General features: G+C 36.7%; 1 pseudogene; it reads right to left on the bottom strand.

Annotated features, from left to right (window-relative positions):
* Positions 1–25664: 25664 nt before the first annotated feature.
* LOC134475769 (14-3-3 protein theta-like) lies at positions 25665–48086 on the bottom strand (annotated as a pseudogene).
* Between the last annotated feature and the right edge of the window lie 24003 nt (positions 48087–72089).

The raw sequence follows: 72089 nt of genomic DNA, 5'->3' as shown, positions 1-72089 counted from the left end.
TTGTTTCCATGAGTATTCTTTACTTTTTTGTACATCGTGTCTGGTTTAATTATTTGTCAGTTCACTTCAGTGTTTTCAGCCTTTTAAATTGGGCGGACTTTAAACGTTTGTTAGTCTATCCAATGCCTAACATGTTCAAAAATGTTTTACATAATTTTCATTTTTTTGTTAGTGTGCGATACTTTGTTACTCCTTTTTTATTCTCTGTAATTCTTTTCTCAAATCTACTCATTGGGTGTATTGTAAATGTGAAAGTTTCCTCACGCTGTAAATTTTATTTTCCTTTCCATAGCATTTTGTTTACACAGGGACCAAAGGTTATACTTTATGTTTCTAGAGGGATGGGTTCTTTTTCTTCTCATTTTTCTCAGGGTCTCATGCTGTGAACATTCTTACCACATCTATGGAGGATGGGGCAGATGTATATTTTGTGGTCCATAAGAGATGTACTGAATCATTTACCGAAACATCAAGTGTATGATTGTAAAATTGATGTTAAATAAACCTTTGTATCTCTAACTTCTGCTTGCTAATTAATGTGGTATATTTTCCATTATCTTACATTGGTGTGACAGACCAGGAATAGAAACCCCTCTTCTATTGGGCTTCAGTGCCCAACTGAAAACTCAAGAACAACCTAATGCATTTATGTAAAAAGAGCAAGCAGCCTAGACCATTCCAGGCTGTCCTTCAAAGTGTGCTCTGTTTGAAATTAGGTATTGCAGAAAACTGAGAACATTGCTGTCATTGTATGTGTCTAAATATTGCCCCAAAGTGTCATGCAGTCTTAAATGTGGCTTTTTCAGAGGAGGCTGGATCTAGAATGTGTGACACTGATATTGATTCATGGTACAATGCTAAGATGAAGGGCTTTGGGATTAAGGGTGTGAGTGATCCCTATTCTGTGTAACCTGGATAAAATACAAGGGATAGGATGTGCCATGGTTGTCCCTTGTTCGGGTTTGTTGTTTGCTCACTACCATGAACAGTTTTCCCTCTGCAGTGCCTCTCTGCCATGCCACCTTGTCTGGAAATTGGTCAGTTTTCGACTGAAACCAGTGCAAGTTGTGAGTTAAAGAAACCTGTTTCCCTTTGCAGTTTTTTTGTTGGGCATTTTTTCTTATTAGTGAAAGAAAAGTAGTCCTGAGAGCTGTGTTGGTGGCACAGTGCTAGGGTGACTTACTGAGCAACTAATTGCTACCTTATTGTCATTAATTCTGTATGTTGAATCATTTGCCAAAACTTCCCAGATGAGACTTATGTTGCAGCCTGGCACACTCACATGTCTTTCTGGACTACAGTAAATTTTCCAAAGCTTTGGCTCTCTCCTTGAGGCTCCAAGGTGTCTGTTCTCCGGATCCCTTTGGCCTTATACACTAAGATTCTGAAATTTCAGGTATGGGTTCTTAACTAATTATGCACAGATCGTAAGTGGTTCTTAAGAACCCCTGAGGACATAATGGGAACTGGAATTAGTGGGGCTGTTATCAGTTCACATCATTGGGTTAAGTTCTTTCTCTCCAGAAATCTCACTGTTGCTCCAGTCGTCACAGAATCAGTAAGGCCAGGGTTTTATTTTTCCCTATATTTTATAATGGGTTAAAAGAAGAGGAATTAGTTAGTTGTGAGAGTTTTCAGCCTGGGTGCTGTGAAATGTTTCTGAAGGAAGGATCTTTATGGTGCAGTGAACTGGTAGCTCAGTCATAAAAATCTGAAGAAGTAAGTAAAGGCCCATCATAGCTATACTGAAATAATTTGTGACTATTACTTAGTAGCAGAATGTATGAAACAAACACAATAAAAGGGAAGATAAAGGGCATCATTATTAATCCATACCTACCATGTGTCTTAGTTACTTTTTACTCATTGCTGAGACAAAATACCTGAAGCCCAAAGTTGGGAAAGGAAAGGTTTATTTCTTACAGTTTTTGGAGGTTTCAGTCCACACTCAGTTGGCTCCAAGCCAGGCAGGCATGGCTGGGCTGCAGTTCATGGCAGCCACCAACAGCAAGCTCAAACCAGCAAAGAAAGAAGACACACCTTCTTCCTGACATTACGTCACATCCTGGCTCCACCCCCATGTGGGTGGAGCACTGACACAATCAACCCAAGCACTAGACAATGAATGAATAACACATGCACAATTCAAACTCATGAGGGCTGGGGGACACAGACATAAACCATGACATTCCACCCCTGGTCCCCAGGACTCATGTACATCCTTTATACAAAAGACATTTAGTCCACCTCCAAGAGTTGCCAATGTCCTAACAGCTTCAGCATTGCTGAAGAGTCCAAGTCCAAAGTCTCCTCCAAGTTCTATGGCAAACTCTTAACTGTAAGACCCTGTACAAATGAAACAAGGTTAAACATTTCTGAAATGCAAAGGCACAAGATAAACATTACCATTCCAAAAGTTACAAACAGGAGAATAGAAAACATTCAAAACAAAGCAATTCCAACATCCAGCAGGGCAAACATTAAGTCCTAGAGTTCCATGCTCAGCATCTGAAGCAATCTGGTTGCAAGTTCCAAAAGCCTTGGGTGATCCCACCCCCAGGGCACTTCCAGGGATTTCAATTCCCACAGCTTTTCTCTTAAATCCTCTCTGCTTGCTTTTTGCAGCTTTCCTTGGATCATCCACATTCCTGGCTTTTCCAAACTTCTGGGGTCTCCACTGCACCTTCGGCTTCACCTTTACATCTTCACAAACTGCCCTCTCAGGGGCACACTGCTTGGCCTACCAGGCCCTTTGCAATCAAGGTTGAAGCCATCTTACCCTCAGAATTTGTGCATTTTCCTTGCACCTAAACTCAGCACCTTGTGGATGCCGCCAAGGTTTGCTGCTAGCTGAAGCAGTGGCCAGGCTTTCTCTCTCTCTTGGCTGTAGGGGTCAGCTGCCTGGATCGCAGGGCTCTGTTTACCTGATTGTGATGAAAAGCTTCTGTTTTGCCACCACTCTGGAACCTCACTTGGCCTCTGTCACCATTCTGGAGCTTGGCACTCCATAGCTTTTTCCTCTGAGCAAAATTTTTCATCTTTGCTGTGAGGCTGCACAGAGTGGGGACCTGCTTCCTGGGATGCCCCAGGGCCATCTTTCTTATCTCTCTGTTTCTCCTCAGGAAACAAAATCTCAACTCTGTCTTTACAATCCACACCATTCCTGGAATCTTCCTTCAGGCCAAACTCACAGTATTGGAAATTATCCTGCTTTGCTCTTTGCTCCTGATTTGAAACATAAAGCTGGCTAAAAGCCCCCAACAATAGCCATGGCACAGCTTCAATATTCGATTGCTTTTTAATTTCTTTTTCAAAATTAATCAGTCCATTGTCCTTTGTCTCAGTCTCAGGCAAAGTCTCTGGGCAGAAGCAAAATACAGACAAACTTTCTGCCAAGCCATAACACACATCATGTGGAGTCGAACAACCAATGCAGTCCTTTCCAGCAGAAACCTCCCAAGCCTGGTCTTTACCATGAGGCTTTCTATCATCAGCCTTCTGGTCTCGTGAGCTCTGACCAGAATCTCCTCTACAGAACAGCCTAAGCTGCTCCAGCTCTATGCATCCAGGCGACATGTCCAAACCTTTCCAAACTCCGCCCACAAGCCATTTCCAAAGCCTCTCGAAAAACAAGTTCAGATATAGTCACAGCAAAGGACTCCACTCCTCAGTACCAAATTTCTGACTTAGTTACTTTTTACTCATCGCTGAGACAAAATACCTGAAGCCCAAAGTTGGAAAGGATAGGTTTATTTCTTACAGTTTTTGGAGGTTTCAAGTCCACACTCAGTTGGCTCCAAGACAGGCAGACATGACTGAGCTGCAGTTCATGGCAGCCGCCAACAGCAAGCTCAAACCAGCAAAGAAAGAAGACACACCTTCTTCCTGCCATTACATCACATCCTGGCTCCACCCCCATGTGGGTGGAGCACTGACATAATCAACCCAAGCACTAGACAATAAATGAATAACACATGCACAATTCAAACTCATGAGGGCTGGGGGGACACAGACATAAACCATGACACCATGTTTTAAGAAAGATTTATTTAGCTTATTACACTGTAGTTTCAATATCCTGTACTGGACTTACATTTACACATTCTAAGATGAAACAGTCAGAGATATTAAGTAATGTACCAATAGTTACATGGTTTCTGAAAATTTGGTACACACACACACAAAAAAAAATCCAAACACACACACAAAACACACACGGAAGATGCATGCTTACTATACTGAAAACTGTTTATCACTCTTACAAGTCGTCAAAACAACACTGGACCAATTTCCGGAGCGCAAAAGGAAGTGATCTCCTAATTAGAGATGTTTTTTGAATGGTCATTCTAGTAAGTCTAGGTATTTTCTTTTTGGGCAGTTCTTGAAATAGAAGCAGGAGTATATCTTAGTATGCTAGCAGGTTACAGTGGGTTTTGGGGGAAAGATCACTAGACAGATTTCAGTGCAGTTTGGAGTTTATCAGTTGGAAGAGTCTGAGGTTTAGAATTCTGGCCTTTGTTTCAGTTACATGGCTCAGTTTCCTATTTCTGTATTTCATGTTCTCATTTGACAGAGACACTATTAGCTATATAAAAGGCCTTTAAAATGTTATTAACTATAATGTCAGTTAGAAAGTGCAGTGTGCGTATCAACACGGCTTTTTGAATCTGTATCTCTAGCTTTCTATATGCAATAATTCTCCTTGTGTTTTTGTACATTTTCATATACATTGCCACACCTTTATGCATATTAATTATGTGGTTTTGTGTATGATTATATGCAGAACATACATGTAGATTTATATTTGTGTGTGTTCATGTACATCATACTATATGATTTTGTTACTTTGTATGTCTTCAATTTACATTTTCAAACAGCCTGGAAGACCTGTGTCTCAGGAGACATTAATTCACTCTGAATTATTGGAGTCATCTGCTTCAATCTTATTATGAAGATGACCTGCGACATTAAGGTATTCTGCTACCACATTCTCCGTAAACAAAAAGAAGGCAGGTGGCAGGTACCTAGAATATGATATTATCCCAATGTGAAAATGAATTTTATATTGGCTACGTGTGAGTATTTTGATGAGGGGTACTTGTGCCCAATGGTAACTTGACAACACTCTAGTTGGCATCAGGATGTCGGGAAATGATTGTTCCCTATGCATGAGCCAAGAACAGCCTAAATACATGGACACAGTGTCAACAGTTTGTCTCATAGCACAAGCGTGGTCTGTATGTTAAGCGCTGCCTGACTTTGAGGGGTCACTGTGGGCTTGGAAAGGAAACATGTAGCATTAACCATTATGGTTTGTGGGTGCGGGCTGTTATTCAATTTTCTGGAGCAACGTGAACTTCTTTGAATCTAATGTTCTTTAAAAAATGTAATAGTATGTGGTATGTCTTCCATGTCTGAGCTTGCACTACACTTTGAGGTAAACCATCAAATGTGACTGCTCGTTTTTTGTTTTTCCTCTCTGTATGCCTGCATCTTACAGTGAGTACACATTTGGAAACTTTCAGACCAGAAGATCTAAAAAGTCTTTCTAATTCCCTATTTGCTGTACTAACTTAAAATGTGACAATGCTCATGAGTATTTTTAGTGTAAGAAACATTAATGGAAATATCCTAAAAAATTTTCATTTATGTGGATTTCTCAGACAGATTCAGACTAACCTATTTTACCTGAGTGAAGAGACAAGGCATTGATACAATGTCATATGGCTGAATTTGGTGAAGGTTTGGAGGTCTCCCACCATGCTAATTTTAGTACCTCTAGCACCTGGCACCTGCTTTATATCTTTTGCTGATGAATAACAAATGGGTGTTTTTGTACTTCTGAAGAAAAATCTTGTAGCTATTCTAAAGGTAGCTACAACCTGAGGAGGCACCTAGGTCTTGAAGCAGAGGCTATGTTGGGATTGGTGAAGCAGGGCTGAAGCTATTGAATTAATTCCTTTCTCAGTGCATCCTGAGCTCATGAGGGTTGTTGGACCAGGTATGAGTTTTGTTTGCATAGCCATGAAATGGAACTGAGAGATCTCGGGAGAGATCTTGCCTGATTTTTCTCTACAACTGTCCTGGGACCAGCAAATACTGACCTCTTAGAATCACTCTCAGACAAGTTAAGAGAAAAGAAGAAGACGTACCTGATTAAAAGTCCCTGTTAGTCCACTGAAAAGTCCCACTAGGCAAAGACATGCTCAGGGAGTACTGTGTGAGGAAATGAATAGAGACACTGGGTCAGGTCAAGGTCATTTGAAGGAGAAGTGCTAGGCTGAGAGATTTTTTAAAGCAGGTGTGTTCAACCCATTGCCTGAAAGCTATAAATGTCTCCAAAAATCAGCCCCACACGATCACACTTTTAGCAATTTTCTGTGATTTTCAGCACTATTTTTTATGATTTGACTGTACAGTGCTCTTGCACAGACTGTGTGACAGTGGAACTCTGTATGTGTGGGCACAGAGCAGTGTTAACTCTACCCTCCGTGCTCACCGCACACAGTGCATCATGAACTGCTGTTTACAAGGATGAAGAACAGAAAGCATAAAACTATGTCAAAATTTTCTGAGAAGCATCTTGAAAACTCACTAAAAATTGTAACCACTTTCATTGAACCAGTTATGGATGAATTAGTTTCAACAAATCAGGCCAAAGATGCCATTAATTTTATGTTTGCATTTTCCCCCTTAAAACAGTGAAAAGAAAAATATAACTGTTATGATATTCATATACATTAGATATTTTATAGATTTAAAATGTAATCCATGACCATTTCTCTTTACATACTGTAGACCAAAAAGTAAACAAATGTTTGAATACACGTGGTGTAAATGGTCCAAATTTTCATACTGGGTTAGGAAAGACCATGGACTTAAGAGACAGTTGGGCATGAGGGTAATAAGCAGTGTGTCAGCTTCCTAGCTCTCCAGCATTCCTGGCTGTAATAACCAGGTGAAATCATGTGCACCCTGCCTGGGCTTTTATTTATCCTCATTGCAGAGGAGACAGAAAAATATAAAGGAGGTCCTGTTTCACACAAGAGTTTTTAAGTCGTATTTTTGCTTAATCATAAACGGCTATCATGTTGTAGTAACTTCTATCATCATTTCAGGTGACTGCTTTCCTTTTGTCCCTTACAGGTAGCTTTTGAACATATTTACTTCAGTGATTTCACTTTTGCCTCCTGGCAGGTTACTCACTTTCCCCCCAGTACATACAATGCTCTCAGGAATATCATTTATATATTTGTCTCAGTCTTCTGAGGATATGCAAGTGAAATAGGTTTGCTAGCTTATTGTGTCCTTTCATTTTGCACTTATCATATGTATTTCTCAGTGCTATCTGATAAGGTTGGATAGATGTTTATTCACATGCAGGCTATTTAAAGTACTTGGTTTTTTGATAAATCATTGTCAGCCTATGAAGTTAAATTATTTTCTTTATAATTAGTGATTTTCTTTTGGGAGAGGGAGGGATGCAAATAAATGTTTAGTGTTTTTAGCATCATTTTCCCTAGGGCTCGTAAAAATCCTGCCTCGCATTTATAATACTATATTATGTTTATACATCATGGCTACATCTTCCTAATATGTTATTATGCAAAATCTTTCTAATTTCTGATAATTTTAAGGAGTATGAAAACTAGAATCTTTATGCTGAGAGTTGAGTGTATGCTGTGTGTGGTGTTGTGTGTGTGTGTGCTCCTGTGCCCACACTTTCATTTCTGTTTGCAGGATGTTCTCCCAATAGTACAATTACTGTACTGTATTATTGTCAGTTGTCACAAATGTTGCACCAGGGGAAAATGTTGGTAATGAGGGAGATTGCACATGTGTGGGATCAGGGATTTGGGGGAAATCTCTGTATTTATCTCTCCAGTTTTCTATAAACCTAAATTGCTGTTTAAAAATTGAAGAGTTTGCTGTAATATTAAAAAGGTTCCTTAAAACAAACATAAGCCCAAAGGAAAAAAAAAGCCAGTCAAGATTGATAGATCAGTTGATATAAGTAACGTAAGAGTGCATGTAAAAATAATCATTTAAATATCTAAATAAAACAAAATTCAGAATAATTCATAAATCAGTAAAAGCACAAGATAATCAGATTGGAGATAAAAGCAAAATATAAACACAGGTTATGTGTAATACATTGCAAAAATTAAAAGGAAAATGAAAATAGACGTACGACAGAATACCAGAATAGGTGGAAAACTAAAAGAAAATCCTGATTTTTAAGAAAATAGTATTGTGAAGGACATGTACAGTCCTTCCATGAGGACTATCAGTTTAATTCCTTGGGAAGATATATCAATTTTAATTCACTTGATTGAATATAATTGACAAAATCAAATTTACTTAAGTTGCACAGCATCATGTTTTGGGATAGCTGTGCACCATGAACCATTGCTACAATCATCTCACACTCAGTAAATTTTGACTCCTTCTGTTTAAAATGTTTTATAATAGCACAAGTCAGAAATACTTTTAACCCAAAAGAATGTTGGACCTTATTGAGGGCTTTTTCTGCATCTATAGAAATGATCATGTGATTCTTATTTTTGGCTTTATTGATATGGTGGATTACATTTATTGATTTACGTACGTTGAACCATACTTGCATTCCTGGAATAAATCCCACTTGGTCATGGTGTATAATCTTGTTGATGATTTGCTCCATCCTATTTGCCAATATTTTATTGAGGATTTTTGCATCTGTGTTCATTAGGGAGATCAGTCTATAGTTCTCTTTTTTAGTTGGGTCTTTCTCAGATTTTGGTACTAGAGTAATATTTGCTTCCAGGAATGACTTTGGAAGGATTGCTTCCCTTTCAATTTCATTGAATAATTTGAGGAGTGTTGGCATTAGGTCTTCTTTGTATTTCTTATAGAATTCTGCAGTGAATCCATCTGGGCCTGGGCTCTTCTTTGTAGGTAAGGACTTAATTACATTTTCAATTTCATTAACAGAGATTGGGTCATTCAATAGTTTTACATCCTCTTGATCTAACTTTGGTACTTCATATGTTTCTAAGAATCTGTCTATTTCTTCTGTGTTAAAAAACTTTTGAGAGTAGAGGTTTTCAAAATAGGTGTTGATGATCTTCTGTATTTCTATTGGGTCTGTAGTGATTTCACCGTTTTCATTTCTTACTGCATAAATTTGAGCTTTTTCTTCCCTTTTTTAAATAAGGTTGGCTAGGGGCTTATCAATTTTATTTATTCTTTCAAAGAACCAATTCTTTGATTTGTTGATTCTTTGGATTGTTTTCTTAGTCTCTATTGTATTGATTTCTGCTCTGATTTTTATAATTTCCTCCCTTCTTTTGGCTTTGGACTTGACTTGCTCTGCTTTTTCTAGCGGTTTGAGGGGTAGCATCAAGTTATTTATTTGTATTCATTCTGTTTTCCTGATGTGGGAATTCAGTGCAATAAATTTTCCTCTGAGGACGGCTTTCATTACATCCCACAAATTCCGGTAAGCTGTATCTGCATTTTCATTTTCTTTTAGGTATTGTTTATTGCACCCTGAAGAGAATCTCAGGGTGCAGCTAGACTCAGAGGTTGCATGATTACTGCATTCACTTTTCCATTAGTCTGGCTCCAACTTAGGACTTTGCAACTTCACTTTAATGATCTTCTCTGCCTTGCTGGCTTCCCACGTGTCCCCTGCCTTGGGCACCTCCTCCTCCTAAATTTTTATGACCCTGAATCCACCACATTACACTGGCCAATCAAGCACTGATGAAACATTGATTACACATCACATATACAGCCTAAATCAGCGTGTGCTCCTGAGAGCACAGAATATGTTAGGTATAGATCATTAGGTGTTTGAAGAATCCAAGTTCATAATCTCCATAGGTAGACTGTTAGAAAGTGCCAGCAATCCAGAAATTAACAGAAGTTCAAAACTGGAAAGACTCAGGGAGAAAACAGGAATAAAGACAGCTTCCTAGTATCTTGTGAAATTTTACCATTACTCATTCCTCTTCCATTCAAGTGTCCATGGTAGGAAGTAGAAGACCAGCACTATCCTGACTTTCTCAGAGTAGTTGACATTCAGAAAAAGTCATTCTGGCTCCAAGGCACCCTCCCTACAGAACCTAAGATGAGTCCCTCTGCTGAGTACAGAGTACTCCAGATCCCACACTCAGCCCTCACTTTCCCCAGTATTCTCTCTCGACCGCACTGTTCCCAGACACCCGATTTGCAGTTTTTCTTTCAGATAAAATCATCGGAGGCCATAAGGCCAAGCCCCACTGTCATCTCTATATAGCCTTTGTTCAGTTTCTGAATGCAGATAGGAAGAAGAGATGTGGTAGTGTCGTGGTGTGAAATAAAATTGTACTGACAGCTGCTCACTGCAAGGGAAAGTGAGGAGGGACAACCAGCCCACATTTGCTAAGATCCAACAGGGGCCACTGTCTTCCACAGAGACCACAGTCTTAGGAGCTACTGGGGTTCACAAACCCATAAGAGCTCATCAGAAATTAGGAAAGGGAGGAAAATCAAAAGTTTCAGCCCAGTATCTGGATTATGAGAATTAACTGTATCAAGCATTCTAAGATAAATAAATGATTCTGAGGCTGGAAAAATAAAAAGGAGATGAAGGAAGGGGAGAAAAGAAAGAAATTGAATGAGTTATGGTCCTGTAATAATCTCTTACAGTGGAGCTAGTCATTGTATACTACAAACATTTAGGACAAAAGTCCAAAAAATATTTCTACAAAGTTTTGGTAAGTTAAATTGTTAGTGAGATCCTTTCTCAAAAATAAAAATAAATTTAAAAGGACTGAAAGCTTTAGTTCAGTGCATGAAAAAGCGTTCCACCTCATTTGCCTTAAAAAAATAAAGAAGACTGGGAAAATGAAATGCTGAGAAATACAAGAGCTAAGCTTTGGTGTCAGATTGTGAGAGTACAGAACAAGTGACAGGTGACAAGACATAGCAACCACATTGCCAAGCAAAGCTGGCGCAGCCTGCACTGCACAGCTTCTCTGTGGTTTCACAATCTAAATTCCATGTTCCTCTCTGCACAGCTCAGCAAGTGACATCCTAGGAGCCCACAACACCCAGAAACAAAAGAAGACCTATCAGGACATCCATGGGAAAAGAGCCATCCCACACCCAGAATATAGTCCTGAAACCTTCTCCAGTATCGTCATGCTGCTGTAGGTAAGTTAAACCTTCCTGCTGCTCTTTGTCTTCTCATACAGGGTTGTTGCTCCCAGGGGGTCCCTGCTCTTTTCCTTCTTGCCTCACAGCTATCACCATGTATAGGTCCAGAAGACTTAGTGTCTATGCCAGAGGCTGATCTCCACTATTTTGCTTATTCCCCATCAGCTGAAGAGAAAAGCCAAGCAGACTAAAGCTGTGCAGCCCCTGACTGCATGAGCCCATGAGGCAGGTGAATCCAGGACACACATGTCTTGTGGCAGGCTGGGGGAGAATCACCCCTTTGGGTCCCTTAGCAAGGACACTGCAAGAGGTGGAGCTGACAGTACAAAAAAATGCAAATCTTCCATCCATGCCTACTCCAATCTCACTGAGATTTGTGTGGGAAAGCAAAGGAAAACAAAGACTGGTTTCAAGGTGAGTTTTCCATTGCCTATAGAGATAGAACCCAGGGAAAAGGAAACTTGATGGGAAGATGATGGTGTCGATATCACATTCCTTGAGTCCAGACTTTGAAAGCCTGTGTTCTGCAGCAATGCAGTAGTTAATCCATTTCCTAGGTATATAGGAGTAGAGGATCAGGAAATACCAGTAAACCGATTTCAGTGTAATCACTTGAGTATCTCTAGGATTGCCCAGAAAGGTTCAGGTAAGTTAATATTGGAAAGTAAAGCTGGGGTGAGGGTAGAGCCTCAGGTCTGCAGGAGGCAGCCAGACTTACCCTGCCCTGATCTCATGCTCACAGCCCACTGACAGAGGTCATCCACAGTGGTGATGTTCAAAGAGCACAAACAGGAAGAGGCCTCTTCCATGTTTTCCTTCTCTGTCCACAGGGGGACTCTGGGGTCCCCCTCATGTGTAAAAACATGATCCATGGCATTTTCTTCTATGGAGAAAAGGATGGAAAACCCCCAGGCGTCTTCATGAAGTTCTCCCACTTCCTGCCCTGGATAAAGAAGACAATGGAGCACTTCTAACAGCAGGCACAAGATTGACTTCCTCTGTGCCTCATCATCTTTACTGAGGCAGAATAAATCACTCCCAGGAACCCAGGCCACTGCACAGTTACAGTAAATGGATCGGAAGAATGACTGTGCCTGAAATCCTATTTATTCCCTGAACCCTAATGAGTGTGAAACAGCTGTGCTGGCCATTCTGACTGTGGCTTCCTCTTTTCTCCCCAGCCCTCCCTCATTCCTTAAGTTCATCCCATACAATTCCTCACTTGTTGCTCACAACCATTTTGTTTAATGTTCAGTTCTCCAAAGTGGATTCCTCAATGCACACTGGAGAGTCGCACTCAGCTTTAGGAGGCATCATCACACAGAAGGTTCCACAATCTTACAGTTTACCTTCCAAATATGTATCACTGTGCTTCAGGAATGTCTTACCATCTCTAGTTCAAGAATCTTTGTGATATCCCAAACGATTTGGCAGGGAATAGAGCAGGGCAGTGAAAAGTGTTAACCCTAGAGACTCAGGAGATTCAGAGCACTCACTTTCCTCTTTCAGTGATTCTCTCCCCAGTATTGCAAGTTTCTCCCCCTTTCAGTGCTGTCTGCTGCTTAGGAGGCTGAGATCACCCTCAGGATTACCAGGTCCCATTTCCTGGGTCCCTATCCTGGGCCAACACAAAGTTCAGTCCACCTCCTCCCTCTTGCTTTGGCCTTTGCACAACAATGCCTGGCTCCACCTGAGTGTCTCTGGCCACCAACTCCATTCCTTTCCAGCTTCCTGAAGAGATCACAACTCTGTGTGGATTCACCGCTGTCAGCCAGTTTCACAAAACTTGCAATGCTCCACTTCTCCCTCAGCAGCCCTGGCTGCATCCTGTTCCAATCCAGCATTCTCCAAGGATTCGGCCATCACCTCCTGTGAATTATCAACTCCTGTGAATTCAGGGCAGCCTCAGCCCTTTCTGCCTGGCCTGGCCTTGGAGCCCACTCTCCCCCTGGTGGCAGGCATGGATTATTGGTCCTGTGAGTCAGCCCAGGGAAACTGGACAAGAAGGATCACTTATCCCTCTATCAGCAAACACTCTTTTGATCTATCTCTTGGTATCTAATATATAATAGGCTCTGGTCTCACCTTTGGAAAACTCTCAGGAATGAGAAATTTCCTCTAAATATCCATAAGTTCTCTCTTTCCACCAAAGCAAGTCCATTTACCCAAACAGACTTACATTGGGAATCCATTAGAAATCTATTTTGAAAAACTTTAAGGTCTCTGTATTCTGTCTTGGTTGTGCAAAACAGTATGACATGTATGATATATTTGGCTCCGGAAAGCAGGGTGTGGTACTGAAAGAGCAATGCAGGTGCTCATAGTCAGAGATAGCCCACGTGTGGCCACTGGAGTTTGGGTTCAGAGGTGTGGGAGGGGACAGGAGGCAGCCCAACTAGGCTGAACTTCAACCTACAAACCTCCAACCTGATGTACTTCAGTTGTGAGAGTCTTGTGACCTCCATGACCTTATTTAGGATTACATATCACTCAAACAGCACTACTTCTGAGTGTATGTGACAATAACTCATAATAGTTATGCTTAATCAAGTGATTTCAACATCAAAAAGCCTTTTTGTTACAGGAGTTGAATATCTTAGGGAATAATAGCAGCAATTGCCAATGAAGTTTGCATTGATTTCAAAAACCTTTGCACAAAAAGTAATCTACAGATTGAAGAGTAACACCCATTAAAACTTGGGAGAAAATCTTGGTAAGTTACTCTTCTAACAGAGGCTTAATATGCAAATGTATATAGATTCAAAATTTTAATACCAAAAGAGAAACAAACTGGGTGTTGTAGTGTGTGCCTGTAATCCAAGCACTCAGAAAGCTGAGGCAAGACAATTGCTGTGAATCTGAGGCTAGTGTGCACTGCCTAGTGAGTTCAAACTTAGCCTCAACTGCAGAGCAAGACCCAATCTCAGAAAAAAAAAAAAAGAAAAAAGAAAAAAATAACAGAAGCCCAGTTGGAAGTGGACAGGTGAACTTTATGGATACTTCCATAAAACATACAAACAAATGATGAATAAGTACATAAAAGTGTGTTCAACATCTTTAGACATGAATGAACGGAAATAAAACTACATTAATATTCCATCTAGATTGAGTCATAATGATTACCAAACAATAAATGCTTGTAAGCACTGAAAGAATGTAAGTTAGGACTGTCACCATGGAAATACATATTATAGCACCTCAAAAATTGAAACCTTCTCCATACTGTGTAAATAATATAGATCCAGGATACTCTAGAGGTACCTGTGTACTTATGCTCATTTCAGGGCAATTCACAATAATTAAGCCATAGAAATAGCCTTGGTCCCCACCCACTGATTAATGGATACACACAATGTGGCATATATACATACTGGAGTATCACTGAGGCATAGTCCCATAAGAAATCATTTCCTGAAACTGGAGATCATCATGTTAAGCAAAATAATTCAGAGTCACAATGACAAATATAAATATCTTTTCTTAATGTGGAAAATAAATAAAATGACATGAAAGTAGAGGAGAGATGATTAAAGACAAATAAAACCAAGGGGAAAGGGAAATTAGTGGAAAGGAGAAATGTTATTCTAAAAAGCACTGCCAAACTGTTCTGCATGTGCCATCACCCTGGTAACATGTGTGCTGTGTTAACCCTTGTTCCCCTTGTGAGGGACAATTGTTCCTAGAATCAGTCTACCTTGAGTTACCTACATTCCTCTCGACCTTTGTCCTCCTTTTGTGAAAGATAGTTGATCCTGAAATTAGTAGACAAAGGGTGGTAAATTCTTGTAAAGAAGAAAATGGCTGACCACCAACTGCAAAACTTCTCTGCCCTCAAGCAAGAGTGAACAAAGGTCTTCCTTATTCCTGTTACCCCACCCAAGATTTACTTTGTGATTGTTGTTTCTATAAAAGTCTGTCAAAATTTTAACCAAGTTAAACAGCTTTGCAAACTCCAACTGCACTGTGTGGCTGTTGCCAGTTTAAATAAAACTGCTCCTTTTCTTTAAAAAAAAGTTGGCTCCATTTCTTGGGCAACATTTTGGGGTCTAATTTTTTGGGATACAACACTTGGGGCTCATCTGGTATTACTGGGGGCCCCTTCCCAAATTATTTTTCACCAATTGATTGGCTTAAACATCTGTAAGTATTTGGGTCTTTTTGCCTGTTTGAAATTTGGGTGCGCACAATTGTAACTGCAGACGAGCCTAGTGCTTCTTCTGCACTGGATTGGGATGCCTTCCAGGGGCTTTTCACCCGTTTGTAATTTGGGGCTTTTCATCTGTTTGTAATTTGGGGCTTTTTGCCCATTTGTCTTTATGTTCAGTGTTTCTGTACTTTGGAGCTATCTGCTCATTTGAATCTGTTGAATCTTGTTACTAACTTTGGGGTTGTTTGCCCATTTGAACTTGTTGAATTTGTTACTAATTTAGGGGCTCATTGCCCATTTCTGCTTCACGATCCATGCAGTTTATTGAACTCAAGGTTCGTAATGAAAACTCTTTCCCTTTAGCTCACCAAACTGTGGATAGAAAAACCTTTGTTTGTGTCTTTCATGTTGGTTTTGTCTTTTGCAGCTCCTTGTTTAATGTTTCAGTCCTCAACTGATTACTTGCAACCTCAGAATGCCTTTTAAAAGTATTTTTATTTCTGGTTAAAATGTGAATATATATATATATATATATATATATATATATATTCACATTCATATATATATATATATTCACATTCATATATATATATATATACAGGTCTTAAAAATCATATTAACTTTACCAAGTGAAACCACATCATAATGTAATTGGGCCAGTTAAGAAAGTTATGAAATGATTAAATATGTTTTAGATTACTGAAAGAAGATCACTTCAAGGATTTTGTTGAAGGTTTTAATGTCTGAAAAGTGAGAGACAAGGTAATTTACTGGAAATAAGTAAAAAAAGAAAAAGAGGGACAAAGAAAGTGGTTTTGTCTTAAAGTAAAAATGTCTGGCTGTGCCACAATGTGAAAGAGGACAAGCTCAACTTGAGGGTATGTAGTAAGTGATAGAAAGCTTGAGGGGATGTGAATTTTGTTTGCTTTGCATTACAGTACCTATAAATAATAGGCTTTAAATAAAAGAAAGAACTGAATATTTTCAGAATTTGATAGAATTGGATTAGTAAACTTTACTGCAAAATGTTTTTGATACATATCAATTGACACCTTATGATATCAAACATTTGGCAATAATGTGCATGTCTCGTAACCAATTCCTGCATTTTGATGTAAAGCTAAAAATTCTTGTCTTGCAGCAGGTGCATAAAAGTAGACTGGGTCGCAATCTGTGTGAGGAAATGCTTTCTGGGACAGGAATTTGGGCTCCTCCCACTGAAGGAACAGTTGGCCTTGTGCTGGAAAAAGCTGATCTAAATTTAAAAGAAACTATTGTGCCTAGTGTGATTGAACATTTTAGATATAAAATACAAGTTCTTTCATGTGCTTTGGATATCTGGTTTTTGAACAGGGAGGCTACGTGGCCCAGTTGATTTTGTTACAGAGTGCTTCACCTTTGCCTTGGAGGGGACCCAACCAACAAAAGGGTTTCTTTTTACCTTATATGGCACCTGTTCCTGTTAACTTGTGGGGAAGAGGTTTGTCACAAAGGTGGAAAGTAGTGCTGACTAGTGATTCTGATTTTTGAGGTGAACAAACAAGTTTGAATGTGGAAGCTGAACAAATAGATTTAATCCTAAAATTATCAGAAACAGCAGAACCCACCATTTTTCTGAGGATCCCCAAGGCCTTAATTTCTCTTCTGGAATCTATCTTTTTCACCAGTTATCCCACTTGGAATGATTGCCAGAAGATTTTACAGGTGCTGTTTACAGCAGAAGAGTGAATGAGAGCAGTTGCAACCTGGGAGGAAAAAGCAGTGTGTGATTCAGATGGAACCTGTCCTCTGATCCTGAACACCAGAACCATGTTTTCCCCTTGTCCAACCCCGAATGGACAACCAGAGGTAAGGAGGTTCTCCATCGGTATTGCCAGTTGTTCTTGGAAGCCCATAAGGGTGCCTCAAAAAACCCACCATTTTTCCCAAGGTAGCACAGGTAAGACAATTGGCTAATGAGTCTCCCTCATGTTTTCTGGAAACATTGCAAATGGTCTATGACATTTACACACCCATAAATCAGGTAGCAACTGAAAATGCAAGGGCCATTAATATTGGCTTTGTAACCCAGTCAGCCCATGATATTAAGGGAAAATTTCAGAAGTTTGAGGGATTTGAGGGAATGCCCTTCAGTCAGTTATTAGATATTGCTTAAAAGACACATGAGAACTGGGAGAAACCTAAAGAACAGAAGCCAAAAAAATCACCCAGCCTAATGCAAAGCCTCATCCGCCCCTGGATCAAAATCAGTGTGCTGTAGATATGTATCTGCCCATTTCTAAGGTGCACATATGTGTCTGTCTGAGAGGATGTTTGCCCCAGCAGGACATCCACCCTGGATGGGACAAGCAGTCAGGGGAAACAGAAGGAAGGTCATGACCTAGGAAGAAGCCCATGCGGGAGCACCAAATGGTGGCACACTGATGGACAGAGGGTCACACAGACTCGTTTACCTGTCTGTGGCAAGTGAAGAAAGAACTATACTGACACACAGATGGGCATGTTGCTCTGGGGCCTATGTCTTAGAGGAACCCACAGTCCTGTCCCCTTTTGTCAGTCTGTCTGTCTGTCTGTATGTCTGTGTATATGTCTGGCTGCCCATGAGGAAGCCAAGCTGGTACCTGCTGCCATTGAAGCCAGAGCAACCTTGATAACAGTCATCAGTAATAAGAAAAGTAACTAAGACCTCCTCTTTCACAGACCTTAGTTATAGTACTATTGTAATGGCTCTCTTCTCCCATAAAGCAGCAGCTCACAGAAAATCAGAATAGAGTCAGAACACTGGAAAATATGGTGAACATTTATAATCCCAGATATGTGGGAGACTGGTATTGGGTTCTCACCTAGGACTCCAGTCTCCCAAATGAGTGTACAGTGAAGGCTTAAATAAAATGGGACAAATGGTATAATTTTAGAGCTCCAGAAGTGTCAAAACCGTTTAGCTTTGTTCAAGACTTTGAGTGCTAGGACAAAGCCTTCTCTGGATTGCCCATTTTTATTAGGTCCAACAACAAAGGGTGGGAAAACTGAGGAAAGCAGTGTCAATGAGCAGGACTTTGGGAGTTACCTCAAGGATGTCTCCAAGTAATGAATCATGTCAACTGAGGAGAACCATCTTATCATGAAGACATGCTAGGAGTGAGACTGTAAGAGAAATTTCTGCAGCTTCAGTCTCTACCTACTTAACTCATATTTGAGCCAAGTGTCTGCATTTGTGGTCATATCTTGCCCTTTGAGGTATTTCTGGCCTCACAGACCACTACAGGCCTCAGCCAGGACCAGTTATTCATAGAGGTTCACTTAGTGTGAATCAGCTCCCATTGCCAGGCAAAGGGCTGAGGCCTAGGACAGACTCACAGATAAACATAGAAAGCTAATTAGTTAATTTTAAATCCTGCCTAGAGCCACTTTTTAGTGGTCTCCAACAGACTGGGGCAGAAGGATCACAAATTTGAGACCAGTCTGAGAAAATTAGCAAGATCTTGTCTCAAAATAAAGTACTGGGTATGTTACTCAGTGATCCTTGAGTTCCACTCATTTTCAGCTCTGTTCATTTGTTCGTTTTGTGTGTTTGACCTTATTGAGACAAGATTTTCCCACAGTCTCTAAATTGCCCACATTGGGAATGAATTTATGGTACTCTTGTCTCAAGTGCCCAGAGTGTTTAGATTAAGAATATGTACTCATACACTTGAAATGATTACTAAAGAAGGGCTGAAACTCCCTCCAGAAGGGAAAGAGCTACAGTTCAATTTGCCTGAGGACATTCATTCTTGGTCTAAACTCATAGTTCCCTTCTTAGTTCTTACTCTTATTTAATTCTATTTACCTAATTCTTATCAATAGGGTTACTCACCGATCTCTGTCTCAGGCCTTTCCCTAGTTAGCTGCTTTACTCGTCAACTAACTAAATAAACTATTTTCTACACTGGCATTATAGGCAATCAACATCACACCTAGAAGGAATTTTCATTTTTAAGAAATGTGTCACTGGGCTGGGGATTTAGCTCAGCAGCATAAGCGCCTGCCTTGCAAGCAGACAGTCGTGAGTTCTATCCCAGGTACTTTTAAAAAGAAAGACAAAAAAGAAGAAGAAGAAGAAGAAGAAGAAGAAGAAGAAGAAGAAGAAGAAGAAGAAGAAGAAGAAGAAGAAGAAGAAGAAGAAGAAGAAGAAGAAGAAGAAGAAGAAGAAGAAGAAGAAGAAGAAGAAGAAAAGAAATGTGTCACTTTTGTATATCTTGCCAAAGCTGGGGTCAAAATTCAATTTTGCTAGCTGGTATGGTGACATATGACTGTAATCTCAGTCTTCTGGGAGTCTGAGAAAGAAAAGCTGAAAGTTTGAGTGGAGAATCAGCAGTTCAGTGATTTATCAGGATCATGTCTCAAATTTAAAAAAATAAAAACTTAAAAATACTGGAAATGTAGCTCATTTCAATTCTCAGTATTGCAAAAATAAATAAGTACATACATACATAAATCTACTTTTTGATTTAGATTTCATTCCTGTTCCACATACTTTTACAGTTTTGGTGTCCCCATTATTGATTTGAGCATAATTTCCTAGTGTCTACTCTTTTCATTATCTTGGAGACATTAAAAACTGAAAAGTAAGAAATATGACTTATGACAAAAAAAGATTTGCTGTCCTGGACTTGTACATTGTTTAACAGAATTTTCTTCTACATTAAAATTGTTTACAGATTTAAAAATGGCAAGAAATTGACTGAAATCAAAATTAAAAGATAAGTAACTCTAAAGCATTTCAAGACAGTAAACAAGCACTAAAGACAAAAAACTTAATTAAAATAAACAACAACACAAAATGCACACCCAGAAAATAATACCAAACCACTCAAGTATTCAAATTGTTCAGGAAACATGAATGATAGTACAGTTCTTGAAAACCTAAAAATTTATTCACAAAAGTAAAAAGAGAGAAAATAATTTTATTTATAATTCAGCAAGCCTTGAGTTACATGTGATACACATGACAATCTACTGAAATATTGGAAAGAGTAACATCAGCCTCACCCTTTCCTGCAGAATTCCATCATCTAGTCTACAAAGAATATGTTCTAAGGCCCCAAAGTGTGCCAACAACAGAGGAGAGTGCTATATCTTAAATACAGTGTAAATTTTTCTACATGACCATAACTGTAATAAAGTTAAAGATTTTTAACAAGAACAGTAATAGAGTAATGTTAAATAACATTAAATAAATCAATTATGTTAATGTACTGCAATAAAATTATTGAAATTTTATAAATAATTTAATCCTGGAATTTTCTAATCCATATCTTGATTGCAACTCTCAGAAAGTGAAATCACAAATTATGTGCAGCCAATCAGATAACATCCATTATTTATGAGTTGTCAAACACCACTAATCATCAAGTAAAAGGAGTTGGAATCACTACCACCATGAAAGTATCTCACCTGAGAAATGTGGCCAGTTTGCCTTACTCAAGTCAAACAGATCTTCTCATATATTAACCATAAGTGGTTTTCACTTTACAGAGAACTCCCAAAACCCTAAATTAAACTCCTGCTTTCCACAAGAGTCAAGAAACTTCTGTCCTCTTTTCTTTAAAGGTCACATTTCAAGGAGATAGTGTGAGTGAATATGAACACACATACACACTCATACACACACACACACACACACACAAACTTTAGGTGAGCAAATCAAGTACTGGGAATAGCATACAGATATATTAGTACGGTAATTGTTTCTTTTTGGTCTTTTTTAACTCAACTCTTTTTAATTTTTTTATTTTAAAGAGGATAAGATTAAACAGAACAAAACAAATCATAAGGCAACAATTTTAAGAAACACTGCTTTCAAAACAATTCCACTCGATATCTTCACTGTCTATCACATTGTCTCTAGTTTTCTTCCAAATAGTTGTCCCTATCTTCACACACAGTGAATACACACTGAACATTATAGTACTAATCTAATCAGACCAGGATGATGAAGGCTTTTTAGGTCTTCAAGACCCGAGATTAGGGAAGTCAACAATGGCTGCCATAATGTCTCTCATTCTCTTCAAAGTAGCTGTCCATATCTTTATGTATGCTGAAAGTAAACATAGGAGACTAGACTAATATCACTCTGAACAGTGAATAATAGTATTGCTAGATTTTGTGTCATAATGCTCCATCATTAGCACTGGGTATCTTAGTGTCTCTTCTTCAGAGTATCTGTTCATTACATCGTGCGTTATATAATCTGTTCCCATAAACTGTTTAGAATTCTCCACACGTATGAATCTCTAAGTGTATACCTATCCTTTCTGCATTGTATAGAACTCTTAAATTTTTATAAATATCTTTGCTAAAATGCCAGAATCTGCCCTTATCTAAATTATCTTGTATGCTTTATACTGATCCTTTCTATTGTTCTCACCATAGACATTGCAGAAAACGTTATGTCCAGCTTGGGACTTTTGGAGCTACCTTCTCTCTACTGATAGTTCAACACTTAATTAGTTCTCCAGATGCTTGTAAATACTCCAGTCAGAGAAACTTCCCTCTAGACCATTTTCCTATTAGAAGCAATATATATTCTACTACAATTTTATTTCCAATGATTTCTCCTGTAAACTTTTGACAGTTTAGAGCTGGCATTTCCTTGGTTTATGTGTAGGAAGTTTTGAATTTATTTCTTTTCTACCCATCCTGCCTGAGTCCTGCTGTTAGCACATTTAGTTTTTAGGCAATTACTCTTGACTGACCTTATTTATTCTCAGATTTTCTTTTCTAACTTTGTGAAAAATTTCCATCCACAATTTATGACTCAGACCCATGTTTTATTTAAAGATTCCCAATTATTTCTTCTAATATCAATTTCATTAATAAATCATTATCTCATTAAATTGTTAGAATCTGGAATCATTTGTATTATCCTAAATAAACTAATATTGTTCCCAATAGAAAAATATATAAAGACTAGTGTACTGTTTTATACTTCTCAAGTAGAAAAAGAGGAAGCATATTATCTATCCTTGGCTTTATGGCTAGACTGGGATTAGGTATACCAACACAACTCATGAGATAAATACATCTCTGTCCATCACTTTGAAAATGAGAAAAACATGCTTAAAGTTTAAGGATGACTTGTACAGAGAGAAATGAAGAGAAAATCACATATTTTAGCGACTGTGAAGTTTCAAGAAATAACAGATGTCAACTTAATTTTCATAACAGTGTACATTAATTTTTAAACTGCAATTCAAGATCAAAGGATTATCTTACCATTTTTAATTTCAATAATCAAATAACTCCTGTTAGTACTTTACATATTATGATTTAAATTTTTTTTAAAAAGCTTGTCTTAGATATCACATAGAAGCACAATTTTGCATTCTGCAGTATATAATTATTGAAATTGCAAATACACACATTTGTGAATTATTTAAATTGTCACTTGCTTCAGCTCACAAGTATTTTTATTTCATATAAAGTACAATTCTTATTATCATTTATATCTGAAACTTTGTTATAAGTTTTATACCTAATACTAAAGTAACAGTTTAGCCCTTCTTATATCTGCTCATTTTTATTACTTACTCTTTTGAAATAACTGAGCACTGATATCATGCTGCAACACTTTTGTAGCTCAGTCAGACAGCAGAGGTCTATTTTCTTTAAGGAGAAAATTAAGATGTTTCTTCCAGGAACACCATATCAATAATGGAAAAACATGCTTCAAAAGAGTATAAAACATCTCTTGCAAGTGTGACAGTAAGATCATGAATTTGAGGGTAATCTGGACTAATAGTAAGTCCAGGGTCAGCCTGAGCTACAAAAGGTGATCCTGTATCAAATAAATAAACATACAAACAATCACCATTGTATCAATTTTTGTAAAGGGAAAGAACTGTTATCATTGTAATTTAGCTGTAGAATTTAGTTTTATTGAGTCTAAAAGTGTGGGATGCTGTTTATCAATTTAGTTTTATACTTTCCCATTTCTTTCTACTTTCTTCATCTTTAATACAAAATAAAAATAAGAAAAATCAAAGGCAGACATTTAGAAATTTGTGGATTTTCAGACATAGAAGTTGCACTAATAATCATTAAATTTTACTATCCATTAATATGAATGAAATCATTGTATTTATTTTAAGGGACTATCTAGTTTCAACTGCTAAGAAGGAAGCCATAGACATGAGCTTCAAAATTATTACTGATTGTCAGGTGGGTTGAATTAATCAGACTGAGTCCATTGCTGTTAGGCTCAAAGATCGTTCATTAGATAAGGTAATGGATTTATAAATTCATATAACCAGAGCACTCTACTGAGATTTTGCATCCTATTACATTTTTATGCTATATTTGTGAATTATATGAAGACATAGACATTTATAAGTAGGTATATAACAGTGACATATGAAATATTACCAATTTAATTTTGTACAGTTTTAACATTTTCAAATTGCTTTTTCATTATTCTTTATAAAATTTTCAAAGTATTGGTAGGCAATAAAAACTGAGAAACATCAATTATTTTTTCAGAAATAAGAACTAGGAAATTAATTGTATAGTGAAAATGTTAAACAGCAGAAGTGAGTAGTACGAGAATTAGGCTCCTCAATTTTGGATAAATCTTATTCATATAGTAGTTCATTAAATGTTTATTGATCCTTAACCTTCAAATTTCACATAGAATATAACTTCTAAGTGTTAATATGTGTTACTATAGATATCTTTGCTATTGGATTTTATTGCACTATTTTTTCTAACAGGCTTTTATCTGAAACAATGTAATATTTAATATTATGAAATATTCAGTGAAAACAATTTAATGTAGAGATATAATATTTAATGTGTGATTTGTTGTTATGATCCGCTGGTAGAGTCAATAACTGTGTTATTCCTATATTACTAAATTTAATATACTCAATGTCTAGAGTAGTGTCTTGTGCCTAAGATATTTCCAAAATACATTTTGTAACTAAATGTACTGATTTTATTAATATTCTTTACTGTATTTCTGTTTTATAGAGTATTAAATCCATGAGAACCAGTTTTAAATGTTTCTGTAAGCCTACAATGTGTACCTCAATCTTTACTGTCTCAGTGTCTGCAGAAGTGACACATTAAGACACAAAACAAACATATATGATCATTTTTTATCATCTTGATTGCTTACTTCGAAAATGAACAAATTTATGTACAAATTGTCACCCACAATCACTTATTTAAATATATTTTACATTGATATTTCACCACCAAGTGTTTTAGAGTGAATCATCTTTTCTGAGGAAGACTCAGATGGGTAGATTCTTGTGTTTTAAATTTACATTTTGTTCACTTATCTATTTACTTATGTATTTGTTAAGTAGTATTGGGCTTTGATAAATAAATGCTCTATCAGTGTGTTACATCCTTACCCCAATCAGCTTTTTTTAAATATAGTGTAATTGTGTTATTCTGCCATTACACAGGGCATAACATTTTCACAAGATTTTTCTGGGACTATGGTCAATTACTGGCAACACACAAGAGTGATCCAACTCTCTAAGGAACCATTGCTATGTAGACTGGACACCATCTCACATGTGCACAAGTCTGCATGGGAAAGTATTAAATTGGACTCAGACATTTAATTTGTTTCCCCCTTCTAGTGTATTAAGATATGTCATATACTTTAACCTGCCAAAAGCATCCTTGGATTCTGACATAAACTAGCTACTTCTATTACATAGCAAGTGGAATACCAAAACTGCAAAGGCAGAAGGTGTAAGTAAATTTTTATTGGGAAGAGAAGTCAACTTAAACAGCATCAAATGAAGGTGAATTAGAAAACCTCTATTGTCACCGACAGACATAACCTCCATCAAACTCAATACAAGAGGCTTTTCAATTTCTTATCTCCCCTGTTCAGAGACACTAAGTACTTTCTCATTCAAATGAATATTTCTGGTTTCCTATCAAAAAGGAACACAGCAAGAGGGTGAGAAAGTTGCTTACTGAAAGGAAACCCCAAAGAAGAGAAAGGGAAGTGATACAGAAATTAAGAATTTCTGCAGAATGCTCTTTAAATTGCAATTATCTACAATGTCATTGAATCTCCACAGTAATACAAAACACAGTCACTTCAGAACTGGTTCACATTACTTAAATGCCAGGTACATTTTTAGTCCTCTATGTAAGTGTTGAAAGTTATTTACATTTATATGGGATGAAGCTATTAATACTTTTCTGCAGCAGGAACTGCACATCAGGATAGCCAAAGCAAATACAAATGAAGGAATACAGCATTCTCAAAGCTGCAGTGTGAAAGGACTAAGGGAGTTCACTTTCATACACATGAATGAGCTCTTTGCTATAGAAAGTCTGAGTGGAGTAAGGAATGGAGATGTGTAAAAAGGTTCTTGTTGGGAGAAATCCTGAAATCTTGTGTGCACTTATTTCTAAGCCCTTCTGCAGCATCATGTCTTTCTCCTGCACTGTCTTAATTCCCTAATATTAAGTTGTCTCTGAGCAGCTGCATGATGCGAGTGCTGTTTTTGTAGGAGTGTTCCTTCAGTATATGAAGCTCTGAAATAGTTCTGCCATTTTTAGTCAGGGTGCATGGCAAGTTTGGGGTTATTAAGGATCTCATAGTAAAATGCAGAATGGCCAAGGGACAAACCCAGGCAGATTGATGTGTGGGTTGCATCCCTTTCTTGCATATTTAATGCTTCTTTGTAAGTTCCTTGGGAATTATTTAACTTTTTTCTATTATCACCATATGCAACATCAGCAAGGTCTTGCAAGTAATCTCTCTTCCTTTTCAGATAGAAGAATTTACTCTCTGAAGTAGTTACATTGTCCATTAAATAGTTGTCCAACAATTCCATGGCAGTAATGCAGATGGGGTACTCCTTAATTGACAGCTTCTTGTTGGAGGTGTCAGTTTTCCACTCAATGCTAGATATGACTCTCCAGGCTTACCAGCAGCCCATGACCAAATTTCTGTAGGCCATAAAGGGCAGGCTACACTCCCCATTGGACAGCTTGGCAGCCTGCCTTGTCACTGCCTTCCTGTGATTGACCATACCTTCACAGCACTTGGCCTGATTGACCAGCTTGGCCTTCTGGATCAGCTCAGTTTCCTTGGCACTGGTGACTGTGGGGACCTGGAGGCCGATAGTGAGGCCAGCTGGGGAGTGTTCTGGAGCTGGAGAAGTACACCTGCTGCAAAGCTTGTCTCTCTGGCCTTGTCACTAGTCCCACCACTTTGATCTGATTTTTGCTTTAGCCCACTAGCTTTTAAAGTTTAAGACAGATTCTTAGTAACTGGGTAGGATGGCCTCTGGAGTAGCTGAAGTTGAAAGTCTTTCAACTAGTGTTGACTCTTCATTTTGTAGACCAACTGAAGATGGGCACCTTATGTCTTGAGGATTGTAGTTAAATGATCATCATGCACACAGGCAACACACACACACACAGCTCTGGGGTGAGATCAATACTTTTATTTATTAGGCAATCAGAGTTTTGTTTTGTTTTGTTTTGTATTCATAATTACTAGAATAGGTAAATGAATGTTAGTGAGAAGGAAGTGGGTAAGTTTCTATAGAAGTACTAGAAAAGTTATGGAAAGTAAATGGTGGACACATCAACTTCATTTAGACATTAAATTTTCTACAGCATCTCTGGTCAACTAGTAGCCCAATCTGTCCCTCTGCTTTCTCCTCTTCTCTCTCTCTCTCTCTCTCTCTCTCTCTCTCTCTCTCTCTCTCTCTCTCTCTGTCTCTCTCTCTCTCTCTCTTTCTCTCTCTCTCTTTCTCTCTCTCTCTGTTTTTTTGTCTCTCTCTCTTTCACTCTCTCTCCTTCTCTCTCTTGCTCTTATTGTCTGCCATCTCAGTTAATTCCTCTTAAGTATGTTGTAAAGGTATAAAATTGTCAGCTAATGCTAGTAATGTAATTCTTATACAATAATTTCAATAAAACAAGAAGGCAATCTTTTAAATAAATGTTGGATAATGCTGTGAGCTACTAAATACTATCATTTATTTTTGTGTTTCCCCTTACATTAATTGAATATCTAAAACAGCATCAGAAAAGTTGTAACATCTTCATGGTAGAAAAAACACTGAACTTGGGTGTTTTGACTGCATTCTGTAGGACTTGACACTAAAATTAAAGAAATATAAAAGTCATGTTAGAAGCACAAATACATTAAGAAACGTAGTACATGTTACTGAAAGCATAAATCTAGGCAAGGTTATATTCTGTATATTATCTCAGAACACACACTTATATTATTCAATAATATGCATTTGATAATCTTTTATAAAGGATTTTTAGAAATGGGGAGTCACTAGTTAGGTCATCTTCTGAAACAGATTCATAACTCTATGATGTGGTCAAAAACCTCCTAATACTGTTTGAAAAAATTCAGCTAATATTCTAAAGTCAATATTGTTACTAAACATGACTTTAAGAGTAAATACAAGATTTCTGAAAAATTAAGTGGTTTTTCCCATAGTGAATGAAACCCATTGTCATATTTTAAAAATGAATAAATCTTTTCTCTAAAATTTGCAGGGTAAAAATTCAAAAGCTTCATGAGGCATGCCAAATTATAAGATGAAGGGCACTGCCTTTCCAAAAGATCACAATATCACATGACAACAGCTAAATAAATTCAATTTTTATTTTTTAACTTTTTAAAGCTTTTAGCTAAATATAATTGAATAAATTCCATGATGTTATGAAGCTATTAAACATACAAGAAAACTAAATATCAGAACACTGAATCTGTAGGAGGTTTTATAGTAATGAGACTAGGGGTCAATATATAGAAGAACCTCTAGGTAATCACTGTGATTAAAGATTCTAAACTAGTGTCCTTTTTTTGAACTTTATGTAGCCCTAGTACAATTCATACACAAACTGTAAATCTGTATTTTCTTACTGTTATATTTGTCCTTGATAATTCTATTGAATTCATAATGATATATGAAGTATTTCTAACCATTTTAAATGCTAAAAAATGCTATTTTATTATGCTAAAAATCACATAAATTATAACACTTTGATTATGCTTAATCAACATTAACTATGTGTTCATTGTTGTATAACAGATTTCTACAAATCTTTCATCTTGCAAAATTGACACTATACTCATCAGACAACTCACTTTTCTTTCCCTTCCCACTATCTGGTAGTCACCATTCTACTTTATTTTTCTAAGGATTTGACAAATATACGTATACTAGGTAAGTACTAGCGTGCAGTATTTGTCATTTTGATTCAAGATCCTCAAGCTTCATTTATATTATAGAAAAAGATGGGATTTCCTCAATAAGAAAATCCTGTAATTGCATTGTTTCATTTCTTAGAAATTATTAATAATTTATGATTTCACCTTTGAAACCAAAGAAACTTCTTTGTAAGTGATACATTCAGAGATCTTCCTTATAATTAGTGATAAAAATAATCATTAAATGGAACTTAGTAAGATATATTTTTGCAATGTTTTAAAACAATTAGGCACAATGAGTCACTGCCATTTAGAGTATCATAACAGTATGTTTATTACTTATTTTTATATAAGAATTACTTCTTGTAGGCATAGATATAAGAGGTAGATTCAAAAAACTACATTTTAAGAAACTTGAGTTAAGAATCTCCTTGTCTAAATTGATAGTATGTAGAAAGTTGTTATGATTTGGATGTAGAAAATGTCAAATCAATACTTAATTCCCCAAAGTAATAGTATTATGATCTGGGGGAATCTTTAAGAGATGGAGTCTAGGAATGGTGACTAGATCATAGTCACATTTCCTTTGGAAGTTATTAATGTAATTGTCTCAGGACCTGGCTTGTTCTGTGAAAGTGGGTTATTATAAAAGCATGAATCCTCTTTCACTAGTTTCTTGATTTCCATGTTAATATGAAATCTGTTTCTCATGCTTTTCCACTGTGTATTGCTATTCCTTATGTTGTGACACAGGCATCAAACCTTCGCTGTGTCCTGAACAAGTAGGTCTGCCCTGTTTGTAACTTTTGACCTTCAATATCATGAGCCACAAAAAAAATCTTTTATTTTTAGAGTATCAAGTCTCAGGTAATTTTTTTTACCTCAGTCAAAATGGCCTAATGATGCTTTATAAAATTCAGTGAGTTGATGCTTGATCATCTGTCATTAACAAAATTGAATTCTCAAAAGAAAGCTTACATTCTATCTGGGTTGGAAAGCTGTACAACTAGCTTTCTAAAACTTAAAGCACTAATTTTTATAAAGCATGATATTTTCATTTGCAGTATCTTGGGTTTGGAAGCTCTAAGGGTCATCTAACTGAAAAATGTTTGAATAAAGTAATAAGCATGAAACTAGATTTTAGGAGAGCGTAGGCCCAAAATATTGATTTGGGAGTTATTCATATACATGTGAAAGCCCACAGAGTAAGAAAAATAGAGTTCAGTTGTGTACACAGCGAAACTACTGCTTAATCACATTTAATCTGCAATCTAGTTATTTGATCCAAGAATAATTAGAAGAAATGAAACTCAAAGTTCCAAAAAATTCCTATAAAGTTTCTGAGGAAATCGGCTTAAAAATACTTTTCTTATAGAAGGATCTAAAAGTGATATTTATATACATGTTCCAATATTACTGCAGTTATCTTTCTAAATATTTACTTAGAATAATGCAATATATTTCCATTGTGTGTATATAAATATATATACAATATTTAAATCATGTGCTTAGAAATTCTATGTAGATGTTATTCATACATGATTTATTTCGCTGTAATAAAAATGCTTGGTTTTTGTATCACTTCTGCCTTCAAATATAGTGAAATATTTGAGTACAGGGATATTGTTTTATTCCTTAGCCTCAATGTATTTTATTCCTTAGCCTTCATGCATTCCTCAATTGATGGACACTTAGGCTGTTTACAAGGTCTGGCTATTACAAATTGTGCTGCTATAAACATGGGTGCACATATATCACTGTCGTATGATGTTTTCAGTTTTTCTGGGAATATGCCTAGAAGTGGAATATCTGGGTCAAATGGGATTTCCAATCCTAGGTTTTTGAGGAATCCCCAGACTGACCTCCACAGTGTTTGCAAGAGTCTACACACCCACCAACAGCATAGAAGAGTTCCTTTATTGGCCACAGTCTCTCCAGGATATGTTTTTGGGAGTTTTCTTGAGCCTGGCCATTCTTTCTGGAGTGAGATGGAATTTCAGTGTGCTTTTAATTTACATTTCCCTAACGACTAATAATGATGAACTTCGTTTCATGTATTTATTTGTAACTTGTATTTCTTCATCTGAGAACTCTGTATTCATCTCAGATGCCCATATTGGAATTGGGTCTTTGAATTTTGAGGATCTGATTTTTTAAATTCTTTATATGTTTTAGACAGATGTCCTTTGAGGGACAGTTCACTAGATTTTTTCCAACTTTGTGGGTTGTCTTTTCACTGTGCTGTAGATTTCTTTTGATGTGTAGAAACTCTTAATAAGATGTGATCCTAGTTATTGATTCTGGGAATTATTTCCTTTGCAGTTTGATTCTTGTTCATGAATTGTCTACCTGCCAATATGTCTTCAAGATTTTTACTTAATTTGTCTTCAAATAGCTTTAGTGTTTCTGTTTTAATATTTATATATTTGATCCATTTAGATTTTATTTTAGTGCACAGTGATAGGCATGTTTTAGTTTTTGGCTTATGGAGAGCCAGTTTTTCCACCACCATTTATTAAAGAGCCTATTGTTCTTCCTGTGAACATGTTTGGCCCCTTTATCAAAGAAAAGTTGGTTAACTGTGTTTGTAGTTGTGTTTGTATATTCTAATCTATCCCATTGATCTTTATCTCTGTTTTTATTCCAGTACCATGTTGATTTTATTACAGCAGCTTTGTAGATAACTTGAAATCAGGGATTGTGATGCCTCCTGCCTTGCCTTTGCTGCTTAGAATTGCCTTTCTATTCTAGGTTTCTTCTGGATCCAGACGAATTCTAAGAGTGCTATCTCTAAATCAGTGGGGTTACATTAGTGGTATTTTCATTGTATCTGTACAATGCTTTAGGGATAATGACTATTTTCACAATGTTTATTCCTCCTACCCGTGAACAAGGGATGTATTTCCACTTGGTAAGACCCTCTGTGATTTCTTGCCTCAGGGTATGATAATTTTCCCTCTATAGAACTTTTACTTCTTTTGTGATATTAATTCTTAAGTATTTCAATTTTTTTGGATACCAGTGTTAAGGGTGTAGCTTCTCTTATTTCTCTCTCAGTGATTTTGTTGTTAGGGTATAGGAATGCTGTTGATTTCTGAGAATTTAAATTGTGTTGACCTACATTGTTGTATTTATCTTGGAGTCTTTCAATGGAGTTTAGAGGTCCTCTATGTAGAGAATCATGTCATTGGAAATAATGATAATTAAACTTCCTCTTTTCCTTTATTTACCCCTTTTATTCCTCTCTCTTTTCTACTTGCTCTGGATAATACTTCCACCACTATGTTGAAAAGGAGCAGTGATAAGGGACATCTTGTCTTGTGTTTGATTTTAAAGTAAAGGCTTTCACATTTTTGACCATTTAATATGATACTGGCTGTTGGTTTGTTATAGATGAAATAACTATATTGAGGTAAAGACCATGTATTTCAATTTTCTGTGAAGTTCTTACCAGGAATGAATGTTGGATCTTATCAAAAGCTTTTTCTGCATCTATAGAAAAGATAATGTGATATTTCCTTTGGCTGTATTGATATGATGGATTACATTTATTGATTTATGTATCTTGAAACATCCCTGCATGTCTGCAATGAATCTCACATCTTCATGTTATAGAATCTTATTGATGATTTGCTGCATCCTATTGACCTATATTTTATTGAGAAATTTGCACCTGTGTTTATTAGGGAGATTGGGCTGTAGTTCTTTTTTTAGTTGGATCTTTCTCAGATTTTGGCACTAGAGTAATATTTGCTTCCAGCAATGTGTTAGGAATAATTGCTTCACTTTCAATTTCATTGAAGACTTTGAGTAGTGTCAGTCTTTTTACTTCTTGTAGAATCCATCTGGGCCTGGGCTCTTATTTGTTGGTAAAGAATTAATTACATTTTCAATTTCTTAATTGAAAATGGGTTATTCAGCTGTTTTCTATCTTCTTGACCCAGCTTTTGTAGTTATATTTCTAGGAATCTGTCCATTTTTTTCTGTGTTATCAAACTTATGAGTGTAGAGGGTTTGGAAATGGATGTTGATAATCTATATTTCCACAATCTGTACTGATTGTACTTTTTTTATTACTTATTGCATGAATTTAAGTTTTTTCTTTCATTTTTAAAAATAAGGTTGACTACAGGCTGTATAATTTTATTTATTCTTTCACAGAACTAACTCTTTGATTTGTTGATTTTTTGGGATTGTTTTCTTAGTCTCTATTGCGTTGATTTCTGCTCTGACTTTTATAATTTCCTCCCTTCTTTTTGCTTTGGGCTTGACTAGCTCTACTTTTTCTAGATGTTTGTGATTTAGCGTCAGGTTGTTTATTTGTGTGCATTCTGTTTTCCAGATATGGGAACTCAGTACAATAAATTTTCCTCTGTACACCACTTTCATTGCATCCTACAGATTCTGGTAAGTTGTATTTGCATTTTTTTGTTTGTTTGTGAGTGGTTTATTGTTGACATGCTATCTTTCTGTTGTTGCATCTTTATCTTTCCATTCTGTTTAATGGTCTGCTTTGCTTAGTGGTTTTTTCCTAAATGTATCTAGACTGTCTTTCATTATTCTTTGCAGGGTAGATTTGTTGATCATGAAGTTCTTTAGCTGTTCTTTATCATTAAAGTATCGTTTTTCTCCATCTATGTTCATGGACAGTTTTTCAGGGTACATCAGTCTAGGTTGGAAGTTGTTTTCTTTAGGTTCTGAAATACTTCACCCCATGCTCTTTTTTACTTCATTGTTTGTGTTGAGAAGTCTGCTGTCATTCTGATAGGTTTTCCTTTTAGGTGATCTGTCTTTTCTTTCTAATAGATTTTAATTTTCTGTACTTATGTTGGATTTCTGGGATGGTTATTATCATGTTTCTGGGTGTCGTGTTTTTATGGTTATTTAGAGTTCTATATGCTTCACTAATGCGAATGTCATTAATCATTCTCATGTTTGGAAAATTTTCAGCTATTGCTTCTGTAAACAACATCTTGATATCATTTGTGTTGTCACCTTCTTTTTCATTTATCCCTATCAATCTTATGTTGTTTTTCTTTGCATCATCTTGGAGCTGTTGAATTGCATTTTTCTTGCATTATTATATTTGTATTTTATGTCTAATATATGTTAATCATGAAGATATTTAAATTTGAGATTTTCAAACAAACAATCACTTCAGGGCTTAACCTAGATGATAAAATTAAGTATATTTTACAGTGTACCTCCAGGAAGACATGTAAATAGCTTGTGTAATCCATTTGGAAGTAAGATATCAGATCAATTAGAAAGAGACCCTTAAGAGTTGCAATGAGGGGGCTGGGGATTTAGCTTGGGGCTGGGGATTTAGCTCAGCGACATAAGCACCTGCCTTGTAAGCAGGCGGTCGTGAGTTCGATCCCTGGTACCGGTAAAAAAATGAAAAAGACCAAAAAAAAAAAAAAAAAAAAAAAAAGAGTTGCAATGAGGAAGGACAGGGATGACTTTTAAAAACAGAATGTCAGACTGGGATTGTGTTTCAGCAGGAGAGTCCTTTTCTATCTTTGGAACTGTACCTCAGTACTTAAAAATGCCATTAATGTGAAAGCAGGAAATCTGTATATTTTCCATATTTCCATTATTAAAGCACTAGCACTTGATTGGGAAGATGCAGGGCACAAGGATGGACAAGACAGGAACCTTAAAAACACATGGTGATGGGAAGTGATGTCCACTAAATATAAGTTTGGAATTTCTCTGTTTGTGTGTCTGTTCCAGAGCCCTTTGAAAGCTCAACATGTGATTTTGGAATGGAAACAGAAAAGCTGTCATTACGTAGGTGGTAAGTTTAGGAAACAAACAGGATTAATAAATAAGAAAAGAGAATTTGGACAGAAAGAAGTAGGTTTGGAAGGGAGCCACAGGACAATGCCTCCACATGTGTCAAGGTAGTAGGGAGGACATTTTGAAATTAGGAAAGAAACCAAGGGAGGTGTAGGTACAGAACAATCCAGGGGTGGGGGATTGTAAAATGGGAGTTACATTGATATGTAACAATGATATGTTAATGCATATGTATTTTAAAACATATGAATGTTTCCACAAAAATATATTTTGCCATATTAAACATTATAACATTATTTGTGGTTAGAGTAAACATCCTACATCAATAGGTGAAAATGAGATTGGGGAAATTGAATGGATGTCACTGAGGAAGCACTGGAACGCAGTGGAGAAAATGAAGAACAAGGGGGGCCAGGCTCCTGCTCCCTGTTGGTCCAGTAATACCAGTGGAAGCAGCGAACACCGCCCTAGGCCAGCAAACTCTTTTCTTTGCCTGGGGCCCAGGATCTGGCTTCCTATTGGTTGAGTATGTCCAGCAAAGGTGTGGAACTCTCTTCTTTGCCTGGGGGCCAGGCTTTGGGTTCCTATTGGTGGAGTAAGTCCAGCAGAGGCAGGTAACCATGCCCCAGCCCAGAGAACTATTTTCTTCACCTGGGGCCCAGGATCCAGCTTCCTGTCAAAATCATTGAGTAAGGAGAGGGCAGGGAGTACTGTCCCAGCCTGGCTGACCTCTCTACCTCACTTGGAACAAAACTTGAAGCTCAAAAATATAGGAAAATGACAAAATGAAAGACCAAAATGCAGTCTCAAACATCCAGCCCATCCCAAGAAAGCATAGAACCATGTGCATAAAAGAAAATATACGCCACATACCTGAAATAATAGTAACTGAAATAAAGAAGCAACTCTGGGAAGCCTTAAAGGAAATCAAATGAGAAATAATCCCCCAAGTAAAAGAAGAAATGATAAAAGAAATGAAGGAGATGCTGAACATATCTAAAGAAGACACAGTTAAAAAATTGGAGTAGATAAACAAAAAGATAGAATCCCTGGATGAAAAATATAAGAAACAAACAGAATATATAAAGCAGATGCAAAGACATATACAGGAAATCAAAAACTCCATTGAAAGTTGTAAAAACCACCTCAATGAATGTGAAGATAGAATTTCAGACCTCAAAGACAAGATTTTAGCCAGTGAACAGGAAAGGAAAGATCTTTTAAAAATAACAAGAAATCAGCATATAATAATTCAACATCTGCAAGATGATGCAAAGAGGAAAAACACAAGGTTAATAGGGATAAATGAAAAAGAAGGGGACAACATAAAAGATGTCAAGAGGATATTTAGAAAAGTAATAGCTTAAAATTTCCCAAACATGAGACTGGAAACTTATATCAAGATCAAAGAAGCATATAGAACTCCAAATAGCCATAACCAAAATAAAACTACACCCAAACACATAGTAATGGCCATCCCAGAAATCTAACAAAAGAGTAGAATATTAAAAGCTGTAAGAGAGAAAAGACAGATCACCTATAAAGGAAAACCTATCAGAATCACAGCAGACTTCTCAGCACAAACAATAAAGTCAAGAAGAGTATGAAGTGAAGTATTTCAGATCCTAAAGGAAAATAATTTCCAACCTAGGCTGATGTATCCTGCAAAACTGTCCTTCAAAATGGATAGAGAAATAAGATACTTCCATGACAAAGAACAGTTGAAAAACTACATGATCACCAAGAAAACCGTGCAAAGAATACTGAAAGACAGTCTAGATGAATCTAGGAAAAAACCACTAAACAAAGGAGATAATTAAACAGAACTAAAAGACAAAGATGCAACAGCAGAAAGATAACATGTCAACAATAAACCAATATATAACAGTTATAACCATGAATGTAAATGGTCTCAATGCACCAATTAAAAGAAAGAGACTGGCAGAATGGATCAAGAAACAAAATCCAACCATATGTTGTCTACAAGAAACCAATCAAACCCAAAAGGATACCCACAGACTGAAAGTCAAAGGATGGAAAACAATACTTCATGAAACAGGAACCAAAAAAAAAAAAAAAAGCGGTGGTGGCTATTCTGTTTGCAGACAATGTGAACTTCAAGCCAATAATGATCAGAAGGGATAAAGCAGGTCACTACATACTGGTTAGGGGAAAACTCCAAGAGGAAGGGATAACTATCTTAACAATATATGCACCAAATTCAAAGCACCCAGTTATATAAAACACGTACTAACAGAAATGAAAAACCAAGTTAACAGTGACACAATTCTAACAGGAGATCTTAACACAATATTGACAACAATGGACAGATCAACCAGACAGAAAATCAGCAAAGAAATAAAAGGTGTAAATCGCACCTGTGAACAAATGGACTTACTAGCCAAATACAGAGTATTCCACCCAACAACAACAGAATACACATTCTTCTCAGCAGTGTATGGGTCATTTTCTAAAATACATCATATATTAATTCACAAAACATATCTAAATAAATGCAAAAGTGTTGAAATCATCCCTTGCATGATATCGGACCATACCGCTATGAAATTAGAAATTAATGATAAAAGATACTACAAAATTTCCACAAACACATAGAAACTGAATAACACACTCTTGAGTAATCAGTGGGTCACAGAGGAAATTAAAGAAGAAATTAAACACTACCCACAAGAAAATGAAAACACAAATACAACTTACCGGAATCTGTGGGATGCAATGAAAGCTGTTCTCAGAGGAAAATTTATAGCACTGAATTCACACATCAGGAAAACAGAATGAATACAAATAAATAATCTGATGTTACACATGAAACATCTAGAAAAAGAAGAGCAAGTCAAGCCCAAAGCCAAAAGAAGAGAAGAAATTATAAAAATCAGAGCAGAAATCAATGCATTAGAGACTAAAAAAAAATCCAAAGATTTGGTTCTTTGAAAGAATAAATAAAATTGATAAGCCCCTAGCCAACCTTATTTTAAAAATAAAAAGCTCAAATGCATGCAATAAGGAATGAAAGAGGAGAAATCACTACGGATCCTTTAGAAATACAGAAAATCATCAACACCTATTTTGAAAACCTCTACTCTCAAAGGTTTGATAAAACAGAGGAAATGGACAGATTCCTAGAAATATACGAAGTACCAAAGCAAGGTCATGAAGTTGTAAAACTACTTAATAACCCAATTTCTATTAATGAAATTGAAAACATAATTAAATCTTTACCTACAAAGAAGAGCCCATGCCCAGATGGAATCACTGCAGAATTCTACAAGAAATACAAAGAAGACCTAATGCCAACACTCCACAAACTATCCAATGAAATTGAAAGGGAAGCAATCCTTCCTAAGTCATTCCTGGAAGCAAATATTACTCTAGAACCAAAATCTGAGAAAGATCCAACTAAAAAAGAGAACTACAGACCAATCTCTCTAATGAATACAGATTCAAAAATCCTCAATAAAATATTGGCAAATAGGATGCAGCAAATCATCAAGATTATACACCAGGACCAAGTGGGATTGATCCCAGGCATGCAGGGATGGTTCAATATATGTAAATCAATAAATGTAATATGCCATATCAATAGAGCCAAAAGTAAGAAACACATGATCATTTCTATAGATGCAGAAAAAGCTTTTGATAAGGTTCAACATTCATTCATGATAAGAACCCTGCAGAAAATTGGAATAGATGGTCTTTAACTCAATATAATAAAGGCCATCTATGACAAACCAACAGCCTATATCATACTAAATGGCCAAAATTTGAAGGCCTTTACTTTAAAATTAGGCACAGGACAAGGATGTCCCTTATCACCACTCCTACTTAATATAGTATTGGAAATACTAGCCAGAGCAATTAGACAAGAGAGAGAAATAAAAGGCATAAAGATAGGAAAAGAAGTTAAGCTATCATTATTTGCAGATGACATGATATTCTATATAGAAGATCCCCAAAACTCCATTTAAAGGCTGCTAGATATAATAAATAAATTAAGTAATGTAGCTGGCTATAAAATCAGTACTCAAAAAGCAATAGCATTCCTATACACTAACAACAAAGTCACAGAAAGAGAAATAAGAGAAGTCAAACCCTTCACACTAACAACCAAAAAAATGAAATATCTAAGAATTACTCTCAGGAAAAAAGTGAAAGACCTGTACAAAGAAAATTATAATACACTGGAAAATGAAATTGAAGATAATCTCAGAAAGTGGAAAAACATCCCTTGCTCATGGATAGGAAGAATAAATATTGTGAAAATGTCCATTCTCCCAAAACTTTTATACAGATTCAATGCAATCCTGATCAAAAAAACCATCAACATACCTCATAGAACTCGAGAAATCACTCCTAAAATTCATCTGGAGTGAGAAGAGGCTTAGAATAGCAAGGACAGTTCTAAGCAGCAAACGCAAGTCAGGAGGTATCTCAATCCCTGACTTGAAGTTATACTACAAAGCAACCATAATAAAGTCAACATGGTGCTGGAACCAAAAGAGAGCTGAAGATTTGTGGAATCGATTAGAAGATACAACCACAACTACAAAAACACTCAACCACCTTATCTTTGATAAAGGGGCCAAACATGTTCACTGGGAGAACGACAGTCTCTTTAATAAATGGTGCTGGAAAAACTGGCTCTCCATATGTCTAAAACTAAAACTAGACTCATGCTTAGCACCATGTACTAAAATAAAATCTAAATGGATCAAAGATATAAATATTAAAACAGAAACCCTAAATCTATTGGAAGACAAATTAGGTAAAAACCTTGAAGATATAGGAGTAGATAGAGAATTCATGAACAGGACTCAAACTGCACGGGAAATACTTCCCAGAATCAATAACTGGCATCACCTCTTACTAAAAAGCTTCTGCAAGCCAAAAGAAGTCTCCAGCATGGTGAGAAGAAAACCCACAAACTGGGAAAATATCTTAGTGAACTGCCCTTCAGACAAAGGACTTCTGTCTAAAACATATAAAGAATTAAAAAAAAATTAGACCCACAAAATTCAAAGACCCAATCGAAAAATGGGTATCTGAGATGAATAAACAATTCTCAGATGAAGAAATACAAATGGCAAATAAATATATGAAAAAAAGGTTCATCATCGTTGGTCAATAGAGAAATGCAAATCAAAACCACACTGAGATTTCATCTCACTCCTGAAAGAATGGCCAAGATCAAGAAAACCAACAACAACAAATGCTGGAGAGGCTGTGGGGAAAAAGGAACTCTCCTGCACTGTTGGTGGGAGTGTAGACTAGTGCGACCATTTTGGAGGTCAGTCTGAAGATTTCTCAGAAAACTAGCACTGGAAGCCCCATATGACCCAGCTACACCACTCCTAGACATATTCCCGGAAGAACTGAGAGCATCATACCACAGTGATATATGTGCACCCATGTTTATAGCAGCATAATTGGTAATAGCCAGATCTTGGAAACAACCTAAATGTCCATGGACTGAAGAATGGATAAAAAAGTTGTGGTATTTTTATACAATGGAGTACTACTCAGCTTTAAAGAATGACTGCATTGAGACATTTATAAATAAATGGATGCAGCTTGAGACCATACTCATAAGTGAAATAAATCAAACTCACATGTAGAAATACCGAATAGTTTCCCTAATGTAAGAAATGATAAGAAGTATGTGGTAATCAAGATTCCCAATCATATTGATTTAAAGCCATATAATGTTTTCACTCATTAACCTCAATGGTTTTAACCTGGGTTGTTCGATTTTAGTATCTATGATAGCATGAATAGCTATTTTGAAGAAAGCAACACAACATAAAAGCTAGTGCTGATTTAATATCATCTTGTTTTGAAGTCCCATCAAGCTGTGGTACAACTGTTTCCACCAGTTTTAACATGTTGTATCTTACTATATTTCACTATATGCTATAGTATAAACAAAATCTTTATAGGCAAAGAGATAATATAGAAACCATTATTCGTTTTCTATTAGCAGGTTTTAAATACCCTGTAATTCTTGCATTCTCTTGAAAGGCTTCACACTGTCTTGATATGCTTGATATTATAGCATACTAAGTTACACTCAAATAATTTAAGGAAAGAGGCACTATGGCGACTACTATTATGTTAAATTATCTGGTGGTGAAACACAATGATGCTTGAATTGCTCGGTTCTGCCCTACGTTGTTCTATTACAATGTCCTCTCTTATCTCAATCCCCCCTTTTTTAAATTAATCTATTTTCTCTCATTTTTTAATTAAGGGAAAAATAAATTAAAATAGCAGGACATATTATAGTAATTTTTTGTTGTCCTATTAACCTGACTTGAACCCAGGTATTGCTCTCCCCATTTTGTTCTGTCTGATTATTATATATTCTATTTTGTTTGATAGTATCAAGTTTGAGAGTATAGGCATTCACTTTGAAGGCAATCAGATATACTATGATGCCCAATATGGATTGACTATTATCCTTTTTTTGAAGTTCTGTAAGGCCCTCAGTGTCGGTTTTATTGGTTTTGTTCTGTACTGTTTTGATCAATTCTATTATACCTGATGATATAGACAACTCAATTTAAAAATAGCAAGAGGCACAATGGTAACTACTTTTGATCACCTGGTATTCTATTTTTGCATCATGTGATATGCCCACCCTTCTGTTCTGACTCTGTTTTACTTAGTCACAGTTCGTTTTATTCTCTTCAAAAAAGTAATAAGAACCATGAGAATAATAAAACCATAAAAGTCTAATTGTTACTGTAAAAATGGAGGAAGGTAAGGTGGACTAAGGAATATAACTGCAGGTATGTTCGAGTGTGTAGGATGGAAATCCATATAACTGAGCTTTTTTGGGGTCATTGAACGGAACTGTCTCCAATTTCACTGTATGAATGTCCACTTTATATGCTTTAATTTGGTAATATGAACAACTGTTTCTGGGAAGATAATATGTAACCTATTAACTGTTGATTTCGTGCTGTATATAATTTTTCTTGAAATACTGTATTATTTGTACCCCTTTACTGCATTGTTTTTCATGTCCTTTCTTTTTTTTTCTTCTCTCTTTAAATAAAAAAGTGAAGAACACAGACCCAGTGATCTCTTATTAAGGGTGAAGTAGATTTAAACATTGATATATGAGAAAAGTGCATGGGACAAAGGTGACCAGGAACAGCATAAGGTCATTAATGGATGTAAAAGCAGTTTGATGTGATTAACTGCAGAGAGAATGAGCTCACTTCCCCCAGAGAAGAAAGGGAGAAAGGAAAACAGAAACACTGATGTATTCAAATACCAGAATGACCATTCTTTTCCTGTTAATCATTTTTCTCTGAAAGTTAAAAGCTATTTTCTGAGAATAAGAATAAAATGTTTAAATAGTGCCTTAAAATAGAAAATGTGTAAAGTAAGTTTTAAAAGAGAGAAATTATCATTGTGATTATTATGTGTATTAGAAAATGTATTTTAATTAATTCATCAATACATTTTAAAAACCATAAATTTATGATTTAATTATAAAAATTTAAAGGTATCCTATCAAGTATGCTAAATTGTTGGCATACCTTATTGCTATTAGAATGCTGGAATGTATTTAGGATCATCATTCTGTTATTTTGACATTTCTCTTGTCTGTTGCTACAATCCAGTTATTGCATCCACTTCCATCCTTACGACATCACCATTCCAGACAGGCAGGAGCCCTGCAGATAATGAGGATGGAAAATGGCATTGTGGCTGCACATAGCCTTCTCATGGGGCTCAGTGACTATCCAGAACTTCAGCATCTGATGATTTCTTGGTCCTTTTCATTTCCTCTGTCACGGTGATGTGAAATCTTGATGTGATTTCATTAATTACTGTCAGTTCCCACTCACAACCCCCAATGAACATTTCCCTCTGCACACTCTCCTTCAGGGTTATGAGCTATTCTTCTGTCATTGCCTCCAAATTGCTTCTGAACTTGATTTTCCAATGGAAAGACCATTTCTTACAATAGTTGTGCTGCACAGTTACATTTTTTCTGCTCTTTTGAACAATGTTCTTTGATTTGTGTTTCTGTTCAAAACTTGGTTTCACATGGGTATCTCCAATTCTATGGAGAGCAAATCCACAAATACAGAAGAGTGTGAGTGCCTTACCTTAAGGATGGTCTTTCTTACATTACATGTATGATGTATATTTAATTGTTTTAGAATTGAAAGTTTTAATATTTATTGCAGAGGAAGATTCACCTTTCAGTTACTCATGTTCTTTCATTCTTTTGATGACTTCTCCAAACATTTTACATAAGTACTTTCAAGAATGGACAAATCACTTACATGATCAGAATCCTTTTGGTCAAAGAAAATAAATATAATTCACAAAGATTTATCAATTCATATTAATTCCCATCTAAATGTGTACACATTGTAAATTTCCTCTGCAAACCTACTCGTTCTAAAATTCTTTCCTTAAATGTTAAGCCCTTTGTATTGTTCCCAAATTTTCTTTCCACTTCAAATAATAATTTGTTTTCCAAGTCTCCCTAGAATCTTAGGTATATCCTGAAGACTCACATATTCTGTCTTACCGTGTCCTGTTATAATTTGTATGTGTCTTCCAGTCCTCTCTGAGGATCACTCATTAAACCATATTCAAAAATGTTTCCTTATCACCATATTACCCCGGTCTGCATTCTGAGGGAAGCAACTGAATAATTGTTACAGGTTATTTTTAGTGAAGACCCTGTGCAGAGAGGAGAAGTGATGTGGAGAAACTAGTTACTCCTCCCAAGTTGCTTTTGCTTCATTCTCCAGGGTAGTACTCTGTGTGCAATTAACAAGTATAAAATGTTACTAAGTGAGATGACTTTTTCAAAAAACTAGAAAATATTTGCAAATATTGATTAAATTAAATTCTGGGACATAAAATATGTTCTCAGGAGTACATAGGGTGTGAATCATCTTGATCTGTAAGCACACAGTTAAATTCTGGGGAAGCATGTAGTGGAAACTGCGGATTGGAACTGGAGCACCTATGTCGTGATGCTGGCTTCCTTGGCTGATGCAGCTCACACCTATAGCAAGTGTGGTTGGAAAGTTAAAAATTTCAATCCAGAAGTGAGGTCACACCATGGTAGAGGGAATAAACTGAAAAGTAAAACCATATGGGAGAAAAAATAAACCCTGGATCATAAGTCTAAGCCACAGTGCTTTTTCATCTGGTGGGATTTTTTTCATAAAGAAAGAATTTGTCCACAAAGATCAGTAATAAAATAGAGCTTCAGCCAGTGTGATCTTCCGGTAGAGAAGATAAGATCAGCATCCCAAGGGTGAGGGTCACTGCACACTTTGGCCTGAATCCTTCATAGAAAAGAGTCTCCAAAAGGTGTGGTTCATCACAGCAGAGAGACTGGTGCCTCTGTTGCTCAGTGCATTCCAGCCGTGGCCCCTGATGAACCACATGGGAAACTGCAAATGAAGTTCTCTGGGATTCATTATCTAAACTCACTTCTTAGGAACTGAGGATCTGGGGCATATAACACAGTATGCTTTTAGACATCTGATATTAAGTTCATTGTGGTTGGAAAGAGACTGTGAATTTGTGATAGTGTATTTTATGAACAACAAATACAATGGAGATTTTAAAACTTTAAACCCCCCCTGTCTGACAGTCCAAGATAAGGCTGGCTACACTGAGGTGCATGTCTCTAATTCCCAAGCCTACAAACACATCCTTTTCCACCCACTTGTCCAAGAATAGCCTGCTTAACAACTGATGAGGAAGGGTTTTTTTCCTAAGTTCCCAGGCTCTCAGCTTCTGTGCTTCCAGGTTACAAACCTATAGACACCTCAGCCTGATTTGTAGTCTCTGCTGATGCACAGGAATGAGATTCATGATCCCGCTGGTATAATAAACATGTGTCATCTTGTTCCTTGGTGCAGGGTCTTCCTTTCGGATTGCAACTGCTTCTGCAACAATATTATTTCATGTTAGAGAGGAAAATAAATTTTTAAGAGATGGGGACACATTGTTATTTCTTTTAAGCTGTTCCATCAGTAATTCAAGACAAATATCCTGCTGAAATTGTCTATATTAATAAATGTGATCAGCCACGTGATGTTTTAGAGTACATAAGGATAGTCTTAAGAACCTGAAGTTGTGTGATATTTTTCAAAATTATGTTAGTTGGTTAGTGATGTATTTTCTGTGAAAAACATAACAGTAGCTAAATTTGATTATTGTAAAGTACCATGGCATTAGCTAAAATCCAGGCGTTTGTAACTGTCCACTAACAATGTGTTATTCATAATAAGGTACCACTTTATCTCTAACTGCACAGAGAAATCATGTAGCTGTAGGAAAGGATGGTGAGAATATTGCGCTTCACAGCATCACTTAAAATAAAGCCATACAAACACATTCCCATGAAAACAAATACGTATCTTAAAGAGTCTAGAGAAAAGATGAATAAAAATGAAAGATATATACAAAGAAATGAGTACTAAGTTCTTGAGAAGAAAGCATGATAAGTCTGTGTTTCTTATTATCCCCCTCATAATCTCTCTGCTCTAATTTTCCTAAGAATTGAATGAAAATCTAGAGAAAATAGCCTTAAAGTTGAAGACTCACATCACACAATTCCACGCATGATTACTACAGAAGAAAAAAATCCCTGTAAACACTTACTATTAAAAAATGTAAAATAAAAGAAATAACATTTTACATGAAAGCAGTGATGACAGTATGCCTCTCTGTCAATGGAGTGTAGGACAAATCAACAAGTGAGAAGAATGCACTATGGTGAGAAAAAGTACTGTAAAGTGATCCCATATGAGATAGCATACTCTTCCAAGTACTGCACTGTTCCTAGGGCAAAGGCAAGAGGAAAAGAAAAATATCACATAAGATGAATTTAATACAACAAAATTAAAGGTAGATGGTTCTTTTTATGTCCTTTTTATACAACCCTTTTTGGCTTTGTTTGGCAGGGAGCTGTGCTTTTTTATTGTGTATCCTGGGAGAGAATCTTGATGCAGAACACCAAGTACCAAAGCAAAAACCCGTGGTTGAGAAGTGAAGATAGAGCACTGTCCATATGAAATTTGGAGTGTTAAGCAGGAAATTATTCTTATTTATTTACTGCTTATTTGGTTTTAAGTGTTGTGGTGGACATCATACAGTGAAAACAGTACTTAGACTTAGTACTTACAACAATACCAAGAAAATAAAGTTTGACTGCCAGTGTTTCCTTCTGGACAAGCAATTGTGCTACTACACTGCTTCTTCTAAAAGTTCAAATACATGGTATTTTCTGTTGGTATTTGAGGAGAAACTTTATGATATCTCCTTGGGATGCACTTATCTGTAAAGTTTAGACACATAGCAAAACTTGTTCTGCAAACAGCTAAGTGATACTCTCCATTTTCTGTTATTTTAGAAGGTTGACAAAGTCCATTAACTGTGGCTTTTTACACTCAGTGAGACACGTGCAGGAAAAGCCAAGTGCATCTTGATGTCTGTACTGGTGAGAACCGGTATCAAAGTTCTTGAGATTTACTCTGAAAATATTCAAACATCTTTTAAAATGTGAGAACCACAATTTTACTCAGAATTCCATGTAGTGATAATTGAATTTTTCAGAGTCCTGTTCACATTCTTATTTCTAAAACTGTAGATGAGGGGTTTAGTGGCAAAGTGAGAAGTGTGTAGAAAACAGAGGCCATTCCATTCATGTCCATTGAGCAACTTCAACTGGGCTGGAAATATAGAGCAGGATGTTAAGGTGGAAAATAGTCACAGCTGGGAGATGGGTGACACAGGTGTAGAAGACTTTGCATCTATCCTCAGCTAAGTTCATCGTAAAAATGTCAGTAATGATGGAGCTGTAAGAGGGAAGGTAAGCACCAACATTGCTCCCCACAATGCAGCTGACGATAGTGAACATCACAATCTCATTGATGGTTGTGTCTGAGGAAGACTAGGCCAGCAAGGGTGATTGATGACATTTGAGATGCAGAAGGGAAATTAAAATGTGCATCTGGTGCGGATGGCTGAATCTACCAAACCTACAGTATGGACACAGGACTCGAGTTGGGTGCAGACCCACCTGGTCATTGTCATTGTATAAAGGAGTGGACTGCAAATGGCAATGTCAGCACGGGCTCTGACAGTCAACATGATACAATACAGATCTGAAAGGGCACCAAAAAAATACACTTGAATGGCATACAAATTGCATGAAATCCACTTTTACTCAGATAGGAAATCAGCCAGTACCTTAGGAGAGATGGTAGAGGAATAGCACACAACACAGAAAGAAGATTGCCCAGGAAATAATACGTGTGTGTGTGTGTGTGTGTGTGTGTGTGTGTGTGTGAAGTCTAGATTCCATATAGACAAGCAGGATCATCCCTAGATTGACAAACACAGTTACAGGATAAACAAGAAAGAAGAAAAAACAGAATCTCTATTGCACATTGTCTCTACTGCAAAGCCCTAAGAAAACAAATTCAACACATGCAATGTGTTTCTGCGCTGCCATCTCTCAGATCTCTAACATCCTGGATGTGAAAAATGGAAATTAAACTAAAAGACTTTCATATATGCAACTACATTCATGGTTACTTGCTGACCTTTTATCTATAATCAAAACCTCTTCCTTTTTTAGATAATCAAAACCAAACAACACAACAATGGTTTAAATGTACATTGTGTGTGCCAGGTATGGTTGACTATGACTGTAATCTCATCACTGGGGGCACAGACAAGAGGATCACTGCAAGTTCAAATTAAGCCTGAACTGCATAGCAAAATCCTGTCACAAGAAGTCAAAATGTCAATAAATAAGTAAATGAATAAATAAATAAATGTATACTCCCTGTGATGAAAAATCACTTTCTTGCAAATCAATAAGATGACAGTAATACATCTTATGTCTATATTCTTCTCTACAGACTGTGTAGCAGGTACTTAAACTAAATCATTTACTTTATGTAGCCAGGCATTATGATGCGTGCTTGTAATCTCAGTATTCTAAAAGGCAAAGGCGGAACAACAAGCTCAAGTCCAATCTGCCCAATTTAGTGAATTAGTAAGACTATGACTCATTAAAAAATGTAGATGAACTGCAGATGGATCCTCAGTGGAAAGAACATGAATTACCCCTTGTTTAGGGATGGGGGAGTAAAATGAAGAAAGCAAAGATGATGGCAAGAATGAAGACAAGAAGGAGAAGAAGGAGAAGGAGGGAAAAGAGAAACTGGAAAAGAAGAGGAAGAGGAAGGAGACAGAGGAGGAGAGAGAGGTGAAACAAGGATGGAGAAGATGAGAAGAAAAGATAGAAGAGAAAACTATGTAGAATTCAGAAAAGTTTTTATCTCTTTCTTATAGATAGAGAAACTGATGTCATTAAAGTCAGAACAACAGTTCTCACAATTAATTATACATGAAAATGTACATCTCTGGCAAGATTACTGTTGTTTTCTATTTTGTAAAAATATTGTCTTACTCCATATTACAGAAGCTTTGTTGAGAAGTCCATGTGGTGAATATATCTCATTATCTTTCTACTAATATCTAACATCACTCAGCAGATGGAGCTAAAGCAAAGCTATTCCTAGCTGTCATTTTCATAAACTTTAGCAGGTAGCATCGTACCTTAAATGTGCTAGGAAGGCAAATATCCAGGGGTGTGGACCCACTGGAGCCAGCAGGTGAGTGGTTGCAATGGAGGCAAGTAAAAAGGGCTCCATGAACCTTAAGCCTGTGCATCTTATGTCACAATTCACCCTTCTCCCTTTTTAGGCTGCTGTTAAGTTTTATTCTGTATTTTAAACCTAACTGCAGAAATATTCAAGTAAACTTTTGTGGCTGACTAAGTGAATCCCTCTTACACACTAAAATTCACATGACCTATTCAAAACAGATCAGAGAATACAACATATCATCAAAGTATCCCACCTTCGCCAAACCATAACTTCCATAAATTTGTTCCTTTACTGTGCTCATCATTGTGATTCCTCGAGGTATGCTATATTGGTATTTTTCATTCCTTATCTCTGTAGTATATCATTGAAACTTCTGATCTTTAGTTAAAAAGTCAATGGTATTTAAAAGGGAATGTGGATTCTAGCTCTTGTTGTTATAATTTACAAACCAATTATATAACATATAATACCATATGTGTCCCACTCTGATCTGTGGACACATAATAGAGGTGAAACTTGAAATAAATGAATTAAGAAAAGAGAAAATAATAATAAAAGTTTAAATTTTCAATTCTCAAAATCTTGGCATAAATTCATCTAAATACCTGTCACCATAGGCAACTTTTCAATGATTCCATTTATAGTGTGATAACATTTTAAAGTACATAAAATCCAATAGGACATTGAAAATGATGTTGTGTTGCCTCTGTAATCATTCACTATTACCATTCGCTATTTTCCTGTTTAAAATGCTAACAGGTAAAGTAATTAAAGAGATGTGATTGCGTTAAGTATCATGGTATTGTTTGGTTTTATAAAACTGCACACTGTGCTTGGAGCATATCCAAAGGCAAGAGCTTGACTTAGAAGCTGGGCCAGCTGCAGGAGGAAGTCTCAGAGCTCAAGGCAAATGTAACTCTTGCCCCATGGGACTGGGCTAGGACAGTGGAGACACACACAGAATAGAAGATGCTGGGTCCAGAACTGATTTCCCACAGCTGGGAGAAAAGTGACCTCAGAGTCCTGCAGAGTCTGGCAGAACAGCTGTGACAGTTTCTTGTTCTAGGCCTCTAAATGTTAGAGATGTGTGGTTCTGGGGTCCTCATAGGTCCTGATTTTTCTATCTGCAAGAAGCCTGAGTATTCCTACTCCCAGATGAGGCTCCTTGGTTTCATACTGGACTGGGTGTCAGCTGCACTGGTCACAGTTTCAGTGCTTTCCATCACCCAGCCTCAGTTTCCCAGTATTTTCTGCAGAGAGTTGTTGGAGTCAGTGGGACAATATGTGCAAATTGGAGGCTAGGAGGGTGGACTTAGCACATGTGGCATGGCTCCATATGATTCTCCAAAGCTGTGGTGTGAAATCCAGTTAAAAGCAGTGTATGTTCCAAGGCTTTAGGTTATGTATAGGGAGCCAAGACTTCTGAATGGCCTCCTCTGAGTTTCTTAGTTCAGACTGTTGAAGCACCAGGTTATCCCTGTTCTCATTTCTGAGTCTTCTGCAGGAAGTGCAGAGAGCCAGGAGGCCAAGCTTCTTCCGCAGCAGAGAGACCAGCTGCTGGGCATCCTGTGCCAGTATGGTGAGGCCTGGTTAGCTGGCCTCTGAGAAAGACACACTGCATAGGCACCTTCTGTGCTTTTCTCACCTTGCACTCCAGCTACAGCACAAGAACATGGAAGAAAACAAGGCCTTGGAAATCTGCCAGGAACTACACAAGACCCAGGTGATGGAGCTGCTGAGGCCAGGCCCCAGCCTGGAAGGACCTGGGTGCCTCCGAATTCTCACTTTCCATCCTTACCAACAGGAAGTCCTGCAATCCTCCAGGCTGCAGAAGCAGGAGCCAGCCCCACCAAGAGTCCTGGCACTGAACCCTAAGATGAGTGGAGGTGTCAGTGTTGCATGGGCTGAGGATCATTCTGAGAAACACAGTGGGGGAGGAACAGATTGCAGAGGGCTGCTCATTCTCTCCCAGAAGGTGGTAGCCAAGGGGTACCTGGTGAGGTGGGTGGAGGGGAGCCTGGGACTTCTCTGTCTCCCTTATGGAGCTTACTGTGGATCCTACTGACTTCTCCCAATATGAAATGAAGGGGATGTGGAGGAAAGGAATATGGACTCTGCCCCAGCATCACTGCTCCTGAAGATGTAAGCAACTCAGGAGCCATGGTGAGCCAGACTCTGTTTTGATCTTTCCCAGTATCTCTTCTGTCTGCCACTGTTGTCCCTTTGGACACCCCAGTACTTCGAATTCCCATGCCCTCATTTCCCTGGACATTCTCTGGAAGCAGAAGTCATACCCCACCTTCTAGGAGCAACAGGTACCTGTGGCAGAAGGGAGGCACTTTTGTTCCCTGTGTATCTCCATCATCTGGAGCACTTTCACCACAGCATCACACCCTGCCTCCATAGATGACATTTGTCAACAAAGGTCCCACCTCTATGAAGAAACAGTGGGCTCTGCCAACCAGCCACCTGAGAGTACAGAGGCAGTTATCCCTGAGCCTGGCCTATGTGGCAATCATGACCCAGAGCAAAGCTGAGGAGGAAGCTTCAACATCCAGGAGCAGTGGTGACCATGTGGCTGTAGTGAAGCTGAATGTATTAATGCTCTATTAGGCTAAGAAGAGTGGACATGGCAGGTGGCCACAGAGCTCTGATTGTGGTGTTCTGCTTCCCTGTTTGTGGAGATTCTGGAGGAGCTAGAATATCATGGCATGCTGCTGTTTAGCAATGCCAGCACTGCTGATGAGCTGGGTCAGAGCCCCTGTAGCATAGACGGTAAGGTGTGGGATTTAAGGAGGCCTGCAAGTGATCTCTGACTGCTATTCTGCTTTGCACAGCAGAGCACACTGCCATCTGCCCCCAAAAGAGGACAGGCTTAAAGAAGGGAAATTGTGAGGAGCAGGACAAACAGGTAGAGGAGGTGGAGTAAGAAGGAAAACAGAAGAAAAGGAAGAAGGAGGAGCAAGAGGCAGAGTATCAGGAGGAGAAAGAGGAGCAGGAGGAGGAAGGAATCAAACAGTAGTTTTCAGTAAAGGGAGACAAGCAGGTAGGTCTGAACATCTCCTCAGGCTGGGTCAGAGTGGACAGTGAGCCCCTCTCTCTCCAGGTGAAGTTTCTTGTGCTGCAGGAGGAGGTTTTGTGCCTGGAGGAAGATTTCAGGTCCTGTCAGGGTGAGTTTAAAGGCACTGGAGAGCTACAGTGAGGAGCCCACTGTGAGATCCTCACACACTAAGGATGGTGCAGCCTCAGGTGAGGGGTGTGATTAGTGCAGGCCTAGGAGGGGCAATTGGGGGCAGGCATGGCAAGGGTCACACATTCAGTGCCTTCTGCTCTCTCCCCAGAGAGAGAACATTGACCAGCCTCCAGCTGAAGAGGCTATGGTAGCGTCCCCCTCAGAAACCCAGCTGCCTGAGAGTAAGAATTTGCACAGTGCCCTGGCTTAGACCTTCACCCCACATATAGGGCACAGCTGTGAGGTTGAGAAAACCATGGAACACAATCTGATCTAAACTGTTTCACCAGCAAATCCTGGAGCTGTGGGGCCAGGGATCTGTGCCCACTGCTCCCTCATTAAGTCCCTGCCTCCTTATCCTTCCTCTTCTACCTGTCCCTCTGCTATCTCTACAGGAGCAAGAAGAACTCAACAAATTTATTTTTCATTAAAATATTTTAATTCCAATAATTCTTTATAAATCATAAATCAGAAGAAAAAATGTAAAGATATTTACATAAAAATAAAAAAACAGAAAAGTTAAATAAAAATTTTAAATAGTTCAAAATTTTAAATTTTAAAACAAGATAAGTGGTGAAATTGTTTCAAAACAGGTTAGTAGGACACTTACGGTACTTGATATGTTGTGTGATATATTGTCTTCGAAGTAGTTATTCAGAGCACAGAATGTAAGCATGCTATCTCATACAGACAGTATTAGCACAAAAAAAACAGTGTTTTCAAGGAACAAATAAAAGCTAGCTGTGCAATTATCTTAACTATATTTTTTCCTTTTTTCCCTTTCTTTTTTCCCCTATCACAGTTTGAATTTAACCTTCTTTATGGTTCTGAACGGCAGACAGAAGAAACGAGATAGGGTTGTGGTGACCTGTTCTTGATTGTTCCGTTTATGCTGATTTTCATTTGGTTTGGAATAAATGGATTCCATCAGCTTCCTTGGCCCAGCAGGTTCCTGTGATTGAAGAACAAGGATCAGATGAGGAACAGGGAGCAGATGCTGCCAGTAGAGGGCGTGCGTCGGGCTACCCAGAGTCCATATCTGAGCTGGTGCAGCAGGACTGGATAGCATCTCCTTGTGTTGTCACATGGATGCTGCTAGGGCATGGTGAGGGGACTGCCATGGAGGCTCCCCGGGATCCTGTTCTAATGGACCGTGGACTGGAGCCTGATCTCACAACTGAGAGGAACTTTTTCAGGGGGCTGCCCTGCCCTGCAGTGCAGCATTTCCAATTCATGTCCCGGTTCTAGTTCTATCTGCACACTGGGGGACTGTACCTTCTATTTAGCTCCGCCTATTGCTGGCCACTGCCCCTCTTCCTTAAAATTTAATTTGTAGGGGCTGGGGATTTAGCTCAGGGCGTAAGCACCTGCCTTGCAAGCAGGCGGTCGTGAGTTCGATCCCTGGTACCGATAAAAATGAAAAAGACAAAAAAAAATTTAATTTGTAGCCCTGATCCATAGTATTAACAATTATTGTTTTTATATATATATATATATATATATATATATATATATATACTTTTGTTTATATATATATATATATATATATTTGTTTATTTGTTTGTTTTTTTAATTCTGAGAATGGAACTCAGAACCTCACACTTGCCAGGCAGGCACTTATGATACTGAGGTAAATGCCTGCTCCCCACTTTTTGTACCATGGATCAAACTCATAACCTGGTGCTTACGAAGCAAGTGCTTGAGCCTGCTCAGCAAAATATCTGGCCATCATTTGGGGATTTTTTTATGGTTTGTTTGTTTGTTTGTTTGTTTTTGTACCAAGGATAGAACTCACAACCTCATGCACCAGGCAACACTTACCTCCACTGAGCTAAATCTTCCCTACCTACTTTTGATAAGAATACTCTATGGGACTGTTCAATGATCCTAGTATCCCTATGATGTGTCAATTTGACTCTAAGTGAGGGACTTAATTGATCTTCACGAGATAGACATGAATCTTTGGGAACAAGGTGAGGGTGGTACACTTTAACCTGAAATGCCCCTCAGAAGTCTACTGTGTTTGCGAGTTGACTGGAATGGAAGGACACCATACTCTTCAGAGGACTCATCCACTGATGAGTTCAGCAGATAAGATGTGCTGTTAGCACATGAGGATTCTTGGGAAGTGGGTCCCTGGTCATCATGAGCTAAGCTCCTTTTCCTTATTGTTCTTCCCTCCTATTTTTGCCTTGGAGTGAGTCCACCAGAGCCTATAACTATGAACCCAAACAAACCAGTCCTCCTTTAAGTTGTGGGTATCAAGTATTTTGTCTCAGAGATGGAAAGACAGGAAAGTTTCAGGACAGATGCAAAATGGAGAGTTCTTTATGGCCAGAATGTAGAATGCACAAGAAGTTCCCATTTGCAACCTCCTGAGACTTGGCTTTGCACACTGCAGTTTGTCAGCATTCTGGTCTTCTGAGCTCCAATCAGAAACACCCATTAGACTTTGCTTGTGGCATTGCAGGGCTTCTCTAGCACACAGCTGTTAACATTTTCAAATCCCTCCCTCAAAACTATTCCAAATACACTGAAAATCATGGTCTCATGCAGTCACTGATAGCACTCCACTTTTCTAATACCAGTGCTTTGTATCTGCTCACTAGAACCAGTACCTTACACCCACAATTTAAGGAGGAGAGTTTTCTGTGTCTCACATTTTCAGGAGACTCAGTCGATGTCTGGATGGCTCCATAGCAGTTACATCATAGCAGAAGGGCAAAGCTGCTTATTTCATGGCAGCTTGGGGGCAGAGCAGATTGATTATTCCTGAGAGGATGGGGCCATGTGTCCCATATAGTACTCCATGTTACACTTCAAGGACACATCAAGAAGTGTGCTTTCCTAAACTGCCTGTCAGTTATCAAATAACAACTCACAATCCATTTTGTAGTGCCACAGTAAAGTTCTTGTATGGTTCTTATTAGAAATAATGCAATTCAGGACACAAATTAAACAAGCTGTTTATAGAAACAAGTTCAGTCTTTGGCCTACAATCAATACTCAGTAAACACTTCTTCCAAAATCAAAATGAAGTTAGTCTTTTTGGTCTGCAAAAGTCAAAATATGTTATAGCACCAGCTTTCCCTATATAAAACATTCAAATGCTTCCTATATTCACAGGAAAATTAATTCCAAATTGGAAAATGTGTTAGTTCCAGGGTTCATGGTAAGGCTAGTGTTAGAGTGGTGGTTGGGGTTAGAGCTGCCCCTAGATCTAGGGTTATGGTTTAGTTTAGGGTTACTGTTGGAGCTAGTATGAGTTAGGATTAAATTTCAGATTGATGTAGGTTTCAGCAAGATGTAAAGCTACAGTTAGTATTATGTTTCTGGTGCCAGGGTGGATCTTAGCATTAGGAGTAGGTTTACCTTTAGAAGTCATAATGATGCTAGTGCTCTGGTTAGGGTTATGGTTGCATTTAAGTTAGTTTTATGTTTCAAATTAGGTCTAAGATTACGGCAAATACTAGGATTGTGTATGGCTAGTTAAGGTTAAGGTTAGATGTAGGATCAGGGTTTTTTGTTAGGGTAAGAGAATTAACAGTGTCACTGGGATTAGGCTTATCCATTTAGGTTTATTCTTTATGCACAAATTAGGACTAGAGATAGAGCTAGATAAGGACTAGTACAGTTTATGGTTAGTGTTGGCCTTAGACTTAAAATCGTTTTAGGGCCAGTATTAGAGCTGTGATTTTTGTTTTTACTTGTTTATAATTATGTTTACAGGTACATTTTGGTTATGCATACAGGTACATTTTAGTTATCATATTCACCTTAGGGCATTTGTACCTGTGCATAATATATTTTGCTTTCTCTATTTCTCCCAGTCTTCTCGTCTCTTTTCAAACTATTTTCCACTCCATACTTAAAAAGCTTTGTTTCCCTTTTATATTTCTTCTAATAATTTTGTCTTCCGCTCTTCCTACCTTTTTCACTTTTGCTACTCTATTTCTTATTTCCTTTTGAACAATTTATTTCCATTTCATAATATCTATTGCACATTTTGATCCTTACTTACTGTTTCAATTTCCCATATGAGGGAAACAATGTGATTTTTATACATGTAAATCCAAAGTATTAGACTTAAAGTTATGGTCTTAAAGTGAGTCAATTTACCTGGAGATGACTCAGATTTATCCTTCTTTATGGCTGAGTGGTACTCCATTGTATTAAAAAATATCTCTTTTCTCTCTTGTTCCTGCTCTGCCTGCCATGGATTATTTCTTCTCTATGACTCTCTGTGCTATGTCACCCCTGCCTGAGAGCCAGCTACAGATGGACTGAAACCTCTCTAAACTGTCAGCTCCAGTAAACCTTCCCTCCTTTAACTTTAAGTGTCAGTTTGTTTGCCTGAGTTATTAGAAATGTAACTAAGACAGTTAGGGTTACTGTAAAGGTTTAGGGTTAAGGTTTAAATCAGGATTATGATTTGATTTAGGTTTTGATTAATGACAGTGTTGATGTTAAAAATAACATTACATTTATGATTTGAGTGAGGTCTAGATTATGAATAAGGTGAGGTCTAGACCTGGGGTTAGGGCCAGGATTTATTTTTGAGTTTACATTTAGGTCTATCTCAGTTTAATGTTATGATCAATGCCAGGAGTAGGGCTAGGCCCAGGGTTCTGGTTATGGTTATGATTTTGGTTATCATTAATGATTAGAATTATGCTTCCAGCAGTGCCTATGCTTAAGTGTAAGTTTAGGTTTAGTGTTATGATTAGGGTTAAATACAGTTCTAGAGATAGTACAAGGAATAGGGCTACCAGTGTTAATTAGAGGCACAGCCATAGCTAAGGTGAAGTTTAGGATTAGGCATGGTGTTGTGTTTGGGGTCATAGATATTTGCCTCGTCTGGGTTAGGATATGTTTAGGCCTACAGTTATGTCTAGCAGTATACATAGGTTTAGGCTTAGGCTGGAATTTTGGTTCTGTGCATGTGTTAGGCTTAAGTTCAAGTTAGGTGTATGGCTAAGCCTAGGTTTAGAGTTAGGTTTAGTACTCAGGTTCAGGGCTATGGTAGCTTAGAAATAGTTTAGTTTTAGACTTAGTTTCAGGGTTAAGGTTAGGTTAAGTTTAAGCCTAGTGGTACAGGTTAGGGTTAGGTTTAGTATTCACAATACATTTTTAGGATTAGGTCTAGTGTTAAGGCTATTTTCTAGCACCAGGGTTAGGTTTAGTGTTAGAGGTAATGTTAGGCTCAGAGTTAAGGTTAAAGTTAGAATTTGGGTTTCTGTTAAAGTTAGGGTAAGGTCATGTGTTCTACATCTGACATAAAATCAGCTCTCCCAAATGGAATTGAAGTGAAAATGAATGGAAAAAAAACAAGTTTTTTTTCTATTTAAATATAAAATTTTTGTATTTAAATATAAAATTAGTTACCTTTTATAAAAATTTACAGAGAAAGAGAAATAAAAAGAAAAGATACAGAGAGAATATCAGAAATCTCAGAACAAAATGGAAGTCATGGCTGCAAATTCCAGGACATAAAAATGTTAATAAAGGGCACTGTGAGAAGCTCTGTGCAGTATGATAGCTTTCACAACATGAGTAATTCTTTGAAGACACAATGTCCAAAGCACACTGTAAGAAGAAAGCCAGTACATACAAGCCAAAATTATTAACTAAAATGAATAAATATACATCAATACTCCAATGCAGATCATACCAGCTCTTGAAAGTGTTTAGTAGTTAATTCCACTTAGTGCTTAGGGAAGACCATATTTCAAATTTCTGTAGTTTCTTTAAAAAAGCATATGCATTGAAATATATCCTAACTCATTATGTGAGACTAGCAATACCCTAGTAACAAAGTCAGATAAATATCCCAAAGTTTTACAGAGCAGGATTGTTCATGAACATAGATAATATAATCTTCAACAAATATAATCCAGAAACACACATACTGAAGTATGTGTTATGAACAGTTGGTGCACACCTGAACAGATATAACCTGTACAGGTTAGGGTTAGGTTATGAACAGGTATACCACCTGCTGGTATACCTGTTCATAACACATATTTCAGTATATGTTATACAGAAACATTTACCATTTTAAAATCAACTTGTTGAATCCATCACATTAAAGCCTGTAGAAAAATCATGAGCCCATAAAAACAGATAAATAAATATCATTGAAAAATACCCACACTGCATCATTGCAAAAGCCCATGCAAACATGAATAGTAAAGAACTTCCTCAACTTAATAAAGAAAATCTCAAAACAAGCCCACAGCTATCTTTATAGTTAACAATGACAAAGTAAAATATTTCCTACCAAGAGCAGGATCAAGGCAAGGATGTGGCTTCTCCCTACGCTGTCAAAATTGCCCAAGAAGTCCATGCTAAACCAAACAGAAAAGAGGAAATAAGAGGTATATTATATGGTAAACAGGAAATAACACTGCCTTTGTCTTCAGATTTCATGATCTCACATCTAGAAAATCTAAAGGAAAAATTGAAATATCCCAGAGCTAAGCAGTGTTTATAGTGCAGCTGTGAGGTACAAGCTTAATGCACAAAGTCAATCACTTCCTTTTGTACTTGTAATAAGTGAAAAATCAACTTAAAAACACAGAAGCAAACCTGAAAAACTTACGTACTGAAGTTTTGTTATTTTGTATTTCTTTATGTATAAAAACTTTAAAGAAAGATATTAATTTCTGATTAAATCAATCAAAGATACAAGTAAATGAGAAACTTAATCATGGAATGAAAGGCTTAACAGTGTTGTGAAATCAGTTCATTCCAACTTAATCTACAGATTCCAAACAATCTTATCAAAATCTTAATAAGTTATTTTTGTATATGAAAAACTGATTTTATTTTTATATATGGCTGTGATTTATTTCACATAAGAGTATGAACTTATTATGCATCTATTTACCTATAAATGCCACAAGTTTATCTTTCTTTATACTGGAATGGTACTAAATTATATAGACATAGATATAGATACATATACAGCTATAATATATAGATATAGATATAGATATAGATATACATATATATATATAGATATATATAGATATATCTATCCATTCATTCACTGTTGAGCATTTGGATTGTTTCTAAGATTTGTGTATTACAAACTGTGTTGCTATAAACATGGCTGCAAATGTATCACTGTGGTATGTTATTTTTATTTCTTTCTGTATAAAACCAAGAAGAGTAATAGTAATAGCTGGGTCATATAGTTGGTAATAGTTGTTTTTGAGGACTCTCCACACTGATTTTTACAGAGATTGCACCAGTCTATACATTCACTAACTGTGAGGAAGTGTTCCTTTGTCCTCACAGTCCTTCCAGCATTTGTTATTGGTTGATTTCTTGATTACAGCAATTCTTTCTGGAGTGAGGTGAAATCTCAACATGTTTTAACTTATATTTTTCAAATTTCGAGTGTTCAGATTCCTCAGAAACTAGGTAACATTCAATCCAGCTACTCCCCTTCTGGAAATTTTCCCCGAAGAACTGAAACTATCACACTACAGTAATGTACATGCATCCCCGTTTACAGAAGCACAATTTGGAGTTGTTTAATCTTGGAAACAACCCTGATGCCCACCAACTGCAGAATGAATGAAAAATATGTCATAGTTTTATATCACGGATTGATATTCAAGTATAAAAAATATAACTTTGAGATATTACAGATAAATGTATGCAATTTAAAACCATACTGATAAGGGAAATAAATCAGACTCGTATGTGTAAATATCATATTGTCTCCCTAGTATAAAAACTGAAAGAGTAAATAAGATGCAAATGTAAAGTAGATATTGTGAAAATGAAAGGGAAAGGAACTGCTCAAAAGCAAACAACAACTGAGATGGAGAAAAGAGAAAGGAAAGAAAGGAAATGTAGGTACTTTTTTCACTGAAACCCTTCCACATTTGTTAATTTCTTTTATTTCTTGATGATCACCATTTTTGTAGAGTAAGATAAAATATTAGTATTTCTTAAACTTGCATTTCCCTAATGAACAGAGATGTTGAACACTTTTTCTTTTTTGAATGGGTATTGTATTTTAGCTGGTCTATCTTTTTTCCGTTTTTATATAGCCCAGATATTAGTCTTCTGTCAAAGGAGTAGCTGGCAACATTTTTTTCCAATTCTTCAGATTGTTCTCTTCATTCTACTACTTGTTTTGTTTGCTGCACAAAGCTTTTTAATTTGATGTAATCACATTTGTTTATACTTCTTATTTTTTGGGTAATTGCAGTTCTATTTACAAAATCTTTTCTTAAATCTAGGACTTCAAGTGTTTTATGCATTTTATTTCCCAATCGGGGAAAAGTTTCTGCTTTAATGTTTAGATCTTTGGTGCACTTTCACTTTAGTTTAGTACACTGTGAGAAATATGGGTCCAACTACAATCTTTTGTAAACATTTATCCAATTTTCCCAATACCATTTGTTCATTAGATCATCTTTTCTCCAACATATGCTGTGCATCTTTCCTACACCTTATCTTATCATGATGAGAGTGGGCAACATTTTCATAAACAAAGATTTCCAGACATGAGTAGGAGGTTTCATGTGAATGTGCCTTGAGAAGCATTTGAACAGTTGCAGCTGATGGAGATTCTAAGGAGTACTCTGAAGGCTGAGCTTACAAAGGACAGAGTATTCATGCTTGAGAGCTTCAGGTTCAGCTTTTGATAAAAAGAATTTCAATTATAGTCTCCAGACAACAAAATGTGTGTACACTTCTGCTCTTCTGTCCTAGATTTAGGACACTTATTTTCTAGAATTCTCTGAGTCTTTATTGTGATATTTATATCTATTATTCTGCCAAAATATTTTAAATTCCTCTTTATTCTTTTTTGATTTGTCACTGTATACTTTCAATTTCACTTTATCTTATACAATTTAATGTATACTAAAGTGAAAGTAAACTTTCACACAGTTAATTTTACATTGACTCTTTCCCAACACAATTTCTCTAATATTGAAAATCCATCTTTGACGTCCATTAATTTTATTCTTAAATAATTAACAATAAAATTTTATTGGACTCATGAAAAAATGTATATTGTTTATTTTGAAAATTCGGAATTATATTTTGAGCATAAACAATTTGAATAAATACAATATTTTTCAAACATTGCATCACCAATAAGAAGGTAAAACTTACACAAGCATGAGACATTCATGAACCTTGGTGAAGCATAAGTGATATCTTAACATATCGTGACTTTAAGCATTTGAATAGGCTTCACTTATATCAACACTTATGAGTATGGGCTGAAACATCTGATGATGAATTCATTTGAGCACTCCATAAATTCGTGTAGTGTAAAACTAAAATAATTTCATTGGAGTTAGGATGCTGGACAGAGAGTGATGCAGAAGATTACGTAAATTTTTCTGTGCACTGTCAGGTTGTCATGTAAAGCAGTACATAGGCCATATGATTGTCACAATGAAATTACTCAGACTACCAGGCAAAGACTAATAGGTGCAGAAGACACAATTCCAGGTTACATAAATCACCCTTGTGAGACAGGCCAAGGGAAAGATTCCAGCCCCGAGAATGTTCCTGTGCTTCAAATAAAAAAAGGTACTGTGAATTACTATATAATATGTCACTGGAAGTGATATTTCACAGTTAATTGTACACTGAAGTGATCTTTCAGTGTGAGAGATGACTGTGACAGTAAGGATCTGGCTCTGGGTCCACTCCCTCCCTGTCCAGAGCACATTGTCTAACCTCAGTGTTCTAAATTGAAACCCACACTTAGAGCATTGTATTTTATGCTTGGTCAGCGCCCAAAAGTTTCACTCAAAAACCTCTGATATTCGGCCAGACATGGTAGTGCACACCTGTACTTCCAGTACTTAGGAGGCTGACGAGGCTGAGCCAGGAGGATTGTTGGGAGTCAAAGCCAGCCTCAATTGCATAAGACTCTATCTAAAAATAAATAAATAAATAAAACTTCTATTTTCCATGCAGTTGTGAAGATAACAGGCTTTCAAATTTAGGTCCTAAGTGGTAAAGATACTAGCACAGCTATAAGAAGATGTAGTTTTGCAGTTTCTTTGTATTGTACTGTGTCAAATGATGTGAAGCTCCAGTTAAAATGTTGCTCTTTGCATTCTTTCCAGTACCTCACCAGAAAACATACACTGCCATTAATTTGAATATAAATTTTTGAGGCATAAATTTGCCATTAATCTTCTTGGCTAGGAAACCAACACTATTTATTCTGATCTCCAAGGATAAAGGAGGAGCTAGCTGCATTATAGGAAAAGCTTTGTCATCTGTGAAGATGCACCTGATCTCCATTCAGTTTACATCTCCCAACAGAGGTTACAGAAGGAGCCACCTGAGAGAAGGCCACACAGGGATATGCACAGACCTCAGCTCAAAATCAAGGACAGATATCTCCCAAGGGTGGTGAGGGGAAAGAAGAAAAATGCCCAGGCAATGCCAATCTCTTTGTCTCACTAGAAATGAGGAAGCACTCTTTGGACTCCCAAGCCTGAGACCCATACAGAGCACATTCCAGCAGATCTGCCTGTGGCAAGGGCCCAGAGACAAAGAGCTGCTCTTTGCCGCGGGTATGTTGAAACTGGTGCATCCAAGAACCAAGACCTCATCTCTGTTCAGCTCCACTTCACATATCAGCCGCTCACATACCTGGTGAAACACTTACTGAGGGATGCAGTACAGTAGTACCAACCCCATATTTTTGGAGAGGACCATGCTGGACTCTTACTCCAGAGAGGTGTGCTGCTGCATGAGCATGTGGGAAGCTCAGTACATCGGGGTGCGGTCTCTAGGAGACGAGGATCACAGGAGATACTTGATCCAGGAAGGCACACTTTGCTCCTTACTTCAGCTAGGAAAGAATGAAAGCTATTTCTGAAATCATTTTAGTTATTTCTCATTTGGTAAATTTATAAATGAGACCCAGAGGCAAATAAAACTCAGGAACGGAATGCCAAAGGATACTAAAAGATGACAAATAATCAAGCACCACAATCTCAGTTTCCTGACACCCATGTCCATAATTTTTCTTTTCCCTGATGCTTTCTCCAACACTGACCCCTACCTTAAGCCTGCACAGAGCATGTGCAGGACCTTCATTCTTACATGGCCTTGATGTGGCCACCCATGTCATGTGACTGCACACGCTGCAGGCAAGTCCCCATGCTCAGTTTTGCACATCTAATCTTTTTCTTACTTCCTTTGTTTCATTCCCCTTCAAGTTCTTTTCCCCCAGAACATGCTAAGAAAATATTATTAAATCAAAAAGCATGGAACACACTTCCAGCATCCTTATGAACTCATTGCTTCACTTACAGAATTGAAAGTCTTCAATTTACCTCAAAGTTTAACCATAGTGAGTAGAATTAATACAGACTGGTGAGCAGTAGTTACTGGCCGAATGTGATGATGTGCTGTTGTTGTCTAAGCAAAGCCAACGATTCTGTCTCTAGGTGGGAAAAAGGCAGGTGTCCAGGCACAGGTTCACAGCAGCCTGAGCCAAGTCTAAAAGCCAATGTATTTTCTTTCTTGAGTTGTTTTCCCTGGCTCGGAGTTAGAATAACTCTAACTCTGGTTCTTCAGGTCACGTTCTAACATTGTAAAGGAGGAGATACTGATTTCTTAACAATAAAATTGGAAAATATGCAATTGAAAGCTGGTGCTCATTATTTTACAGATAATCCAACCTTCACAAAGTAGTGAAGTTTCAGTTCCCTAACTTTGTGCTCTTTCATAACATGAGCATCAAGGGTTTTGTTGAATGTGTGCTCAGGAATGTAGTCTTGGTGTTCCTGTTGCCCTTCAGAAAAGCAGTGCCTTGGAAACGTGGTAGCTGCACTGTTGCAGGAGCACAGACCCTCCCAGGAAGCAGCAGAGGACATTTCAGCAGACCTTGGGGATGCAAGGAAACAGTTTTTTTCCTATCTCCTTTCCCTAGTCTTCCCTGGTGCTCTGATCCCCTGGGTGGCTCTAGCTTTCATCCAATGCATTGTATCATTAGTGCATGGATACAAGTCCCCACAGCACAAACTCAGGACTTTTTATCAATGTAATTAGCTTCCATGTAAAATCAAGGGCTTGCATATTTTATTGGAAACATTAGTTTGATTGTTTTAATAATTTTCCTTCAAGAGAACAAGTCAATAATCTTAGCTGAAATGTGTATTTGAGATCTCAAGCAAATTTGGTCACAGTTGCTCAACCAAAAGAAGCACACAGAAACTAATCAGGAGTATTTATCTGTTATTGAGTGAATCAATTCATTTTCTTCTGATTACCCAAACAAAAAAGGAACAACTGCTGGGCAGTAAGTGCTATGCTTCTGCACTCAAACACAAGAACACACACACACATGCATGCATACATGCACACATACCATTTCACCTATCACTTTTATTTCTAAGGTTGGAGGAGATGCCATCAAAATGAAATATAAATTAAGTATACATTAAGATGAATATGAGTGAACATTTCATATTTATCAATAAACTTCTGTTACCACACATTATGCTTGATTTCAGTTTCCACCACGAGTAAAATGTATTTCTTGGCTTCCAGAAACTCATAGTTCAGTATGTGAAGTGAATGCAACAGTAAAATAAAGTTTATATTTTACAGGCGATTCAGTTCTACTTGCACCCAGAATAAATCCACCTTCTTTTGCTTATGTACATAAAACATTTGAGGAGAAAGGAACAGAAAGAGAGAGAGAGAAAGAGAGAGAGAGAGAGAGAGAGTCTCTCAAATTACTAATCACTCTCTGGCTTCTTTAGCCTCTAGGTGGCACTAGAACTACTGCTGTGACAAGCCAAGCATCTGCAGTGGCTGCAAATGATCTCCAGAGGCAAATCAGTTTTGAGAGCTACTGGGCTACAACAAGAATTGCAGAGAAATGGAGGCGTTTGCAAAGTCATTGACAGAAACACCCTAAGGAGTTCAGTGGATTGACTGTGGATGTTCTGTTGCCACTGTTTAGGTTGCAGCGCTGAGTTGCTGGAAAGAGCAGGGGTAGCTATTCTGTTTTCAGACAATGTGAACTTCAAGCCAATAATAGTCAGAAGGGATAAAGAAGGTCACTACATACTGTTTAGGGGAGAACTCCAAGAGGAAGAGATAACAATCTTAAATATATATGCACCAAATACCAGAGCACCCAGTTATATAAAACTAGTAGCAACAGAAATGAAAAACCAAATTCACAGTAGCACAATTCTAACAGGAGATCTTAACACAACATTGGCACCAATGGACAGATCAACCAAACTGAAAATCAGCAAAGAAATATAACTGAATCACGCCTGTGAACAAATGGACTTAATAGACGTATACAGAGTATTCCACCCAACAACAACAGAATACACATTCTTCTCAGCAGTACATGGGTTGTTCTCTAAAGTCGACCATATGTTAATTCACAGAACATATTTAAATAAATGCAAAAGGGTTGAAATTATCTCTTGCATGCTATCAGATTATAGCACTATGAAATTAAAAATTAATGATAAAATATACTGCAAAATTCCCACAAACACATGAAAACTGAATAACACACTCTTGTATAATCAGTGGGTCACAGAGGAACTTAAAGAAGAAATTAAAAAATACCAACAAACAAACGAAAACACAAATAAAACTTACCAGAATCTGTGGAATGCAATGAAAGCTGTCCTCAGAGGAAAATTTATTGCACTGAGTTCCCACATAAGGAAAACAGAATGAATACAAATAAATAACCTCATTTTATACCTCAAACATCTAGAAAAAGAAGAGCAAGTGAAGCCCAAAGCCGAAAGAAGAGAAGAAATTATAAAAATCAGAGCAGAAAACAATGCAATAGAGAGCAAGAAAGCAATCCAAAAAAATCAATGAATCAAAGAGTTGGTTCTTTGAAAGAATAAACAAAATTGACAATCCCTAGCCAACCTTATTTAAAAGAGGAAGAAAAATCTCAAATTTATGCAATAAGAAATGAAAGAGGTGAAATCACTACAGACCCTATAGAAATACAGAAGGTCATCAACATCTATTTTGAAAACCTCTACTCTCAAAGGCTTGATGACACAGAGGAAATGGACAGATTCCTAGAAGCATATGAAGTACCAAACCCAGGCCATGAAGAAGTAAAACTGCAGAATAACCCAATTTCTATTAACAAAATTGAAAACATAATTAAATCTTTACCCTCAAAGAAGAGCCCAGGCCCAGAGAGATTCACTGCAGAATTCTATAAGAAATACAAAGAAGACCTAATGCTAACACTCCTCAAACTCTTCAATGAAATTGAAAGGGAAGCAATCATTCCTAAATTGTTCCTAGAAACAAATATTACTCTAGTACCAAAATTAATATTACAAAACAAATATTACTCTAGTACCTGAGAAGGATCCAACTGAAAAAGAGAACTACAGACAATCGCCCTAATGAACACAGATGCAAAAATCCTCAATAAAATATTGGCAAATAAGATGCAGCAAATCATCAAGAAGATCATAAAACATAACAAAGTGGGATTCATTCCAGGCATGCAGGGATGGTTCAATATATGTAAATCAATAAATGTAATCCACCATATCAATAGAGCCAAAAGTAAGAATCACATGATCATTTCTATAGATGCAGAAAAGGTTTTGATAAGGTCCAACATTCATTTATGATAAGAACCTTGCAGAAAATTGGAATAGATGGTCTTTACCTCAATATAATAAAGGTCATCAAAGACAAACCAACAGCCAATATCATACTAAATGGCCAAAAATTAAAGGCCTTTAATTTAAAATCAGGCACAAGACAGGAAGTCCCTTATCACTGCTCCTATTTAATATAGTACAGGAAATATTAGCCAGAGCAATTAGACAAGAGAGAGAAATAAAAGTCATAAAGATGGGAAAAGAAGAAGTTCAATTATCATTATTTGCAGATGAAATGATACTCTATATAGAAGACCCCCAAAACTCCATTGAAAGACTCCTAGATATAATAAAGAAATTCAATAAAGTAGCTGGATATAAAATCAATAATGAAAAATCAATAGTAAATCCTATAAACTAACAACAAATTCACAGAGAGAGAAATAAGAGAAGCTACACCCTTCACATTAGCAACCAAAATATGAAATATTTAGGAATTACTCTCATAAAAGAAATGAAACACCTATAAAGGGAAAATATAATACACTGAAAAATGAAATTGAAGATGATCTCAGAAAATGGAAAGACATCCCTTGCTCATGGATAGGAAGAATAAATACTGTGAAAATGGCCATTATCCCAAAACTTTTATACAGACTCAATTCAATCCCCATAAAAATACCATCAACATACCTCATAGAACTCAAGAAATCACTCCTAAAATTCATCTGGAGTGAGAAGAGACCTAGAATAACAAGGACAGTTCTAAGCAGCAAAGGCAAGGCAGGAGGTATCATAATCCCTGACTTGAAGTTATACTACAAAGCAACTGTAGCAAAATCAACATGGTACTGGAACCAAAACAGAGCCAAAGATCGGTGGAATAGATTAGAAGATACAACCACAAATACAAACACACTCAACCACCTTATCTTTGATAAAGGGGCCAAACAGGTTCACTGGAAGAATGACAGTCTCTTTAATAAATGGCGTTGGAAAAACTGACCCTCCATATGCCAAAAACTAAGACTAGACCCATGTCTATCACCATGTACTAAAATAAAATCTAAATGGATCAAAGATCTAAATATTAAAACAGAAACCCTAAATCTATTGGAAGACAAATTGGGTATAAACCCTTTAAGAAGAAACCACACGGGAAATACTTCCCAGAGTCAATAATTGGGATCACCTCTTATAAAAAAGTTTCTGCATGTCAAAATAAATCTCCAGCATAGTAAAAAGAAAACCCACAAACTGGGAAAAAATCTTAGTGAACTGCCCCTCAGACAAAGGACTTATTTCTAAAATATGTAAAGAATTAAAAAAAATCAGAACCCCAAAATTCAAAGACCCAATCGAAAAATGGGCATTATTTGCAGATGAAATGATACTCTATATAGAAGACCAGATGAAGATGAAGAAATACAAATGGCAAATAAATATATGAAAAAATGTTCATCATCATTAGTCATTAGAGAAATTCAAATTAAAACCACACTGAGATTTCATATCACTCCTGAAAGAATGGCCAAGATCAAGAAAGCCAATAACAAATGCTGGAGAGGCTGTGGGGAAAAAGGAACTCCCCTGCACTGTTGGTGGGAGTGTAGACTGATGCAAAAATTGTGGAGGTCAATCTGGATATTTCTGAGAAAGCTGTGACTGGAAGCCCATTTGTCTGAGCTATTCCACTTCTAGGCATATTCCCAGAAGAACTGAAAGCATCATACCACAGTGATATATGTGCACCCATGTTTATAGCAGCACAATTTGTAATAGCCAGATCGTGGAAACAACCTAAGTGTCTATCAACTGAGGAATGGATTTAAAAAGCTGTGGCATTTTTATACTATGGAGTACTACTCAGTTATAAAGAATGACTGCATTGAGACATTTATAAATAAATGGATGCAGCTTGAGACCATACTCATAAGTGAAATAAATCAAACTCACATGTATAAATACCAAATAGTTCCCCTAGTGTAAGAAATGATAAGCATACATAAAAGTATGTGGTTATCATGATTCCTAGACATATTGGTTTGAGGCCATATAATGTTTTCACTCATTAATTTAAATGGTTTTAACTTGGGTTGTTTGATTTTAGTATCTGTGATAGTGCAAATAGCTATTATGAAGAAAACAACACATCATAAAAGCTAGTGCTGATTTAATATCATCTTATTTTGAAGTCCCATGAAGCTGTTGTACATCTGTTTCCACTGGTTTTAACATGTTGTATCTTACTATATTTTACTATATGAGAAAGCATAAACAAAAACTTTTATAGGCAAAAGATAATATAGAAACCATTGTTCATTTTCTGTTGGCTGGTTCTAAATATCCTGTAATTCTTTCATTCTCTTGAATGGCTTCACACTGTCTTGATATGCTTGATGCTATAATATATGAAGTTATACTCAAATAATTCAAGGAAAGAGGCACTATGGTGACTACTATTATGTTAGATTATCTGGTGGTGAAACACAATGATGCTTAAATTGTTCAATTCTGACCTATGTTGTTCTGTTACAATGTCCTCTTTTATCTCAACCTCCCCCCTTTTTTAATTAATCTATTTTTTTTCAATTAAGTGAAAACTAAATTAAAAAATAGCGGGATATATTACAGTAACTTTTTTCCCTTCCTATTAACTGGTTTGAATCCCAGTATTGCTCTCCCCATATTGTTCTGTCTGATTTTACTATATTCTATTTTGTTTGATAGTATCAAGTTTGAGGGTATAGGCATCCACTTTGAAGGCAATAAGATTTACTATGATGCCCATTGTGGTGTGACTATTATGTTCTTTGAAGTCCTATTAGGTCTCCAGTGTAGGTTTTATTGGTCTTGTTCTGTACTCCTTTGATCAATTCTATTATACCTGATGATATAGGCAACTCTTTTTAAAAATAGCAAGAGGCACAGTGGTAACCATTTTTGATCACCTGGTATTCTATTTTTGCATCATGTACTATGCCCATCCTTCTGTTCTAACTGACTCTGTTTTGTTTAGTCACATTTGGTTTTATTCTCTTCAAAAAAAAGTAATAAGAACTATGGAAGCAATAAAACCCAAAAAGTGTAATTGTTATTGTAAAAAAGAGAGGAAAAGGAGGTGGTCTAAGGGATATAACTGCATGTATGTTTGAGTGTGTAGGATGCAAAAACCATATTACTGAGCTTTTGCTGGATCATTGAATGGAACTGTCTGCAGTCTCACTGTATGAATGCCCACTTTATATGCTTTAATTTTATAATTTGGACAACTATTTCTAAGCTGACAATATGTAACCTATTAATTAGTGATTTCTTACTGTATATTTTTCGTGAAATTCTGTATTACTTGTACCCTTTTACTGCTTTGTTTTTAAATAAATAAATAAATGTACTACCTTGCTCTCAGGTAGGTTTGTAATAACTTGCTGCATTCTCCTATGGAGGCCTTTAGTAGAAATCACCATGCACTCAATTAAAACTTAAATGGATCAAAGTTCTGAATATTAAAACAGAAACACTAAACCTATTGGAAGACAAATTGGGTAAAAACCTTGAAGATAGAGAATCCATGAACAGGACTCAAATCACATGTCAAATACTTCTCAGAATCTATAATGGGATCACCTTTTATTAAAATGTTTCTGCATGTCAAAAGAAATCTCCAGCATAGTGAAAAGAAAACCCACAAACTGGTAAAAATTATTACTGAACTGTCTCTCAGACAAAGGACTTCTGTCTAAAATATATAAATAATTTTAAAAAATCAGACCCCCAAAATTCAAAGATCCAATCCAAAAATGGGCACCTGAGATGAATACACATTTCTCAGATGAAGAAATACAAATGGCAAATAAATACATGAAAAAATGTTCATCATCATTACTCAGAGAAATGCAAATTAAAACCACACTGAGATTCAGTCTCACACCTGAAAGAATGGCCACCAACAAAAGATGCTGGAGAGGCTGTGGGAAAAAAGGAACTCTCCTGCACTGTTGGTGGAAGTGTAGACTGGTGCAACCATTATGGAGGTCAATCTGGAGATTTCTCAATAAGCTGGGATTGGAAGTCCATTTATTCCAGCTATTCCAGTTCTAGGCATATTCCCAGATGAACTGAATGTATCACACCATAGTGATAAATGTGTACCCATGTTTATATCAGCCCAATTTGTAATAGCCAGTTCTTGGAAATAACCTAAGTGTCCATCAACTGTGGAATGGATAAAAAACTTGTGGTATTTTTATACAGTGGAGTACTACTCAGCTATAAAGAAGGATCACATTGAGACATTTATCAATAAATGGGCCCAGCTTGAGACCATACTCATAAGTGAAATTAATCAAACTCATATGTATGATTAATGAATACTTTCCCTACTGTAAGAAATTATACAAATACATAAAGGTGTGTGGTACTCATGATTCCCTATTATATGGCTTTGAAGACTTGCAATGTTTTCATTCATTAATTGGAATGTTTTTACTCTGAGTTTTTTATTTTATTGTCTGTGATGGTATAAACAGCTATTTTGAAGAAAACAAGACATCATAATTGCTATTGCTGATTTTATATCATCTTGTATTGAAGTCCCATCAAACTTGTTCTTCTGTCTCTACTGGTTTTATCATGTCATATCTTATTGGTTTTTATTATATAGGAGAGTATAAACAATGTTTTTATAGGCTAGGAGATAATATAGAAACCATTGTTCATTTTCTGTTAGCTGGTTCTAAATACCTTGTAATATTTCATCCTCTTGAATGGTTTCACACTGACTTGATATGATTGATGCTACAGAATATGAAGTTATACTCAAATATTTCAAGGAAAGAGACATTGTGGTAACTACTATTAATTTGGATTATCTTGTGGTGAAACACTGTGTTTCTTAAAATGTTCTGTTTTGACCTGTATAGTTATGTTGTTATGTCCTTTTTTATCTCAATCTCCCCCTTTTTATTTATTTATTTATTTATTTATTTATTTATTTATTTTAATTAAGGGAAATTTTTTTTAAATTAGAAGTATATATTGAGTAACTTTTTTGATTTCCTATTAACTTAATTTGAACCCCTGAATTGCTCTCACCATCTTGTTTTGACTGATTTTACTCTATTGTGTTTTGTTTGATAGTATCAAGTTTGAGAGTATAGGCAACTACTTTGAAAGCAATAAGATTCATTATGATTCCCATTCTGGTTTGACTATTATCTTCTTTTGAAGTCTTGTAATGTCTCCAATGTTTTGATTTTATTGGTTTTGTTCTGTACTGTTTTGTTGTATTTTGTTATACCTCACGATATAGGCAATTCTTTTTAAGGTAGAAAGAGGCTTTATGGTAATCATTGTTGATTACCTGTATTATATTTTTACATCATGTACTATGTCCATCCTTTGTTTTGACTGATTCTCTTTTGTCACATTTGGTTTTATTCTCTTCCAAAAAATTAATAAGAACTGTGGGAGTAATAAAAACCAAAATGTGTAATTGTTATTGCAAAAAATAGAGGAAAAGAAATTGCTCTAAAGGATACAACTGCAAGTGTGTTTAGGTATGTAAGATAGATAACCATATTCCTATGTTTTTGGTGGATCATTGAATGCAACTGTTTTTAGTCTCACTGTTTGAATGTCCACTTTGTATGCTTTAACTTTGTAATTTAAACATCTATTTCTAAGATGACAATATGTAATCTCTTAACTATTGATTTCTTACTGTTTATTTTTTTGAAATTCTGTATTACTTTTACCCTTTTACTCTTTTGCTTTTTTCTCTTTAAATAAAATTTTTTAAAATGGTAAAAAAAATATTGTGTGTATACAGTAACTCTTCTGATGCATCTTGATGCTGGTCCAAATGAGCGCTCTCCTTCACTAGAGTGAAATGTAGTCCTATTTGTCCTCTGCAGTGAAGGTCTCACATAAACTCATGTACACATCAAAAATATGATAAAATGTGTACACATAGAAAAACATTTACAATACAATATTGAATGTTTTATTGCACAAATTGCTGTTTTATCTTGTTCATCCACGTTTATTCTTTTAGTGGAAATTATTCTGTGATATAAACTTGTAAGATATTTATACATTGTTCCGCATAATGTGTTCTGCTTTTATAGCTACACTAATGTTATGAAAATATTTTCCTTCTTCCCATACCTTTCTAGCACCTTGAAGTTACCAGGTGTTAAATTTATGTCAA

This window comes from Cavia porcellus, unplaced genomic scaffold, assembly GCF_034190915.1.
Source record: "Cavia porcellus strain 051 isolate PalLab524CR breed Dunkin Hartley unplaced genomic scaffold, mCavPor4.1 scaffold_1, whole genome shotgun sequence".
Taxonomy (NCBI): Eukaryota; Metazoa; Chordata; class Mammalia; order Rodentia; family Caviidae; genus Cavia; species Cavia porcellus.
Note: the sequence above shows the minus strand (reverse complement) of the source record. Positions and strands in the feature narration are given on the sequence as shown.